The sequence below is a fragment of the Elaeis guineensis genome, chromosome 2 (genome assembly GCF_000442705.2).
Source record: "Elaeis guineensis isolate ETL-2024a chromosome 2, EG11, whole genome shotgun sequence".
NCBI classification, from domain to species: Eukaryota; Viridiplantae; Streptophyta; class Magnoliopsida; order Arecales; family Arecaceae; genus Elaeis; species Elaeis guineensis.
In genome coordinates, this window is record NC_025994.2 from 100,692,635 (window position 1) to 100,764,723 (window position 72,089).

Below are 72,089 nucleotides of genomic sequence, written 5' to 3' on the forward strand. Positions count from 1 at the left end.
ATATGAACGCATCTAGCAAGATCAAAAAATGAAACATCACAAAAAGCAGACAGCATAAAGAACATATCAATCCACGTCATATCTCCGAAGTTCTCTGCGATGAAGGAGGTAACCTAGTCGTTGTAGTGTTAGCCTCCCTGCAAACATGCCTGATACAAATGGAGGAGGCCCCCCATCTCTGATGTGGCATAGAGATCATTGCTTAGTTCATCTTGGATGTGGCAAGTGGAGATTGGCATCAATTGAGCCCTGCCTCCATTCAGCCAATCACCAGCCTCCATATCCACTCATGAACTGAGCAGTGACTAATAGCAGGTGATTAATAATATTTTTCATTTTAAATACCTTCTTGTTCCTCGATCTAGAATTCTGTACTGTGTAAACCATCTGGAATTGATGATTGTCAAATGAGAAATTATATTATATACTGTATGCACCATGTGATTGTGCACTCAGCCCATCACAGCCGCTCAATTCTATAGGATGTATTGAGATGGGCGTTTGATAAATGTAGCCTCCAGAAATAAGAGGCTGTGATTGATTGTGTACACGGCCACAGTGTATGTAGCATGGATATAATTTCCACCGGCATTGAGAGCTACATGCGCTGGTATAAATCACACATCGTAGAGAATCCATGCTCCTTGTTCCCCCTAGCAACCACCTACGTAGACATGCTCCATTCTGGGGCAAGGAGAAAAGGATCATTAAAGAGCGAGAGAGAAATTTGTGAGGAGAAAAATGGAGAGAGATTTGATGTCAATATATCGATCCCCAAATTGTAGACATGCTCGATGCTGGGGCAACAACACCTCATCTTGTTGCTCCCCAAATTGCTAGCACCTAAGGATGGGTGGGGGCCATTGATGGAAGGTAATAACTCGTCTAGACACCAACGTACATCCTCTATTTTAAGGGCTCAAGGAGAGCATCCTCCACGGACGCTACCAATAGCAAACGGTTGTCCTTCAAGAAACTTTTCGATACGGTACAAGAGAAATCATATCGAGAGCATTCCTTTACTTCTTGCCGGCAGCACAGACCCTAGGGAGGATCGCATTGATCTTACTTATCCAAAGTCATTAAACTCAGTCCGGGCCTTAACTCGGATAAAGCACCGGATTAGTGGGTCAGCGATCCAACCGTCGGGTCAACGGTTGAACCAGCGGGTCAATGCACAAATCATAAAATCTAAAATTTAATAACCTGTTTATATCCAGAAATACAATAATAATCCTAATAATATATATTCCAATGCTACAAGTATCAAAATACAAATGAAACAAAACTGTAATCCTATAAATACAAATAATTAGACTAAAATATTGATGAATATAAAGATTATAAAGATTTAATGGCATAAAGTTATAAATGCATAATAACTAGTAGTTTAAAACATAACCATCTACATCTGCTAGCAAAATAAAAAGTTTTAACAAATAAGTACATAATAATGTACGACATTTCACTTCAATATCTTTTAAAAAAAAAAGTTAAAAGTGATAAACAAGTATACAACATAAAAATTCAAGCTAATGGACTAAAATTTATGTCAATATTTGCAAAAACATCTTCTTGAGTTGCAATGTTCTCATCTCCTCCATCTTCTCTCCTATTCGCATCATTTCCATCATTTTCACCATCATCACCATCCAAATCTTCCAAGTTCAATATATCGACAAAATCATAAATTTAACAAAAAGTTAAAAAGAAAAATCATATGTAATAAAATTGTAATAATATTTTATTCATAAACTATATAATAAAATAATTTGCTCATCATTATTATTATTTTTTTGAATAGAACATGATGCCAATTCATGGTGAAAAATTTCTAATTTCTCACTAGTTAACTCCGATGGCTCATCGACTAATATCCATGCATCATTATCACCAAACAATTCAAAGTCAATAGGATCATAGTTGCGACCCTTGAAATAAAACCTGTATTTAATATTTGTTAGTTTGAAAATTAAATAACAAGAAATAAATACAAGCAATTGGATATCATTCATAATAAAATTACCTTTGTTATAGTCTCAAATTATAGTGCACAAATACTAGATCATTAAGCCTTTGATGCTCTAACCTATTTCTCTTTTTAGAATGAATATGTTCGAAGATGCTCCAATTTCTCTTGCACCCGGATACACTACAAGTTTGGCTTAAAACACAAATAGCTAACTTTTGCAAATTAGGTGCACAACTTCCATAGGTGACCCACCATTCATCTAGATACAAAATATTATATTTGTTAAAATAGAATGTAATTGAAAAAATTTTATATCAATGAAACTAATGAAAGCATAAGAACATAACTAAAGAACAAGCTTACTTGGAGCCAAGCGACTTCGATCATTTATAGCCGATGAGCGTCCAAAGTCATTTTCTGCATTTCTAAATAATCTCATCTCATTAGTTAAGTTCCCCTGCAATGTTAGATTACCAAATGAATATCTCTCTATGACATCTAAGAGTCCAGAAACACTACGAGGATGTTTATCCATAAGTTCTGAGTCATATTGAAAACAGGGATTCAACCAAAACCCAGCTGCATGAAGATTTTGGTGAAATTGCAAATCCCACCGAGAATCAACTATTCTCAAATAAGGTTCAACTACAATCTTTCTCCTTCTAAATCTCTTGATCATTTCATCTCTAGCTTGATGCATAGCATGATACAAGTAACCCATTGAAGGTCTATCATCACCGTCAACAATCCTCAAAACTCGAATTAAAGGCTCTGTTAGTTTAACAATGGTTGCACATTCATTCCAAAAAAGAGAATTAAGCACGTCATCGGTGAGCTTTTTTCCTTTACTATCCTTAGCATAAGCTGAAGTTGTCCACTCTCTAGAAGTCACCATTGCTCTTAATGCATCTTTGTGGCCCAATATGCTTTGTAAAGCAATAAAATTGGTAGCAAAACGTGTAGGTGCCGGACGAATTATCTCCTTTCCACCAGTAAATTTTTTCATCAAATATAAAGGATAACAATGATTATAAATATATTTTGTGATACCTGCAGCATGGGCTATGGTGTTCTTCACTGAAACTAACTTGCCAATGTCTTGTATGATGAGATTAAGACAATGAGCAGCACAAGGTGACCAAAAAAGTGTAGGAAAGTCTTGCTCCAACTTTTTACCAGCAGCAACATAGTTTGCAGCATTATCAGTCACTACATGAACCACATTTTCAAAACCAACGGACATGACAATTTCTTTGAACAACTTGTACAACATATCAGCTGTCTTTGAGGTATCTGAAGCATCCACGCTTTTCAAAAATACGGTCCCTCTAGGACAATAAACTAAAAAATTAATCAAAGTTCTCCTACACTGATCTGTCCATCCATCAGCCATGATTGTGCATCTTGTTTTCTTCCATGTAGCACGAAAGCTTTCAACATACTTTTTCACCTCATCAACATTCTTGGTTAACAAATAATCACAAACAGAATGAAAATTTGGAGCTTTGTAACCAGGCCCCATACTAGCTATTGCATCTATCATGCACTGATAATACTTAGAGTTGACAGCATTAAATGGCACACATGCATCTATCATCCATTTTGCCACTGCAAGATCACACCTTTCAACTGCTTCTTTGTTTTGCAACAAGCTTTTTATAGTTGGTTAAGCACCAGGAGTTGTTCTTGGCATGAAATAATTTTCAATTATTCCTAGTTGTTTTTCTTTTCCACCTTCTATATTTTTACCTCTTGTATTACCCGTAGACTTGTTTAATGAGGGAGGAATTTCTTGTATGTCATCATCTTCACCTAATTACCTATAATATACTTGTTCCTCATGTTCCTTATGCCTTGCACTAAAGGGATTGTAATCTTCACCCATTTCCTTTGTTCTTTTCTTCTTCTCACTAATAGCTTGAATATTTTGTATCATTTGATGGCGAATATCCGCCGGCACCTTGCGACATGGTTCTACTTCTCCTTTTACTCCTGCAAGATGTTGTTTGAAGCGATTGATCCCACCACCAGCAAATGACTTTCCACAATACAAGCATGCCAACTTCATCCTTTTGGTATTACCTCTAAGTTCAGGAGCTTCTCTACAATGATTCCATGCAGGATCACTTTTACCTCTAACCCCAGTTATTTGAGTGGATGAAGTATTACTTGAATCATCCATGGATGACATACTTCCCTCAACAGAGGCCATTTTGATAATCTGCAAAGAAAATTAAATTAAGCTATAATTTATAAGTAGAAAATAAAATAAATAAATAACAAGATCAAGTCATCGACATCTTCTTTCATTTCTATCCAAATTTTTTTTTCCCATGATCTTATAGAGTCAAACTCACGGTGATCACAAATTACAGAAATTAAAAAAATAATATTTAATATTTACTGTATCAATCAGCATAGCATCATTAAAAAAAAAAATTTTCATGTTCACGGGTGTTTACTGTACTGTGGTGTCTAGTGTTACTATGACACTGCAGTCAACCAGTCAGTCACACAGTATTTAAAAAAAAAAAAATTTGCCATATCCGCAGACAGTCACACACTCACACTATCACAGGCTCACAGCATTTAAAAAAAAAAAAAAAAAAATTCGTCGTGTCCGCGGCTGTAAGAAACCATTGCAGACAAAAGAGGTGAGGGGCCGAGTTCAGGTATTAGGTGCTAGGCTTGCAGAAGATCAATACCACCTGAAGTGATCATCATGCAATAGTATAGCTGAAAAGGATTTGCAACATGATTATTGCGACAGAATGCCAAATCATCCTGTAAAACGGACTGTCCCGACAATATTTTCGTTGCTGATCAGAAAATGAAAGCATTGATGATGTCACGCATCTTCCAAGTAGCTCATGGACATCCACCACAAAATGCTGTAATATCTTAGTAGGAAGAAATTTCTCCGAGCGATGTAGTGATTGATTTTTATTAGTTGAGCAACCTTGGATCTACTTTCATTTTTTATTTTTTTGAAAGGTACTGCCGGATATAAGAAACTTTCAAGCAACAACCTAATTATATCCCATATGATTCTTTGGGGCATTTGGTTTGAAGTGAAAAGAGAATTGCATTGCAAAGGGGAATGTTACTCTTCCAGTATATTTTGTCAAACAAGATAAGAGATTGTCATCTAATATGTGTGCATAAACACATATTCCATTTGGTTTGAAGCTTTATTGATTTGCAAGAGAATCATCATTTACTAATGAATCTATACTTATATGTCTGTATGCATGCATGCATGTTATGTATTAAATGAAACTTGTGTCAGAGTGAAAACAAGTAGTTTAGCAAACTGCGTTTGTTTACTAGGTGCAGGTTAAATTTGATGCGCCAAATGCATAATCTTCATTTACAAGAAGCGAGTTAAATTTGATACAGAAAATATACAGCATGCGCATCATACTATGATTTGTATGCATGTATCTTTCAAGAGACGTTGCGATGCCAGCAATGCATATGAGATATTAGAAATTTTCAAGATATGGCATACAGACGGCCATATGGAGGAGGAGGAGGAGGATGCGAAGGGGGGAGGGAGCCGAGCGGAGGAGGCAGAGGGGGGAGCGTACGGAGGAGGAGGCGGAGGGGGGAGGGAACGGAGCGGAGGAGGAGGCCGAGGGGGGAGGGGGTCGAGCGTACGGAGGAGGAGAAGGAGGCGGCGGAGGGAGGAGGGAGCCGAGGGAGGAGGAGGCAGAGGGGGAAGGGGGCAGAGGGGGGAGGGAGTCGAGCGTACGGAGGAGGAGGAGATGGCGGAGGGGGGAAGGAGCCGACGGAGGAGGAGGCAGAGGGGGGAGGGGGTCGAGCGGAGGAAGAGGAGGCAGACGGCGGAGGAGGAGGCGGAGGGCGAAGGCGGCCGAGCGGAGAAGAAAGAGGCAGAGGGAGGTCCGGACTCCGGAGGGGAGGGGGCGAGCAGAGGAGGGCGGTCGCGGACTCGCGGTTGGAGCCTTGGAGAAAGTGGACGGAGGAAGCGGTTGGAGCCTTGGAGGAAGCGGACGGAGCAGAGCTGCCGGACTCCGGAGATTTGGAAAAAAAAGAGTTAGATTACTCACTGGAGACGGAGAAGACTCGGTTCTCCTCCTTCGCTGCTGACTGCCGCTGCTGATTTCGTCGCCGACGATGCCAAGGGAAGATGAACTGACCGGCTGAGATTGGGCCGCTGGGGTTTGAGCTCGGGAACAAAGAGACGAAGGGACGACGGGAAGGGAAGTCGAACTGTCGATCTCGAAAATAAAAAAATTTTAATTTTTAATTTTACGGCTCAACCGGGTTAGACCGGGTCAGACGATTCACGGTTCATGGTTCAACCGGCCGATTCATACGGTTTTAACCGGATTTTAAGCATAAACGGTTTAATTAGATAACCGGCCCGATCTTCTGATCGGGTCACCGGATTTTCGGTCCGACCGACCGGGTCGGGCCGGGTTTAATAACAGTGCACTTATCAGTTGATCAAATTCTTCAGGAGATATTTGATTAGGAGGAGCTGGAGCATAAAATAAGAAAAAAAATAATTGATTTTTATTTTAATTATTTGATTGAAAGGAGTCTTATTTTAATTTTAATTTTAAAATGAATTGAAAATGATCCGATCTCTCTAAAATCCCATCCTATCTCTCTCTTAAAAATTCAAATCTTTATTCAAATTTTGAAACCGTCTACAAACAAAACATTTTAGTGGATATGGATATTTAAAATTTTATTTCAATATATTTCGATTCAAAATAAATTAAATATTTTTTTTAATTAAATGATTAGAAATGATATATTGCTTTCATGATCTTATTTATGAAGATTTTTTTTTCAGATAAACATCTTTGTTTTAGACTGTATGCCTATCGGTCTTCACATATTTTCAAATCGTGACCATGTGAAGATTGTACGACATACACAGGCAGACACAGACAGACACATGCACACGCACGTGCATCCACGTAAATGGGCATGTGCACACCTGCATGCACATACATACAAATATATATATATATATATATAGTGTATATATATATACACACATATATATACAAATACACATACACATAAAAATATATGTATATATATGTATATATATTTTAGTTTAGAATATAATCATCCAAATATAGAGCCAATAATGGATCAGCCTTCGGGCCTAAACCACATTCGTTGTTAGTCGGGCTTCAAGCTGGGCCTGTTCATAATGTTTAGTTTTAATGTCCCGCTTTTGTTGGAAGAGAGAGATTCCTGGTAGGGTGCATATGGCTCCCGCCAAACTCTCCCTCATGTTGAGTTTATATTAGTCCCGGTGACTGGCGAGTCGGAACTTGTTCAAACTCAAGGTGAGGACTTGTATGTATACTGTAGCTCCAGTAGGGGTTTATATGACATTTTCTAATTTTTTTGGTAAGATGGATTAATCATACAAATCTAATATAAATATAATTAAAAAAATCAGAAAACAACACACCATGAAATGATAAAAGGACATTATGAGCATCCGTCCACAATATTTTGCCTGAGTGCCCGATAACAAAAGAGACGATCAAATCCGCTGTACCATTCATTTCTTGATAGATATATCGGATGTCTGGGGAAGCACACTCTCTCAATGCTCTCTATGTATTGTGCAACAGTAGATGGACTGGAGCTATCCCGGCCCGCCCCTACAATTAGCTTGCAACAGTGGCAAAGTCTCCTGCGATAATGATGCAATCCACTCTCAGGGCCCATCTTTCTTATATAATATTTACTCAAGCTGCTCTCCGTTCAGAAACAGTGACATCCAAATATAGTTTCTTATAAAAATCCATTATTATGTCAGTCCCTATTTTCACCCTGTCTGGACTCTTCATCCATCCCACGCGCAGAGCTCTACATATCTCCATGTCTTTGTGGTTTTATCTGTTACTTTTCATATATTTTATCCAAGTTTTTGAGAAAAGAATGATTTAACGTTTGGGCGATCCATCATAAGAGAAGCCTTGAAATTAAGGATGCCGGGAACACGGGGGCACACTATTTCCTTTTTTTTCCTAGCAAATATAATAATCCCATGTTATAGAACAGTTCTTTATGTTTGAGAAATTTTGCTTTATTTCTATTCACAGGAGGCTTTTGATAATTCTCTAGAATCAGGAGAAGCAAAAAAAAAAAAAAAAAAAAAGTGTATATTGTATTGATGTCAAACAATTTGACCTATTATATATATTAAAATGGAGCAATCATCGTCGAATGAGCTGCGTGGTCTTCTGAAAAAGCAGAAGGAGCCGAGTGATCGCGAGCCGATTTCCCTCATCCCTGTCTATCCCAAGTAAAGCCTCTTCTCCATCGGCATCAAAGCTATCCAGCATCAAAAGGACGTCGATGTTGGAGCTATTCAAATTGATTAATTTTTTTATGATATTTATTTATAAAAAAATAATCTTTCGAGATAATCGTTGAAAAGACATCCGAGTCAAGTCTGTTACCCCACGATTGTCCTTAATTACTGTGTTATCATGTGATGTATCCCATGATTATGTATTACTTTATTCAAGTGTACAAGAGAAATGTTAAACTCTCGAAGGACGTGCTTCATCCTCAATTCATTCTAAGGGTGGCAAATGGATCGGATCGGTCTTAAATAGGTCGGGTTATAAATGGATCGAATCAGAAAATGATCAATCCAAACTCGATCTGTTTATTAAACGGATCAAAAATTCAAACTTGAACCCGATCTGTTTATTAAACAGGTAACTCGATCCGATCTGTTTAACCTATTTATTAAATAGATCAAATTAGGTTAAATAGGTTAAACAGGTTAAACAGATCAAGCTAAATGGGTCAGAAAGTTAAACAGGTTTTAAACAGCTTAAACGGGTCTTAAATGGATTAAATAGATTAAACATGTCGGATTAAATGGGTCAAAAATAGGTTAAACAAGTTAAACAAGTTAAATGTGTTATCTAACTCAACCCAACTTAAATATTAAATGGATTAAATGAGTTAAATGGGTCAGATATCTAAAACCTATATCCGATCCAATTATTAAACAGGTTAAACGGGTCAATCTGTTTATAATCCGAACCTATTTAGTCTAAATCTAAACTTGTTTATGGCAGGTCGAATACGGATCGGATAGACGGATCAGATCATATTTTATCTGTGCTCATTCTAAAGTGGATGTAGATTTTTTTTTTTTTTGGTACATAAAGGGGGGGGGAAACCTCAAAAAAAGAAAAAACCTAAAAATGAAAGAAAGATACTCCGGCCAAGTCTGCCCAAGACCAGCAAACAAGTGGTGTAGGGTTGAGAGTAGAGGGACCAGAAGGACCCATCAGAGGGACGACCAGCCAAGCTGTTGACCGGTTGGTTTGCCTCGTGGGAAACATGAGATACCCGGAACGAGTCCAAAGAAGCCGCGCAGAGAATGATATCAGCCAGCAAAGGGTGACAGGAGGGAAGGACTTCAGTCTGCCTGAAGCTCCGGACATGTTTCGAGATCCAGTTGACTACTGTTGAAGAGTTGCCTTCCAACTCTTCAAATCCAACACCAGATAGATATAGAATCATGCAAGTGTCATATGCAAGTTGGGCCAAGGTCCAGCTATTGAATGGTCTATCCACTACTGTATGATCCACGCACAGCTTTTATGTGATCTACAAATGCCGATTGCTAAGCATTTAACCCCCCTTCAGATGTTGAAAAAACCCTCCATCATCCGTCTGATTCCCTCACATAGATCAACGGGAGCGCATATCATATAAAGCAGACCATTTCAAACCTCATCTTCACCTTAACAAGATCGCATGCACTGATGTTCACATAGAAATTGAGAGGCCTTATGCGGAGAAGCAATCCAAAAAAGGAATTGTACTTCAAAAGTTAAATCTCTATAAGACCTATCTTTACCAGCCATAAAAACCTCTGCGCATCTTACCAAACCTAATCATTTAATTTCTTATTCACTGAAACAAGAGTAACCGGTAACCGTTGGGATCTAAAATTTACCATCATCAAAAAAAGGAAAAAAAATCTATAGGAAGGCGCTAAATCTAAAGATGTTAACGTCCAGGTTTTATTATTCTCTGGTATGCTGTATAAATCTGAAAGAGCTAAACATGTTTTTCCTAATGATCTTCATTTTGATTAGTGTTGCTGCACTTATTTTGGATTGCTAATTAGCCGGCAACTATTTTTCTTGAATAATCATCCTCCAATGCTAACCAATTGCCGCTAATTTTGATGCTTATCTCTCTACTAAGTCATTATCCTCGAAGAAAATATAATATAATAGATAAATAAAATATAATATTATTTTAAAAAAAAATCACATCCCATGCATCCAATGGGATTCTAAGGTAGTATAATATATGATGAGAAGGACCATATTAGTGGCCTTTTGACAAGTGACATTTTAAGTGTTTAGTATTATTTATTATAATTTAATAAAAAAAATTATATTAATCATTAGAAGAAAAATATTTATTAATTATTTTTAATATTAAATTAATTAATTAATTTCAATTATTATTCTATTTAGTTTTAACAAAATATATAATTTTTTTTTCATATATATATATATTTTTTTGTTATCCCATGCATCGCATGGATTTTAATATTCATTTATATTCAAGACAGGCCGATAATCTTTGAAAATTTTATCATAATGGAAATAGATCATTACAAATTATATTCAAGACCACAGCATTAAAATTATAGTTTGAATATTATTTGGAGTTACATTTATAGGTCCAAAACTATTCAGAAGTCCCTCAATTCTTCTTTTTTTCCTTCTAAGGAAAATGGAGAAAGCAGGTCACTTCCCCCACCATCATGGCTAAGCAAATTATTTGTTAGTCTGAAATGCAATTATTAGATAATAATTTAGATCAACAGGCAAAGCCCCTACTCATGGATATCCAACTTTGATAAGCGTTGCATGATCTGGGCTGTCCTTTCCATAACCTTGATTTTGACGGTTTGACTGTGGACCTTTGGGGTTTAAAAGTTCAACATTTATGAAAAATATGTTCTTAAGATTAGTAGAGTCAAAGGACCATGTGTGGTACTCGAAAAAAGAGAGCCGTGCGTAGAACGGTGACTATCTTCTACATCACGTTCGTCAAAAAAAAAAAAACTATTTTGTACATCACATGCCCTCCCAGAAAACGGAAACTTTTGACATTTCTGCATGTCATCTATTGTTTAATAGTGTTGGTGTCTTTGTTATTAAATCATTTTGGTGCCTTCGGTGCGAGATTTGGTAGGAAAAGGGTGAATGGTGGAAATAGCCTCCCTTGTTCTTCATCTACTGTGCTATTTTATTCTTCTTTCTCCACAGAAGATGCAACATTTCTTGCCTCCCTTATAGTCAAGAGGATGGAACAATATTTTCTGTTGTCCATCTATCTAGCTTTTCTTCTCCTTCAGAAGCCATCTATCTAGAGAAGCTGATACCTTCCTATTAACTATTTTGTTCCATCATCTCTCCTTCAACACATCATTTCTTCCTCCTTTCAGCCTATTGTTTCCATCAAAGCATGGATCACTGGAGCAAGTCATGGTTCCTGCCACTTTTTTTCCTCATTCATTTCTCCTTCGGTTCCCGTTTCTCCAAAGCAGCTGATACCCTCTATCCAGGTCAGTCTCTCTCTGGGAACCAGACCATCGTCTCTCAAGGTGGCATCTTCGAACTGGGTTTCTTCACACCAGGTAACATCTCTAAAAATTTCTACATAGGCATATGGTATAAACAAATCCCAGTTAGAGCGGTAGTTTGGATAGCAAACAGAGACCATCCAATATCTGAAACCGGTGCATCAGAACTTAAAATCTCAGAAGATGGCAATCTAGTCCTTACCCAATCTAAAATCCAAGTCTGGTCATCAAATGTAACCACTACCACCTCGAGTTCCACGGTTGCGGTGCTTCTTGACACTGGCAACTTGGTTTTAAGGAACAGTTCGAACTCCTCTGCTGCGTTGTGGCAGAGTTTTGATCACCCAACTGATACATGGCTGCCTAACCAGAAGCTTGGTCTGAACAGAATCACTGGAAAAAACCAGCTCGTTACTTCATGGAGAAACTTGGAGGATCCTTCAACTGGCCTTTTCTCCGAAGGCATAGACCCAAAGGGAACTGACCAATATTTTCTATGGCGAAATGGTACCGAATATTGGACTACTGGGCTTTGGAATGGCAAGATATTTGCCAACATTCCTGATATGAGTTCAGGCAATTACCTGAGCTATGTCCATGTTTCTAATGAAAGGGAGAACTATTTCACATACACCTTTAGAGATACCTCTACTATATCAAGACTCGTCATGGATGTAACAGGGCAAGCAAAGATCCTGAAGTGGATCGAGAGTTCTCAGAAATGGTTATGGGTTTGTCTATTACCCAGTGATCCATGCTCGGTTCCATCTCTGTGTGGGGCTTTTGGCAGCTGCAGTTTAGAAACAGTGCCTTTCTGTAGTTGTTTAGAAGGTTTCAAACCACAATCCTCAACAGATTGGAATTTGAGTGATTGGAGTGGTGGCTGTGTAAGGAGAACCCCTCTGCAGTGTTTCAATAGCTCTGTGAACACAGAAAAAGATGTGTTTTTGACGATATCGGATGTGCACTTACCGACCAATTCACAAAATTTGGAGGTTGGGACTGCAGAAGAATGTGAATCAGCTTGCTTAAAAAGTTGTTTTTGCACTGCTTACTCATACAGCAGTACGTGTTTGATATGGAATGGGGATCTCTATGATCTTAAGAAACTTTCTAATGGTCCAAGCAATAGAGACTCTGGAGTCCTTTATCTTCGCCTTGCAGCATCTGATCTTCCAAGCAAACACGGTCAAACAGTTCATAGAAGCATAATGATCATTATTGGAGCAGTTGCTGGATCTGCTTTTTGTTTACTTGCTGCTGTTGCACTGATATGGAAATTTCAATCTAGGCATCCAATTGGTTTATCAGAAGAGATCAAGGGTTCATTGGTGCTATTTAGGTACAAGAATTTAGTGAAGGCGACCAACAACTTCTCCGAAAAGCTAGGAGCTGGCAGTTTCGGAACTGTCTATAAAGGAACATTGTGCGATTCAACTTTAGTAGCAGTGAAGAGACTTGGAAGAACTGGACAAGGAGAGAAGCAGTTCCGAGCTGAAGTGAGCACAATTGGGCAGGTCAGGCATGTTAATCTTGTTGGCCTTCGTGGATTCTGTTTCGAAGGTTCTGAAAGATTGCTAGTTTATGATTACATGCCAAATGGTTCATTGGGCTCTCAATTGTTTCAGAAAAAATCCAAGATTTTAGACTGGACTACAAGATTTCAGATTGCACTTGGGACAGCTAGGGGATTGGCTTACCTTCATGGGCACTGCAGAGACTGCATAATACACTGCGACATCAAGCCTGAGAACATACTTCTAGACTCAGAATTCTCCCCTAAAGTAGCCGACTTTGGCATGGCAAAGCTAATTGGCAGGGAATTCAGCAGAGTTCTGACAACTATGAGAGGAACCCTGGGCTACCTTGCACCTGAATGGATTTCTGGATTGGCCATCACCCCAAAGGCTGATGTTTATAGCTATGGTATGATGCTTCTTGAAATTATATCAGGCAGGAGAAATGCAGAGGTATCTGAGGATGGAGATATTTCTTTTTTCCCTCTTTGGGCTGCCAGCAAAGTTAAGGAAGACAAAATTCTTAGTTTATTAGATTACAGGTTAGAGGGTAAAGCTAATGTGGATGAACTGAGGAGAGCTTGTAGGGTTGCTGTTTGGTGTATCCAAGGTGAAGAGAGTCACAGGCCAACAATGAGTTTGGTTGTTCAAATCCTAGAAGGAGTTTCAGAGGTCAATATGCCACCAATTCCAAAGCAACTTTATAGCCTTGTGGAGAATCAAGAGGATATGCTTTCTTCTACAGCAACTTTTGGTGGGCAGACTTAATGCCCCACCAGTTAAGTAAATCCATTAAGATCTGCTGCCACATGTAAGCTTTAGTTAATTTCTTGAGCTGCTCTGTAGTATTCGCAGCTATTTGTCTTAAATTTATTTTAAAAAATATATATATAAAAGAATAAAACAAAGATAGTTGCTTAGATAACTTTTTGAGCTTTATCAATGAAGTATTTGATCAAATTGTCTTAAAAATTAGTTAGAATAGATAGGCCAGATTAATATCTTCAGTTGTGGTTTTATTTTATCATCTGTGTGAAAAAGTATGACCTCTATGAACGAAATCCTGGTATCATGAACTTACCAAGATTTTGCACTAGCACTTATCAAATGCTATCTCTTCTGAATTTCTGGTGCTTTCAACATCAAATTGGTGGTTACACTTTAGGAATCTTCATTACTGATTGCTGGTAGATATATCATCCTTTCTCTTTTTTAGATAGACTAAAATTCGTTATATATGTTGGTAGATGCATCATCATTGGAGGTAAAAGGACTGCTACGAGGAGCGCATAATAGCAGTCAGGATTAGAACTAGGTTCAACATTCTGATCATTCTCTTTTGCGTTCATTTCAATCTGTAGTGATATGAACTGATCAGCGTTTTGCCTATCTTGTATTGACACAAATGATTCTGGTCTTCTAGCATGTTAACTTAGAGCGACTAATTTTCGGTGAAGAGAAATCTTCAGGTGTCTAATACCTGAATTAGCATCACCTTAAAACCATTTTTGCAATCACAGGGATGGTGCTTTTGAAGGTAACTAGCCTCATCTAACCTTAGTAAGATTAGATTTTCTTCTGTATGTGGGCTTCCAACAAAGTTGATAGCAAATGATCTTAGCTTATTAGATCACATAGAGAAAGATTAAGCTTTTGAAAAAGCAATTTAAGTTTTATTATCCATATGTCATGAATGATATCGCCATGCAGATTGGCTAATGGTACTTGGGAGTGAAGACCAAAGTAATATGTGCATACACTAGAATAGAACATGGAATGACAAGGAAGCAGCACAAAGTAAGATGCTCCATATAAGGTATCTGAAAAGTAAAGGAACACAAAACTGTCTAATAAGTCAAGCGTTTTTAGCTTTTAGCTTTCTTGTAACAGGGAACAAATACATCAAGCAGAAATCAAATTCAATCAAGTTTTTCTGAAATGCTCTGAAGGAATTGTTTCGTTCAGTTGTCTACAATAGTTACAAACAATTATTCTCCTTTAAAAAGAAAAAAATCACAATCTCAATTTTTTCATGTCTCATTTCCCAGATATTTTAAAGTCTTCAGGTTAAGGGTCATGTTCCTACAACATTATATTTTCCCAACAAAGGTAAGTTTTCAGCTGAATTGCTTCCAATGCCTCATCATTTCCATAGTCATCCAGTCTTTTCAAATGCCTCAGTCTAACACAAAACCCTAACCCAAGGTTAGGGGTTAGTAGCCACCTAATTTGACCACAACAATTATAAAATGCCTGAAAAATTATGTGATGATCACATGGTCATGAATTTGATTTATTATTGTTTGATGATAGTCAACCATGGATTCAAGGATCCTGAATCAATACTTAACCTAACATGCACCTATGACAATGCAACTGTGGGCAGCACCCCCATGTAAATGTGTAAAACATAGCCACGAACCGAGGCTGCTATCCTCTGAAGGAAAGACGCAAGCTCCGACCAACAGTCACCAGTGATGAGGCATGAACAGCTACAGGCTTCTCCAATTGCACCAAAGAAGCTCAAGGCACCATCTTCCTTTCCACCACCCTAGGGCTCCAATGAAGTTTGCCAAACAAATTTTTCCCAGCTCTTCTTATCCACCAATGGAGCAACCGTATCAGATTGGAAAGTGAGCAGGTTCCCAAGTCATCAACTATTATTATATTAATGTCAATGGATCCAGAACTATCCATTTAGTTGGTTGTTTAATTATGACCAATAATTATCATTTTGGCTTCATCATAGGCTTCCACTTCAATTGCTGAATTCAAAATTTAAGTAGATTGACTGTTGGTGCTTTATTTCTAGGTTCATCGCCACCACCAAGGGGTGGTTCTCTCTCCATGCCTTTTCTTCTTCTTCTTCTTCTTCTTCTTCTTCTTCTTCTCTCAATAACCACCTCTCTGCTGTTGATGATACTCTCTTTTGGGGCCAATTCCTCATAAAAAACCATAGTCTCCATGAAAGGCTTCTGTTTGCGAGGATCCATATGGACATATGTTTAGTTCACATCAGCTATGCAATAGATACATCTTGGATACTTATATAGGATTAAAGAACCTAAATAACATCTTTTTGGGATAAGGTCTTAGGTCGTTATAAATAATATCAATGCATACTTGGCCTATAGTCTATGTGGACTGAGGGACACTACAGCATGAGTCCATTGACATTTATAACAATCAAAGATCTTATCTAAAAAAACTAATTAGAAGATATTATTTAAGTTCATTGGTCCTATATATACCCAGGATCTATCCATTATATAGCCGATATGAGACTAAACACATGTGATATGGACACATGAATCCTCACACACTCCCCCCATTTAAGCCCTAGTGAGGACCATGAGCCAGATTTCTTCACATCCATGAGTCCTAGAACTTCTATATAGGCATCTGCTATGAAACGAGGCCTGGAAGATCGGTAACTTGGGTAGAGAGAAACCAGTCTTAAGCTCTTCACTCTCAGATTTAAAGGTCTCCCAAGATGGAGATTTTGTCCTCCTGAATGAGTCATAAAACATAATCTGGTCATCAAATTTAAACTCCATTGCTTCAGACTTAGCAACCGCATTGCTGCTTGACTCTGGAAATTTTGTTCTGATGAGACCTGTCAGACTCCACTTCCATATTTTGGTAGAGCTTTGGTTACCCTACTGGCATATGGTTCCCTGGAGGACGAATTGGTTGGAACAAACTTACCAGAGAGAGTACATAACATTATTTCATGAATAATCCAAAAAATCCAGCCCCTGGGCCTTACTCTTATGGCTTTCGACCCTCATGGAACAAACCAGTTGGTTCAGTTGTGGAATGGTTCTGAAATGTACTAGACTAGTGGAGAATGGAATGGCCTCAGCTTAGTCCCTGAAATGATGAGGAACAAAGTCTTCAACTACACCTGTTGTGAGAGTGAGAGCTACTTAACTTACATCTTTTTTGATGCTAAGCGCCATCACCATATTTGTGGTGGATGCATAGGGCAAGAATTACAGTGGTCATGGTTGAATAATAATAGTGCAGACTGGGTTCTCGTTTGGTCCCAACCAGAAATCCAGTGCGATGTTTATTCTCTGAGTGGTTTCTTCAGCATCAGTGATGATAATGATGCACTCCTCTGTAGATGTCTACAAGGTTTTGAGCCTGCATCTTTAGAAGACTGGAATTCAGGATACTGAAAGAGAGAGAGTCGGAAAAACCAAATTGTGATGTTGTGATGATAAGTTTATGATGACTTAACGAGAGAGAGAGAGAGAGAGAGATTATGATGATTTTGATCTACCACACAATGGCCCAGAAACCAGAAACTTGTGGCAATTGGAGTATCTAAGGCAGTTGACAATGGCACTTTGATGGTCTTTGGATACAGAGACTTAGAGACAATGACCAAGAGCTTCTCTGAGAGATCTGGGGGACAAGGTTTTGGTTGTGTCAATAAAGGAGCATTGCCTGATTCGACTTGCCATTACTGTGAAAATGCTCACAGGCCTTATTATTGGAATATAGAAGTGATTTTTACAAGAGTGAGAAGAGGGAGGGAGAGGAGAAGAATAAAAGCAAGTATTTGCATCACATTTCCATGGACTCAGTTTCGACAAGGGAGAGAGACTACTCATAAGTCTCCTATGATAATCCACAATTTTCTCTGAGCAAAGATTTCCCATTGGGCAAGGAGAAAACAATTCTGATTGAAGTTAGCACAGCATATTAAAATAGTTCACTTTCATGGCTTCTGTTGTAAAGGCATGGGAGACTATTGGTTTATGAATACACGCCAGAAGGTTCTGTGGGTACCCATCTATTTCGAAATGTGATGGAGATTTTGAACTGGAAAGTTCCATACCAGATTGCCTTAGAAACTGCCAGAGGATTGGCATATCTCCATGAGAAGTGTAGAGATTGTATCATACACCTACATTTAGATGAAGAATTTGTCTGAAGGTAGCAGACTTTGGTATGGCAAAGCTCATGGGGTTGGCATATCTCCATGAGAAGTGTAGAGATTGTATCATACACATACTTTAAAATGAAGAATTTTGCCTAAAGGTGGCAGACTTTGGTATGGCAAAGCTCATGGGGCGAGAGTTCAGCCATCTACTGACAACCATAGGGGACACCATAGGCTGTCTATCTTGCATAGGCTGTCTATCTATGGCCACCATCTAGGGCCTCATTCAAAAAAACTAGCTGAAAGGTATCATTTGATTTTCTTACCCCCCTATATGCAGACAAGATCACTTCACTACGTAATCAGGGAAATAAATGCACATGTACACTGGTTCTTACACCTATAGGTTCGGAATTGTACTATTTGAACTGATTTTAGGATTGAGGAACATAGGTCAGCATAATGATGAAAAGTTTAGCTACTTTCCTATTTGGGCCGCAAAGAAAGTTGATGAAGGGGAGGTGATTGGATTATTGGATGAGAAACTGGAGGGCTGTGCTAACACCAAGAGCTTACAACAGCTTGTTGAGCTGCCTGTTTATGCATTCAAGATAAGGAAAGTCATAGGCCATCTATGGGTCAGGTTGTCCAAATGCTGGAGGGAATTCTTGAGGTAAACATCCCCTACTCAATTTCCCTTCAGCAGCTTTTAGAAGTCTAGAAATAATTGGATCTCTCTGTTGGAGATCTCATCTTAACAACTAGTTTCAGACTTGAAGTGGCCTCAACTACTTCATAGAAACATAGCATCACCTTATATTATGATTAGCTTTGTATGCGCGACTTTGACATGGTAAAGATGATGTACAAGTGAGGGATCCGAGTCAGCTTCTTGTTTTTGTTAGCCCTTTGCGTAGGTGCATATTAGCAATGGAGTCATTGTCAGCTTCCCTAATAATTGTAGAATAACAACTGTATACTATCTATTTTTTAAGTCTGGACATGGAAGGTCGAACTATTTTAGAGATATCAATATCTGCTATTACAAGGACTATTCTTCTTGAACTAAGCTTAAAGCATATACTTAGTCCAATAACTATTTTAGAGATATCACTATCTGCTATTATAAGGACCTTGCTGAAATAAGCTTAAAACATATACGTAGTCCAGTAGTTGTTCTATAATGAATAATAAAAGAGCATCCTAATTTTATTTTATTTTTTTTGGAGTCAAAGAGAGGTAATACTACCATCCGGGCTTTATTACATTCAGAACAGAAAATTACAGTGGAACAAAGGACTTACAGCAGAGTTACAGGAGGTTTTTAGAACCAACGAAAACACAACAGCAGACTCTAAAGTAGAACAGAGCAGAGGCAAAGCAGAAAATAAGAGAAAATATGGAGGTTTTTTTGTTCTTTATATTCCATTTCTCTTGCATTTTTTTGAGAAAATTTTTTCTTGCAGTATTCATCTTATAGTTTTGATCTTTGAATCGTATATACCTCTATCTTCTGTCATGACGTTGATTCAATGTATTGAAATTTTAACTCCACATTCTTTAAACCTTTTTTTTTAATGCATTTCACTTTTAGACTATCATACAGAATCCATGGATTTTAGCAACGAGCTCAAATGAAACGAAACACTTCAAAGCATAAAGGGAACAACACACCTCTTGAAACTTTCTGGGCCTGTGATGATGAATTTGACGCCTGAATTCAGTCAGGCAATTCGTCGAACGGCCAATGTTCGTAATCAGAACAGCTCTCTCTTGAGGTTTTTTTTTTTTTTTTTGGTGCTGGTTCTTGTGCTGTCGCTGACAAGACGCATAACCTTACCGTTAAAACCGGACTCGTTTAAGCCTGTTGGGAAATCAAGAACGCTAATACCCTCGGTTAATTTACACCCCCATCCCACACCACCGCCTCCCCGCCCGCGCCCACAGCAATAATGCTAATATCATTATCATTATAACTAGCACTCAACCCCCATATTATAAAACTTTAATTAATAATAATAATAATATTTTATATTAAAAATTATCCTCATCAATTAATCTTATGACGAGAGCAAAAGGATTTCTGAGAATTCTTTTTTTCAAAGATGACCTCTCAAATCAGTGAAAATTACTGTATTTGATATTATTTTTTATCATACTATTTATATTTATATTTTTTATTTAAAAATATAAAAAATAAAAAAATAAAATTTGATATGTGGTGTTGTGGATATTATCCTATAATCTTACGTATCAATATGTAATGCCACCTCTAATATCCGTATATTATTTTATTATTATTATATAGATAGATTTTTTTATCATACAATTTGTATTTTTATTTTTTATTTAAAAAATAAAAAAAATAAAACTTGACATATGGCATTATGGGAGATTATCTTATAATCTTATGTGTCAATATGGAATGCCATCCTTAATACCCGTGTATTGCTTTATTATTATAATATAGATGAATTTTTTATCATATTATTTTTATTTTTATTTTTTATTAAAAAAATATAAAAAATAAAAAAATAAAATTTGATATATAATGCCGTGGAAGATTATCCTATAATCTTACCTATCAATACGGAATGCTAACCCTAATACCCGTATATTATTTTACTATTATTATATAGATTTAGTATTATTTTTTTAATCATACTATTCATGATTTTATTCTTATTTAAAAAATATAAAAAATAAAAAATAAAACTTGATACGTGGTGTTACAGAAGATTATCCTATAATCTTACATGTCAACACAGATTTTTTTATCATATTATTTATGCTTTTATTTTATTTAAAAAATATAAAAAATAAAAAAACTTGACATGCATGTGGCGTTACGGGAGACTATCCTATAATCTTACGTGTCAACACAGAATACTACCCTTAATATCCGTGTATTGTTTTACTATTATTATATAGATATTATTATTATTATCATTATTATTTTTATTATTGCCATTATTGTTATTATCATTGTAATAATCTAGGCCCTTATTAAAAAATGCTAGTTGGAAGTATAATTTAGATTCCTCTCGCATACTCCTTTGTTTAAGCCCCAACATTTTTATCGGATGAAAGGTTCAAATTTATGTAAATTCATTCATAAATATGATGATTGGCCCATGGTCTGTCCAAATGAACATGTGCTGCATGCCCTCTAATTCACATAAACTATAGACCGGATCGACTCTGATACTATTTGTAATAATTCATGACTTCATAAAAAAAAAATAGTTGGAAAATATAATTATTTGAATTTTTTGATTTTATATAAGTATCTAAGATACTTCCAGTAAATAATCAATATGAGACTGAATACACATCTATACGGATCCCACATACCCTATTATTTCACAAGGATTCTCATATACTTCATTTGTTTAAGTCCCAACATCCTTGTAAAACTAAGGATCTAAATCCATTTACAAGCATCACGATTATCTCCTGTTCAATCTCAATAAATCTATGTTGTTGTATCATTTACTCTACATGAGCTATGGCTTATATCGATTCTGATACCATTAGTTACAACTCAAGATCTCTCAAAAAAAATAGTTAAAAGATATTATTTGGATTCCTTACTCATATATATATATATATGTGTGTGTGTGTGTGTGTGTGTATATATATATGTGTGTGTGTATATATATATATGTGTGTATATATATATATATCTGTGTGTATATATATATATGTATATATATATATATGTATATATATGTATATATATGTATATATATATATGTATATATATGTATATATATGTATATATATGTATATATGTATATATGTATATATATGTATATATATGTATATATATATATGTGTATATATGTATATATATATGTGTGTGTGTGTGTGTGTGTGTGTGTGTGTGTGTGTGTGTGTATGTATATATATATATATATATATATATATATATATATATATATATATATATATATATATATATATATATATATATATATATATATATATATATATATATATATATATATATATATATATATATATATGTATATATATGTATATATGTATATATGTATATATATGTATATATATATATATATATATATATGTATATATGTATATATATATATATGTATATATATGTATATATATGTATATATGTGTATATATGTATATATATGTATATATGTGTATATATGTATATGTATATGTATATCTATATATATATCTATATGTATATGTATATATATATATATATATATATATATATATATATATATATATATATATATATATATATATATATATATATATTCAAGATTTTTTAATAAATAATTGATGTAAGATTAAATATATATCTTAATTGATCCTCACAATTATTATTATTATTATTATTATTATTATTATTATTATTATTATTATTATTATTATTGTGGTTGTTGTTGTTTGTATTATTTTACAACCACCGTCATCACTATTGTCATCGTGGTTGAGATTAGGTTGTTCATTGGTTAGGGAAGCCCTGTGGTGGACTCAATGGGAATGGGATATGACATATAATTGTTAGCATGTTCATGCTTGAGGCTCACAACTTCAGAGTTGCAATTTTCAAAAGAAGAAAAATAAAAAAATTACAGCTTTTAAAATGATGAGTTTAATTTGTGATCCCTTGGACTGATTGGCTTTTTATGATATTGAATAACTGTAAAGTTGATTTTGGTTCCATAAAGAGGTAATTGATGATAATGTCAATATTTTTAAACTTTAATAAGGGTCTACAATATAGGCTTAATTTTGTAGAAACATTTATAGTGATATATGTGAAAAAAAGGAACTTCGCCACACACAGTGAGTAAATATAGAAAATTAGTTGCATGAATAATAAAAGAAAGATAATAAAAAAAAATTAGGGATTAAAATTCTAATAATGATTCAAAATCTGGACTTTCATACACTGGGCCATAAAATATAAACCAGCACAGGGTGTCTTTTGGTCTTCTTTCATAAAGACTCCCATTCTCATTTTATAAAGCATACACCAAAGTTGACTTAATAGCATTCCAGCATGTAATTCACTATTTTGATTTTTAATAGGAAGATTCTTTGTTTTATAATTTGCTATTTTAATTTTTATACAAAGTGTTATTCTTGTTACACATGAAGTCATCTTTACACACCCAACCACCCTCCCTAAAATTCTTCCACATGTATAGGCCCCACTTCCTAGATTAAAAAACTCCCTGCAGCCTGGAGACAAGGAGGATGGATCCCTATTCCCTAGTATTGCTTTCATTTACTTTTTTTTATTGTAGCGTGGAAACTCTCATTCTATCTTATTGTGCATCCTCTAATGCATTAGCTAATGTTGTGTCTCTTGCTAAGCACTGGGTCATTTTAAGCGGAGGAAAGGCATCAATAAGTTTTTGAAAGCCATTTTTGCTAAAAAAAAGAAATAACAAATATTGAAAAAGACAAAACATCCAGGCTAGCAATCCAACCACCAAGACTAGCTTTTCACGGACTAACATGCGCCGACTTCGTGGTTGCGCCTTAACATTTAAAAATCTAAAATAATCAATGGTTCCTTGTGGGAGACGCCTCAAAGGCTTTAGAGGGCCAACTTCCCAGATCAGGTCCTGCTAATTAGATGGTTGCCAAAAAACAATTCCTAGGCAACGATCCTGTGGTGCTGTGCGCTTAGCACCATAGGATATGGTATACTCATGAATGACACTTATTATAGGATAGACGGCCATGCATAAGTGTAGGTCATATGATGCACACCGCACATATTATGTGATGGCCGTCCATCTAATGGTGGACATCATCCACAGGTACGCTATACCTATGATGCCGCATGCACACCATAGGAGCTATTCTCTGTCTTAAATTATAAATGCACAATTTATAGCTGCATCAATTTTTTTTTTTCCAAGTAAGATGACCTAAAGTAAGACGACCTAATTACATCACCCTACAATAAATACAACCGCAGGCATCCATACAAAGAACGTCTTAAAGCTTAGGTGGGGCTAACTAGGCCATCTTAGGCCACAGAAGAAACCATCCAAGTTGTTGTCTTGTTCACCTCCTTGCAAATGTGATAGCGCCAAAGAAACTCAACGTAGCCATCATCCTTCTCACATATCCTCCAAAATAGAATGTGAGATATTGGAATCCATCCGAAGGTTGGACAACCAGCTTATGACCGTTCTTGCACCCGTCTCTCGACGGTCACTATACACATCAGACCTTCCGTCGGTTTCAAGGGTCCACACTATTAAGTAATGACAAAGATAATTATATATATATATATATATATATATATATATATATTATTAATTAGTGTTTTTATACCTACCCACCGCGGTGCACAATTTTCTGTCATTACGTGTCCTGCAGTTGGCCTGCACAGAAAATATCTTGCTTAAAGTATATGTGTGAGAACAGAGTGTATTAATTTTCATAATTAATAGCTTCACCTACTAAGACATCCTTTCTCGTAAATAGACGGAAGCATCTTTCAAATCATAAATATGGATCTACCATTATCATAACAGCTATGGGTTGTCACCACGGGAAAAGGTGGACGTTGAGCTTTGTCTGCACTCGTGGTGTATGCTTTAGCCAGAGCAAAGTCACGAGTTTGATTTTGATACAGGTGAACTTTTAGAATGGTACAAATTCTCGCCTCTTAGATGAGAGGGGAGGGTTCCATTCCGCATAACTTTATTCCCTCGTTCCTGTTAATTCTGCAACCAAGTGCACCAAGTGCCGAGTTTGGTTTGTCTAAGGACCTAGGCTTTGGCCTAGATAAGAAGAGGTGAATGTATAATTCTCTCGGGTGGAGATAAAATACTTCCCTATTTTTTTTTAAAAAAATGATATTCATCAAAAAAAACTTAACTAGAAGAAAAGATTTGGAGTTTTTCGATAAAATATATGAGTAGAAAATTTTATAAAGAATTTGAATGACTGAAAATGTCAGAATATTTGATGATCAAGATTTTTATAATAATTTTTAGAAAATATCATACCGCCGTAATTCTTCAGTTTGACCGAAAGGTTTACCAGATCACTGTGACGTGCGGCCGACGTCTCACCAAACGTGGCCTGGTAATGGTTGGTGTTGTCCGATCACAATCCAACGGTCCTCACTGGAAAAGCCGTCCGTACTCTGATGGTTGCCACGTCGCGATCACCATCAAATAAGAGAAAATTGTTGCCCGGACCAGGTAGACCAGTGCGAATCGCGGAGACGTGCACGGTGGAAAACGCGCAATCGGGAATTCGTGAAATAGAAGGGTTAGTGTAGCGTGTTATTCATCGTAGAATTTGAGTGATCTAACTGGACGTGGTCCAGGCAATAATTTCTCGTCAAACAATGGTCAGGACGATGGTGGGCAGCCCAATATGCTCGAGTTTCACGCCTCGTGGTCTATAAATGCGGCATTCAAGACGCGGCAACGCCACTACCTGCACCAGACACCAAACGACCCAGCCAAAAGGTTCACTGAAAGAACCAGGTGCTGCCGTTGCTCGTGGTCGTGGGTTTTATTTTGTGCTTTTTTTTTTTTTCCTCGTCTTTGGAGGAGATCTTTTATATTTCTTCGAAGATCTTTTAATATACGGTGAAGTGGCTTATGGTTGTCTTTGTCCGGCAACCATATCGTCAGACTTTTCGCTCATCCCCTACTTCTCATTTCGAAGAATATATTTCCTTCCCGAAGCTTTTACTTTTATTGGAGGATAAATTTACAAAAATATCCTTACAAGCAAGGGCTTGGGAAGGTATCGAGCTCTCTGGATGCTCTGGGCACCGTTTGCTCACGATCTCCTCTCTCACAAAAATAAAAATTTTGTAGTCTGTGAAAAATAAGTGGAAGCACTGTATTTTTATTTTTTTTGAGTCGCTAGTTCACTGTATCGGCTGTCCGTCGCTCCCTCAAGAGAGATCCCAAATCCTAGAGGAAGAAAGCTACTATCTTTCTTAGGAAAGCAAAAGAATTTCTCTTTTATAAATTAAATTTTAGCTTTAATAATTATCATGTTCTATCAAAGATTCAACCACAAAAATTAGACAAATTGAATATGAATTCTATATGATTGCTTACCATTGTCACATACACGTGTATGATTGAAGGAGAGATTTCAAGCATAAGTTTTCCAATGCACTATCATTCTTTGGTTAGCACACTATCTCCTCATTGACATTTACAGATTTGCATCTATTGTTTGGAGTTTTTGCATATCACAGAAGATCAATTATTTTCATTGACATGCTTGACGAGAAAAGTTCTATGTAAGAGAGGCTCTTGGAAACAAACTTGGCACCTAGCTCGGATCTTGTGTAAATTGTGAAAAGCTGTGGCAGCAATTGACTATTTGTTCTCTACTTATCAAATCTTCAAAACAATTTGGAAGCATCTTTGTTCTCAGCTCAATGATCTACGTCAGTGGCTAACATTTCATTATCTCAACGCTGATTGGATTGAACAGAATTTTTCTAAAAAGCCAGGGCATATCATTCTCATATTGTTGGTAAGTGTGGCATAGTTCTATTGGAAGGAATGCTAAACTATTCCTTAACAAACATAAATCCATTTCCTTAGTTACAACTGAAGCAATCCTATCTTTTCAAAAATGATTTGTGGATGAATTTAGTAAGGTCTAAAAAAAAATTAGAAGAAACCAATCCCGGCTTCAGTCACTGGACTCTGCATCCTGACATTAGATGATTCTTGAGCTTCTCTTGGAAAATGCTGTGAGATTTACTTAGATTCATTGCCTACACATTCACAACTCTCTGCAACTTCATCTCCTCGTAGTACTTTTGGTTTCTCCATCTGTTGATGTATCACATGCTGTTTCACTTGTTTTTTCTCGTTTTTTCAGAAAACTCTGTTGTCTAAACACGTTCTTTCTCAAGTAAACTTGGGTGGCTCTATTGATCCTCCGTTTACACTAAAAAAAAAAAGAAGAAGATACTTGTTGAGATTTTCTGATCAAACTTTCTTATTTCATACCTTTCATATTCCCCTCCAATACAACTATAATATTAAAAAAAGTAAAAAAATAAAATTAGTGGACTACGTCATATGTGGTAGTGCTCAAAATATTAGTACCATAATGAACACCTGAAGATTATAACAACAACTTGCATTTGCATTGACCATGATTGTAGGTGTTTAGCACATGATTTATTTCATTTCAAACAATGATAACACTTTAACTCAATAAAAATTATTTACATAACTTAATTGTCAAGTGGGTATTAAATAATTAAAATTTCATTTATGTATGTGCTGCATTTGATGATTCTCTACATTTAAATATTTACAATTTATGAAAATTTAGATGGATACCTGCAATAATTACTACCTTGGTGCATTCCATAAAGAACTTTCCTATACTAACTAAATGCAATGATTATTTACATGAATAGCTACAGCACTATAAATTTATTAATGCTCAATAATCACAAGCAAAATTTTTAAGAGTTTAGGTATATACTTCTAAGAGGCTTGCGTGCCTCTCAAGTTAACATGTAAAATATTTATGAATAGAATGTTAGGATGTATTTGCATGATGTTTGCATTGCTAAAACATCTCAAGAGGTCATTTTATTGTTGTTAACCATTAAATAGTCTTAATATTATCGGATTCAACATGATCCAGACCAAAAAAAACTTATAAATCTGATCTCACACATGGTAGATTTGAAATCATTAATTTAGCTCTCACTTCAATATACAATTGTTGGAATCCTTGAAAACCAACCCTCACGGAGTACAATGACACGCAGACACTAAGCTTGAAATTTTTCGCCAACTTATTTTGTGGATATGTTTTTGTAATTTATTTTTATTTGAGAAATAATTGACTCTGTATATTCCTCCGTCAGAAGGGAATCTATTGCACGCACCAGGTGCAAGTGAACCAGGGCAAATCGCGGAGCATATGCACGGTGGATAACGTGCAATTGGGAATTGGTGAAATGCAAGGCGGTACAATTGCACCTTGTGCATGCAATACGGAGGCCCGTCAGGGATAGTGTTCTCCTCCCGTGACTCCTGCAACTTTAATCAAGTGGGCATTCCAGTCAAAACACTTGAACCAAAAAAACAAAAAAGGGTTCATGTTTGGCAATATGGAACATTGGCACCACGACTCGGTCATATTCCAAAGAGTCAGAATCATCACCTAAATGCAAGCATTTGTCAAATTTAAGAAAAAAATAGTATCAGTTTCCAAAGGATTTACAGTTCCTCCTCCCCTATTTCCATGCCTATCTTCCATCCCATAGTGTTGCAGCCATGGCTCTTCCCAAAATCCCGTCTCCCTTTCCTCCCCGTTCCTTCTTTCCCCTCCTGTTCCTCCTCTTCTTAGCTCTCCAAACCCCTCACGCCTTCTCATCATCTGACACCATCTCTACCAACTCCTCCATCTCGGGAGACCAGCAGCTAACATCCAAAGGAGGCAACTTTGTTCTGGGCTTCTTCTCTCCACCGAATTCCACCAAATACTATATAGGCATCTGGTACAAAAAAGTCTCACAGAAAACCTCCGTCTGGGTAGCCAACAGAGAAATCCCTGTCTCAGACCACACCAAATCCGAGCTCAGACTCTCCAAAGATGGGAACTTGGTACTCCTCAACGAGTCCAAAGCCCAAATCTGGTCCACTAATGTCAATATCTCCACCAACTCCACTGTAGCGGTTCTCCAAGACGCTGGAAACCTTGTGCTGGCAGATGGCTCCAACTCCTCCAGGATCTTGTGGCAGAGCATCGACCACCCAACTGATACGTGGCTCCCCGGAGGCAAGCTCGGCCTGAACAAGGTGACCAAACAGAACCAGCGCCTTATCTCCTGGAAGAGCTTGGCTGACCCAGCTCCTGGGATCTTCTCCCTTGAGCTCGACCCCAATGGAAGCAGCCAGTACTTCATTCAATGGAATAAGTCTGTCACGTACTGGTCTAGTGGGACTTGGAATGGACAAATCTTTAGTGATGTGCCGGAGATGACGGCGAATTACATCTACGACTTCACTTACGTTAACACTACCAACGAGAGCTACTTCACTTATTCTGTAAAAACTGACTCGATCATCTCGAGGTTTATTATGTACACCTCAGGGCAGATCGAGCAGTTGACGTGGGTGGATGAATCCCAGGAATGGATACTGTTCTGGTCCCAGCCGAGAGCGCAGTGCGAAGTGTATTCTCTCTGCGGGCCTTTCGGGAGCTGCAGCGAGAGCAGTCTGACATTCTGCAAATGCGTCAAGGGTTTTGTGCCGCGGAACCAGACCGAATGGGACTTGCAGGATCGAACGGGGGGTTGCGTGAGGAATACTCCATTGCAGTGCAGCAGCAACAGCTCGGCGAATGTCGAGAAAGATAAGTTTTATCAGATGGATGGTATGAAATTGCCACAGAATCCTCAGAATCAGCCAGATGTTGCAAGTGCTGAAGATTGTGCATCAACCTGTTTGAACAATTGTTCTTGTACTGCTTACTCATTTAGTGGTGGATGTTCCGTGTGGTACGGGGATTTGATCAATCTACAGGAGCAATACAATGGATCGGATGCAGGAACCCTTTACCTTCGGCTGGCTGCTTCGGAGCTTCCGGACTCCACGAGCAAGAAGGGAACGGTCGCCGGGGCCGTCGCCGGTGCGGTTGCGGGCTTGTTTGTTTGCGTGGTTCTCGTATGGGCGGTGATCTGGAGGCGCCGGAAGAGGCGGATGATTCATGCAGCGAAAGCAGTGGGGAGAACTCTGGTGCCATTCAGATACAGCGACCTGCAGCATTTCACCAAGAACTTCTCGGAGAAATTGGGAGGAGGAGGTTTCGGCTCGGTGTTCCAGGGGTTCTTGCCGGATTCGACCGCCATAGCTGTAAAAAGGCTTGAAGGCCTTCGCCTGCACGGAGAAAAGCAGTTCCGAGCTGAGGTGAGCACGATTGGAACGGTGCAGCATGTCAACCTGGTTCGACTTCTTGGGTTTTGCTCCGAAGGCGCCAGAAGGTTGCTGGTCTATGAGTTCATGCCCAAGGGTTCTCTGGATACTCAGCTGTTCCAGAACAATTCCATGGTCTTGGACTGGAACACAAGGTACCAAATTGCTCTTGGAATTGCCAGAGGATTGGCTTATCTCCACGAGAAGTGCAGGGACTGCATTATACACTGTGATATAAAGCCAGAGAACATATTACTGGATACGTCCTTTGTTCCAAAAGTGGCAGACTTCGGTCTGGCAAAGCTTGTAGGCCGGGACTTCAGCCGAGTACTGACTACGATGAGAGGAACAAGAGGCTATCTTGCACCTGAATGGATAACTGGTGTAGCCATCACCGCCAAAGCTGATGTCTACAGCTACGGGATGATGCTTTTCGAAATTATATCTGGCAGGAGAAACTCAGAGCAGACAGAGGAAGGGAAACCTACATTTTTTCCTACATTAGCTGCGAACAGACTCGCGCAAGGGGATGTCCAAAGCTTGGTGGATCATAGGCTGGGCGATGATGTGAATATTGAAGAGCTCGAAAGAGCTTGTAAAATTGCTTATTGGTGCATTCAGGATGATGAAAGTGCCAGGCCAACGATGGGACAGGTTGTTCAAATTTTAGAGGGCTTTCTGGAAATTAACATGCCTCCTATTCCAAGATCACTTCAAATTCTTGTGGAAAGCTCGGAGAACATAAATTTCTTCTCAGACTTGTCATCGAATCAGAGTTCCCAGGCACGGAGTACCACTTCTACCGGCTCTCAAGTTAAAAGCACAGCATCCAGGAGTTCTAATGTATGATGCCCAAGACCTTTCAAGCGTCCGCATAACATTTGAATGAGTCCGCCTTGTATTTTTGCAGTATTATTGCAAAGTAGTAGCTTCATGCCAAGTCCATGATCATGTGTTGAATGCTTTTAGCGTAGGCAATTACTATACTAATAATGGTCAAGGTGTCAGGCACTCAGATGTGGAGTTCCACACCCTTCATGTCCTCATGTAATTGAGTGAAGAATAACTTAAATCCTCGTATTTTCTAGGTAATGTAAGTGAGAATGTTGCTCAATATGTTCTCCGGTTTTGATTGCTGTAGGCAGTCCTATTTGGCATTAGCCTTAGCTGATTTATGGAAGGTGGAATTTGCATGATGGCATGCGCAAACTCTTTTGAGAAATCCGTTCAGTACTTTTATGCATTTTCTCTTACATTTCATTCATTGAATGGTCACTCAGCATCATTTCCTTGTTCTTTGCAAATTTACAAAAGAATGCTACTGAATGTAGTAGAATGCATGGATAATTGCCCTCAGGAACCCTGCTATGTTTGCTTGGCTGGATTGCTATCAGTGAATTTGGACTTTCTATGCTCGTATGAAATACATTCAGAGATTTGTTGAAACTTTCTGCTCCCAGAATCATAATAATCAAACCTGCCCTCAGCAGTTCTACTAATGCTACGTTTCCATCCAACGCTATTGGAACAAGAGAAAATAAGGGAATCATCTGGGCCTTTTGAAGAGAGCGCAACAGGATAATTTTTTAAAATAGACCCCCTATGCGGACCGTTGTTCTTAGGGATGCTCTCTCCATGACCTCTTATTGGAATGTTCTATCCACCTCCAAAAACAGATAAGCGTTTCTGAATCATACTGCTGCCCTCCAACCCTTGATGTACCATCTTCTGTTTGTTAGGTTATTGTTGCTCCGAATGACCCTTAATACCTGTTTTCTTATCAAAAAAAAAAAAAAACTTAATTCTTGTTTCTCCAGCAACTTTTGTTTCTTCTTTGGTGGTTGTAAATCTTTCTTCATTTACTTAATGAAGTAAAAGAAAAGGTGAAGGATAAGATGAAGCAGTTGACATGGGTGGAAGAATCCCAGACATGGGTACTGTTCTGGTCCCGGAGGGGAGTGCAATGCCACAGTGTATGCTCTCCTTGGGTCGTTCGGCAGCTGCGACGAGATCATCTTGCCATTTTGCAACTGCATGAAAGAATTCAGAATCAGAGTAACTTGGGTATGGAGGATCAAATAAGTGGGTGTGCAAGGAATATGCCATTTCAGTGCAGCAGCAATAGCTTTGCCAATGCCGAGAAAGACGAGTTCCAGGGGAAGTTGATAGCTGGTCCCTTCATATGCTGGACTCTGATTTTCAATCTCTTTGGGCCTGGCCCTTAACATCCAGTCCAAGATTCAGTCCTCTCCACCTGGTTTTCAAGAAGGCAACGGCGATGGGTTCCCAAACTCAACCTCTCTACCTGGTCTTCTTCTCATTCCTAGTGAGCAGTCAAAATTTAGATAATGAAACTGTGATCCATTGTGAATTAGCTTATTTGAAAATATAACAACTTAAGACTTCATCCAAAAAGACTAGCTAAAGAATATTACTTGGAAATTTTTATCTTGTATAAGTATCCAAAATCTATCCTACTACAATAGTGCATAACTAATGTGGGAGTAAACATACATTTACATGGATTCTCATATATTCCCCTTGTTTAAGCTCTTCTCGATGAAAAGAGAGATATCTACTTCTCTTGAGCTCAAAATTAATAATGAATCATCTAAATTAAAGAGAGACCCATTACTCATGATCTGCATGACTAAAAACACTTAGAAATGACATGTTTTGGTACTTTGTACCTTTTTTTATATAAATACTTTGTACTGTATTTAGTGGGTGCAAAAATGAATGATTAAAATGATGTAAGATCATATTTTGCCATATTTTAAGAATCATAATCTATGGATTTTCAATCTATACATGCTCTAATTGTGCAGATCATGACAAATAGGATGGATTTCTGATGCTAATGGTTTATCATGTATTTTAATATATTAGGACAATGGAAATCATCCAGTTTTATGTTCATATTGATGCATGGATTAGAGATCACTAAAATATGTAATATTTAGTTTCTTCATATTTTTTATCACATAAATCATAATCAATGGTATGGAATGTCGATTTAAATGTTTCATTATTGACTCCAAACTGCAAAAATAGACATGTTTCTATTTTAAAAGGAGCATGGTCCGTTTTTATATAGATGGAAAGGAAGCATTGGAACTATTACCTAGTTTTTCTCTTTCTTTTTTTCCACTTATAGTTGTTAAACTTGATATATTAGTATCAACCTATTTGCTAATAGAATAAATTAAGCTTTTTTTGAGTAAACTAACTATTCAAACTCTTGAAGTCAAATATATCATCAATATTCTAATAAAAAAGTACTTCATCACATGGTATATGCTACAACTAAGATATTTTGCATGATTACAAATTACTTCAATTGTGAATCATTTTCTATCTCCAATCTCTAATTATTTATATCTCTCAAAATCTAATCAAAATTGATTCTCTTCTTGCACACCAATTGAATTACTAGCATACAAAGAAAGCTTAAAAATTTATTTTATTGCTCTTGCCTACATTGCATAGTTTTTCTAATGCCTTGGTAGAGAGTAGCATCTTGTATGCTTTTGTCTACACTGCATGGTTTCGCTGGGAAGGTAAGAATGCTAGAGTTCGTCAGTAGATCTTTATTTCGCCTCTGGAGTTGGTTGGAGGGGTTTTTGACCTGCTCTTTGATCTTGCTTTCGATAAATCTTAGGTTGGTCTTTATACATACTCAAGGTCCAGGGGTATTTCTTTATTGTTTACTCATACTTCTTTATTTATGTGCTAGATAACTTCTATCCTTGGTGTATTAAAAATCTAATTTGATTCTTCTGTTTGTGGGGACCAAGCTACTCCTGGATATGTCATTAGAAATGAAAATGGACACTTGCTTTTGGCTGAGGGTAGGGCTTGTTCCTTCATGTATTGTGTGCCCTATGTTGAACTAGGGTTGTGTACAGTTCAGTTTGGACTGATTTGAAATAAATCTTCAAACCAAATTGACTTGAATCGGTTTCGTAAAGTCGAAACTGAAACTAAACCAACCATATGCAAAAACTAGTTCAATGTGATCTAAAAAAAATCGATTTGGCTTGATTCGATTTATCGAGTTATTAGAGCTGGGCTAAAGGTCTATCAACAAATAATCAGTAAATGCGCTTCTAGTAGGTTGTAGTGTATTTTTTTTGTTTGCAATTTGTAAGGATAAAAATAGACTTTCAATAAGTTGCTAAGATGTATAAGCTTCAACGGGATTAGCATATATTGGTTTGGTAGGTGCAAATATGTAACTTGTAGGGTTCAAGAAGATGGAGAGATTGAACTATTCTGGACCCATTGATCTAATCTGCAGGGAAATTCTAGATGAACTATGGTGAAAGTATGGGACATTTTTGGTTTTAGATCTCGATAAGTCTTATCTAGACCAAGGTCATAGAGATCCAAACGAAGATCTAAATACTCTTATGGATTAAATTTCCATCTATGGTGGTGGGAGGGTTTGTCCAAGTGATGAACTACTTTTATATATACTTTTATATATATGGTGGTGGGAGGGCCTGCCCAAACCGATTTTTTTCAATTTCAAATTTTTTTAATCTGAAATCGAATTGAATATAAAAAAATCCGGTCCAAATCGAACCAAAATAACTGGTCTGGATTGATTTTATGGTTTGGCCTGTTTTCCTGCACATTCCCACGCTGAACTTTTTGTAGTTTGGTCTACTATTTCTTTAGCCCTTATTCACTTTGATGCACGACAGTTTCAACTCGATGGAGATTCTCTTTGCTGACTTAAGTTTTATTCAAATGCTTGTCATCCCACTAATCCTTTTATATCAAATCTTCTTCGTTTGGGAAAGGAGTCTATCACATTTTCAGGTGCTATATGTGCTTTGGTAAGACAATCAGACCGCAAATTGGATTGCTAACCAACCTCTTTTAATCTGTTCTTCAGAGCCCATTCTGCAAGATTTAGGCTTAATTTTATTATCCGATATATCGGACGTACAGTATATACGATATTAATAGTTTTGGAAAGAAAAATAAAACAAAGAAGAGGAAAAAAGCGGAATAGTAGTAACCATAAAAAAAAGTTTAAAAAATTCTTCTCAAAACTTTTATGAATTTTTTTTTTCAAAAAAGAAAAAATAATTTATTAAGCAAGCATTTTAGACATGCATAGGTGTGCAACGTCCACCGTTCGATTATCGACGCGGGAGAAACAGACGGCGTCTGTCATCCGCTGGCATACCAACTTCTGGAGATAGCGCCCTCCTTCTTGTCGCCTCTCTGGCGGCAAAAGTGCGATCTTTCTGGGCTTTCTTCTCTCTCCTTCGAGCCAGGGTTAGGGTTTGTTTTCTTGATCTCTCTTCTTGGAGGTGTGATCGGCGCGGAAGGGTGAGGGGATGAGAGGATGCCGCAGCGGCACTCGAAGAACAACGACGACCTTGCGTTCTTCACATACGACGAGAAGCGGAAGCGCGGGTATGGGACGCAACGAGAGCACCTTGGGAAGGACTCGATCAAGCCCTTCGACGCCTGCTGCCTCTGCCTCATGCCCTTTATCGACCCTCTCTTCGGTCATAAGGGCCACGTCTTCTGCAAGGAATGCATCCGAGAGTTCCTTCTCGCCCAGAAGAAGGACATCAAGAGGTGCCTTAACTCTCCCTTGTCTTCTTCTCTCTGATTCTTGGTTTTCTGGTCCTGATTGCTGTTTTTTTAAATCCTCTTTCGTCGATCTGTTTTACCCTTTTCATCTAATTCGAGATTCTAGGATCAAGATTCAATCTTTTGAAAGTTTTGATGTAGGGTTGCGGTGGGTCTTATTGATAAGTGAATTTGATCTGCATCCCATTAGGTAATTTGTGATTGCACCAATAAAAAAAAGGTGGTTTGGGAAAATTAGAACGGATTAGTTTGATTGTTTGGATTGATTATTTTGAATTTGATCATGTGACGATGTTGTATATATTGCTTCGCAGTTTGGAATTTTGGAAAGTCTCTGGTGTACTTTCCATCTTTGTCTTGTGTTATGTTTTGAGGTGGATTAGTTTGATTGATGGGTGGGTTTGATCTCATTTTTTGTAGTATTTTACAGCTGTCTGCGTTTTATAAGAATTATTGTCAACGAGGATTCAAATAGCTAGAGAAATTCTTTATACACTGCCCACGGTGTAGAAAATCTGATGTCGAGCGCACCGCGTCGTCCTATTCGACTATGGTCAACGCCTTCCAACATACATTTAATGTCTCTAATTTTACTTTTTCGTTTGAAATTTTGGATGATGAAAATATCTCTTTTCTTTCAAAAAAATTATGATATCCTTTATTGATATTATAGCATCTTGCGTTGAAATTATGGCTTTCTATATGGAATGTTATAATCAGATTTTTACACCACGGGCGGTGTACAAAGAATTTTGCCATATAGCGGAGGCCAAGTAATTCGGAAAAGGCTTGATTGCAATATATGTGAAGTTAGTCTCAATTCAAAAATTTGGGAATGGTTTTGGGTGTGAAAATCCATATCTGGTGAGATGGTTTTAGCATAAAAATACTGGAAATATAAAATAACAGGGCTTATAAATGCGATAGTTGTGTGTTTGCTAAATTGGGTATGATAACATATTCCGTGTCTGGGCAGATAAGCTCACTTCTAATTGTTATTCTTATTTGGACATGCTTTCCATTATTATAAAAGTTCTGACTAGTTTGTTCCAAGAATTGTCTTTTATTATTTTTACCTTATAAGTAAACGAATACTTGTGACCAATAGAAAATAAAAAATAAAAAGCATCATGAATAGAGCAAACTCTGTTTGTGATCTAAAAAAAAAAAAAAGAGAGAAGAAAATTGCCTGCAAAATGAAATGTATTGTGAGAATAAAATATAAGCAATTACCATTTCTGCTCTCTATGATTCTTGTGTGCAAACCAAACACATGATTGCTTCGTTCTATGCTGATAGATCATCTAGACCTGCCATTGTGGTTTAAAACCTTTGTTAGATCTTTTTGGAGTTTTTTATGGGATAATTTGACTGTTTCAACTCTTTCATCTGAACACATTGGTCATCACCTAAAGTAAAATGTTTTTTGTTTGAACCCAAAAATTACTGCCTAGTATCAGATTGATTTCAAACCAGTATTGATTTGAAATGTTTTTGATACCAAGCTAGCTGAAATAGGCAGTGTCTTCCCATCACTTTTGGCCTTTAAGATATTTATTTTCTGTTTTCACATAAGAAAAGTTTTAGTTTTTCTGGTAAAACAAAAGTTTTTAGTTTATATAAGTTAATTTTAAGTTTGTCGGAAACCTAGAATATACTTTTCAGTTGGGTCGGCGAGCACATATGTTCTTCTTAGCCGAGGCTCACTGGTTGGTTGTGTCGATTGTGCCCCTACCTCGGACTACGAGGAGGTGATTATTGGGTCATCGGTCTATCTTGATCTTGGCGCGGGGCTTCTAGGCCAGTTTGAGCTGCAGCAGCTTATTGCATTGCTTGTACCGTAGTGGTCAAGGCCTGCACCTACTAGACGAGAGTTTTGAACTGATTGTTGAATATCGTTGGTGCTGGTTGAAGTAGTGGTGTCGGGACCAGTTCAGGCACAACAGCTTTCTGTTGGACATCATTAGGTCGGTGCCATTGGAATGGTGGGAGGCATTTGAAGCTCTTCTTCGTGGCCTTATAGCGAAGTGCTATCTCTCAAAACGGGCTTTGAGCAGTGATTAGGTGCCCTTTTTCTAGTGCCAGTTTATTGCCGCCGAATCCCAAGTTGATGAAGTCAAACTTGATCTTCCTAAAAGGAGGTGAAGTGGACTTCTTAGGTGGAGATGAGGTGGAAGGGTCCTCAGCTGGGGACGGAGTGCTGAAGAAAATTTCTCTCGGGTGCTGGAGTTGGATCTACAAAAAGTTTCTAATCAGAAGGTTTTCTATGGGTATTCTCTGACGCTCAAGTTAACTCAAATTTGGAGAACAGAGAGAGTACTGGAGCACCTTTAGGCCTTTCAAGAACTTACTTGGGATCCTCTTCCCCTTATTTATAAAGGGTGAGTAAGAGTCATATATGCTAAGGACTAAGACTTGTGTTCATTGGGGATGTTAGCCATTCCCAGAAAGTGTGTGCGGATCGTGCTAGCGGGGATCATGCTTCCATGTTTGTGATGCGAAGCCGGTTAATGGTTGCTGTTCTGGGATATGATCGAATCCTAACGATTAGAACTTCCTTATTTGGCCTTTTTGTGGCTGCGAGAATGATTATTCACCTAAAATGGCCAACTTGCTGAATTAGGATGACCTGCTGAACTAAGGCCATGTTCCTTGAGTTCCGCCAGATCAGCTGTATCCAACCCTTGCTCACGTTGGTTATATCCGGTTGACCGAGACCGAGGTAGATGTCCACAACAAGTTTGAGAAATGCATTCTTCTTCTTCTTCTTCTTTTGAGTTGCTAGTTCGCTACGTCTATTGGTTGGTATCCTTCAGTCCCTAGAGAGATCACTGGTTTCATTCTAGAGCAAGATAGCTAGGATCTTTCTTAAGAGAGAAAAAGAAATTCTCATTCTATAAATTAAATTTTGGTTTTAATACTTGGCATGTTCCAAAAAATATTCAATTATAAAATGCAGATAGACTACATAAGTATTCTATATGATTGCATATCATTGTCATAGACACATGGATGATTGAAGGAGAGGGGTTAGTGCACTATCTACCCATGCATACTTTTTGACATTCTTTAATTGGGCTTCCTTATCTTGTACTTTTCATATTCCTCTCCAATACTATTAGAATATAAAAATTTAGGTAAAAAATAAAATTGGTGCACCACATCATATGTGGTAGCACTAGAAATGTTATTGCAATGGATGCCTAGAAGATTATGAGATCTACTTGATTTGCATTGACTGCGATTGTATATATCTAGAGCATGATTTATTTCTTTTCAAACAATGATAAAGCTTTAGTCCAATGAAAATGGTTTATGCAACTTAATTGTCAAGTGAGTACTAAATAATTAGAAATTTTATTTACATAGATACTCCAACTAATGATTTTCTAGGTTCAAACATTCACAAATAAAGAACATTGTTACCGTAACTAAATATTGTGTTTATTTATATGAATAACTAATAACACTATAATGTTAATGATGCTCAATAAGCACAAGCAAAATTATTAGTATGTTAGGTATTTACTTCTGAAGAGAATGCCTCTTAAGTTAATTCATGAAATACCTATAAATAGAAAGAACTGATTCGTAACAGATTATTTGACTTGTTAGGACATACTTGCATGATGTTTGCATTTCCAACATATCTCAAGGGTGTCCTTTTTTTCCTGTCAACCGTTAGGCAATAAATTTCGCTCATAATCTTACCGTGTTAACATTACTGCATTCAACAGGATCCAGATCAAAAGAGCTTCTAATTCTGATATCGTAGATAATGGATTTAAAATCATTAATTTAGATTCTGCTTCAATACAGAATTGTTGAAGTACTCAAAAACCAACCCTCACCGAGGCATCTTCCGTTACACTATAAATTAAGCTTGAGAGCATATCAGTGGAGGTTTTTAATGGACAAAGTTGAGAAGAAATTTGCGGGCTGGAAGAAAGGAATCCTCTCGAGAGCCGGTTGCTTAGTGTTGGTAAATTCCGTCATTCAGGTGCTGCGAATTTATTAGATGTCTTGTTACAGTTGCCTGAGACTATCATGAAAAAGATTAGACTTTTTCTGCCGAGCTTTTCTTTGGAACAGCAATGGTAGCAAAGGTAGTGTTCAAAATTTAGTCAATTGGTCCTGTATATGTCGGTCAAAAGTGTTTGGAGGTCTGGGACTCATTAATCTATCCTTGTTCAACAAAGTTCTACTATTAAAATGGTGCTTCCAATTCTTCAATTATGATGATCGGCCTTGGCGCTCTCTAATTCTGAATATATACTACACCAAGATGACTTCAGCAGATCCTGCATCCACTCTAATCAAGAAAGCTTCATTCTTCTGGAAAGGTGTAAGTAAATTCTTTAATTTGTTTCAATTTCTATCTGTTCCTCAGGTTCAAGACGGTGGCATGACTTTCTTTTGGCACGATGCTTGGGCTTCAAATGTTGCTCTTGCAAAGCAGCTACCCAATCTGTATATATTCAGTTACAAAACGATGGGATCGATTGCGAAGCATCTGGGCTCTGATCAGTGGGAGCATCAATTCAGACGTCCACTTAGTTACAGAGCTGCTAACAAACTCTCTGTGCTAAGACACTTCATTGATAACCTGAACATACAATCCGGGTAAGACCACAGGAATCGGAAATGGCACCCTTCTCAGAACTATACTGCCAAACGGGGTTGCTACTTCTTCATCAATAGAGGAATAATATCTTTCTTCAGCAAAATCATATGGAAATGTCCGATTCCGGAGAAAGTGAAGATCCTCAACTGGCTATGTTATCACAAAGAAGTGCTCACAGCTGATACTCTTGCGAAAAAAGACGTACAAGGTCCCGGTCAACACCCTTTGTGCTCGACACAAGCGGAAAGCATTGATCACTTAATGTTTGGTTGTTTTTTTTAAAAAAAAAATCTGGTTTGCATTTCTCTTGGGGTTGATCGATCAAACTCTCCCCTCAAGTCTCTATAATATTTGGTAGGTTTGGAGGAATAGTTTGAGGAATCGTCATATGATCTCGACGGTCGATTCCCTAATTGCTGTGGGTTGCTGGTGCATTTGAAAAGAGAGAAATAGATGTATTTTCTAATTTGTAGCTCACGCTGATGTGATTGTGTTCAGGATGACTGTCTCTCATTTCATCAAGTGGATGATGAATTTGTCCCACCGCCTTATTTTCATGCTCGCAAGAGACTTTCGTTGCAAATTACACAATGCTGATTATTGAGGAACTTCAGCACGTTAAGGAAGCAACAGGCCTACCGATAGTCCTCCTTCAAGGAAGTGGTTGGTGGGGTTCGATGCTCAGAACACCTACTGGCCTTTTTCTTTGGAGCAAATGGAGCAAGGGTGTATTCGCTGTTGAGGCTTGATCTTGCCTATAAGTGGGAGAATTTACAGCTTTTCCGCTTAACGACCGGGCCGTTAGAGAAGACAATTCCTATTTCAAACGTCTCGGCAAGTTCCTGAAGTATCTCTAGGTCCGAGGATGACAGTTTTCTTTCAGACACTGTCAATTCTGCGTTTCGTGGTTTTATTTTGGCAATTGTATTTTTAGAATCCATTACTCTACTGTAGGCGATGGGATGTCCACATGAAGTCATCAGCTGCCCCTCACATTGCCTTCCCATTGGAGCAGCTTTCCCTTTTGTATTTTTACCCCCCGTCACCCTCCAACCAAACCATCTACTGTAACTTATTCACTATTTTAATATACAGCGAAGGGAGCATCTTACTCCCCTCGTTCTATCAAAAAAAAAAAGAAAAACTCTCACCGAGGCATCGTACGTATTGCGCTTGTACCCTTGCACCAATTCACTTCGTATTTTTTAAATTTATTTTTATTTGAGAAATATTGCACCAATTCACTTCGTATTTTTTAAATTTATTTTTATTTGAGAAATAATACACGGTGTATGTTCTCCCATCAGGGATATTGTTATCCTCCGAATTCCCGCGACTTGGTAAAGTGGGTATTCCAGTCGAAACACTTGTGACAAAAACAAGGGGAACGTTTTTAATAATTTGCACCGTCATTCGGTCAAAGTCAATAAGTCGGAGCGACGACCTCGATGAAATCATTTGTCAAATTAGAAACAAAAAACAATATCATTTTTCCAAACTATCTCTACTTTCTGCCCCCCCCCCCTCAGTTCTGTGCTTGTTTTCCATCTCAGAGCGCAGCAGCAATGGTTCTTCCCAAAACTCCGTCCCCCATTCCTCTTCCTTCCTCCTCCCTCCTCCTGTTCCTCTTCTTCTTAGCTCTCCAAACCCCTCTCTCCTTCTCAGCTGACACCATCTCTGCCAGCTCCTCCATCTCAGGAGACCGGCAGCTAACCTCCGAAGGAGGCAACTTTGTTCTGGGCTTCTTCTCTCCACCAAACTCCACCAAGTACTACATAGGCATCTGGTACAAAAAAGACTCACAGCAAACCTCCGTCTGGGTAGCCAACAGAGAAATCCCTGTCTCAGACAAGACCAAATCCGAGCTAAGGCTCTCCAACGATGGAAATTTGGTGCTCCTCAACGAGTCCAAAGCCCAAATCTGGTCCACTAATGCCAACATCTCCACCAACTCCACTGTAGCGGTTCTCCAAGACACTGGAAACCTTGTGCTGGCAGATGGCTCCAACTCCTCCAGGATCTTGTGGCAGAGCATCGACCACCCAACTGATACGTGGCTCCCCGGAGGGAAGCTCGGCCTGAACAAGGTGACCAAACAGAACCAGCGCCTCATCTCCTGGAAGAGCTCAGCTGACCCAGCTCCTGGGATCTTCTCAGTTGAGCTCGACCCCAATGGAACCAGCCAGTACTTCATTCAATGGAATAAGTCTGTCTCCTACTGGACCAGTGGGACTTGGAATGGACACGTCTTTAGTGGAGTGCCGGAGATGATCGAGAGTCATGAGGACGACTTCACTTACGTTAACAATAGAGACGAGAGCTACTTCACTTACGTTGACAGTGATTCGGCCATCTCGAGGTTTATAATGGATCCGTCGGGGCGGATCCAGCAGTTGATGTGGGCGGATGGATCCCAGGAATGGATACTGTTCTGGTCCCGGCCGAGAAAGCAGTGCGAAGTGTATTCTCTCTGCGGGCCTTTCGGGAGCTGCAGCGAGATCGGTCTGCCATTCTGCAAATGCGTCAAGGGTTTTGTGCCGCGGAACCAGACCGATTGGTATTTGCAGGATCGAACAGGGGGTTGCGTGAGGAGCACTCCATTGCAGTGCAGCAGCAACAGCTCGGCGAATGTCGAGAAAGATAAGTTTTATCCGATGGATGGTATTAGATTGCCAAAGAATCCTCAGAATCAGCCAGATGTTGCAAGTGCTGAAGATTGTGCATCAACCTGTTTGAGCAATTGCTCTTGCACTGCTTACTCATTTGGTGCTGGATGTTCCGTGTGGTACGGGGATTTGATCAATCTACAGGAGCAATACAATGGATCGGATGCAGGAATCCTGTACCTTCGGCTGGCTGCTTCGGAGCTGCGGGATTCCACGAGCAAGAAGCGAACGGTCACTGGGGCCGTCGCCTGTGTGGTTGCAGGCTTGGTAGTTTGTGTGGTTATCATATGGGTGCTGAACTGGATACGCTGGAAGAGGCAGATGATTCATGCTGTGCAAGAAGTGGGGAGAACTCTGGTGCCATTCAGATTCAGCGACCTGCAGCATTTCACCAAGAACTTCTCGGAGAATTTGGGAGGAGGAGGTTTCGGTTCGGTGTTCAAGGGGTTCTTGCCGGATTCGACCGCCATAGCGGTAAAGAAGCTTGAAGGCCTTCGCCTGCACGGAGAGAAGCAGTTCCGGGCCGAGGTGAGCACGATTGGAACGGTGCAGCATGTCAACCTGGTTCGGCTTCTTGGGTTTTGCTCCGAAGGCACCAGAAGGTTGCTGGTTTATGAGTTCATGCCAAAGGGTTCTCTGGATGCTCAGCTCTTCCAGAACAATTCCATGGTCTTGGACTGGAACAAAAGGTACCAAATTGCTCTTGGAATTGCTAGAGGATTAGCTTATCTGCACGAGAAGTGCAGGGATTGCATCATACACTTCGATATAAAACCAGAGAACATACTACTCGATGCGTCCTTTGTTCCAAAAGTGGCAGACTTTGGTCTGGCAAAGCTGTTAGGCCGGGACTTCAGCCGAGTGCTGACTACGATGAGAGGGACAATAGGCTATCTTGCCCCTGAATGGTTAACTGGTGCAGCCATCACTGCCAAAGCTGATGTCTACAGCTACGGGATGATGCTTTTCGAAATTATATCTGGCAGGAGAAACTTAGAGCAGACAGAGGAAGGGAAACCTACATTTTTTCCTACATTAGCTGCGAACAGACTCGTGCAAGGGGATGTCCAAAGCTTGGTGGATCACAGACTGGGGGATCATGTGAATATTGAAGAGCTCGAAAGAGCCTGTAAAATTGCTTATTGGTGCATTCAGGATGATGAAAGTGCCAGGCCAACGATGGGACAGGTTGTTCAAATTTTGGAGGGCTTTCTGGAAATTAACATGCCTCCTATTCCAAGATCGCTTCAAATTCTTGTGGAAAGCTCGGAGAACATCAATTTCTTCTCAGACTTGTCGTCGAATCAAAGTTCCCAGACACGGAGTACCACTTCCACCGGCTCTCAAGTTAAATGCACAGCATCCAGGAGTTGTAATGAATGAATATGCCCAAGACCTTTCAAGCGTCCGCATAACATTTGAGTGAGTCCGCTTTGTATTTTTCCAGTATTATTGCAAAGTAGTAGCTTCATGCCAAGTCCATGATGTGTTGAATGCTTTTAGCATAGGTAATTAATTATTAACTAATAATGGTCAAGGTGTCACGCACTCAGATGCGGAGTTCCACACACTTCATGTCCTTATGTAATGGAGTGAAGCATAACTTAAATCCTCGTATTTTCTAGATGATGCCAGTAAGAGTATTGCTAATGCACATTCCATATTTTTAAATTACCGTAGCTTGGCACATGTTCTCCCGTTTTGAATGCTGTTGGCGGTCCTATTTGGCATTATTCTTAGCTGATTTATGGAAGGTGGAATTTGCATGATGGCATGCGCAAACTCTTTTATGAAATCATTTCAGTATTTTTATGCATTATCTCTTACATTTCATTCATAGAATGGTCACTCACCATCATTTCTTTGTTCTTTGCAAATTTACAAAAGAATGCTATTGGATGTAGTGGGATGCATGGATAAATTCCCTCAGGAACCCTGCTATATTTGCTTGGCTGAATCGCAATCAGTGAATTTGGACTTGATATGCTCATATGAGATGCATTCAGAGTTTTGTTAAAACTTTCTGCTTTCAGAATCATAATAATCAAACCTGCCATTACCAGTTCTACTAACGCTATTGGAACAAGAGAAAATAAGTGAATAATCTGGGCCATTTGAAGAGAGCGCAACAGCATAATTTTTTAAAATCGACCCTCTATGCGGACCGTTGTTCTTAGGGATGCTCTCTCCATGATCTCTTATTGGAATGTTCTATCCACCTCCAAAAACAGATCAGCGTTTCTGAATCATACTGCTGCCCTGCAACCCTTGATGTAACATGTTCTGTTTTTTAGGTCATTAATTGTTGCTCCCAATGACCCTTAATACCTGTTTTCTTATCAAAAAAATAAAAAAAAGTAAAAAAAAACTTAATACCTGTTTCTCCAGCAAGTTTTGTTTCTTCTTTGGTGCTGATAAATCTTGCTTCGTTTACTTAATGAAGTAAAAGAAAAGGTGGAGGATAAAGATGACGCAGATGAAGCAGTTGACATGGGCGGAAGAATCCCAGACATGGGTACTGTTCTGGTCCCTGAGAGGAGTGCAATGCCAAAATGTATGCTCTCCATGGGCCGTTCGGCAGCTGCGATGAGATCATCTTGCTATTTTGCAACTGCATGAATTCAGAATCAGAGTGATTGGGTTACAGAGGATCAAATAAGTGGGTGTGGGAGTAATATGCCATTTCAAGGCGGCAGCAATAGTTTTGCCAATGCCTTTTCAGTGCAGAGAACGATGAATTCCAGGGGAAGTTGATTGCTGGTCCCTCCATAGGCCGGACTCTGGCTTTCAATCTCTGTGGGCCTGGCCCTTGATATCCAGTCCAAGTTTCAATATTTCAGTACTTTCCTACTGGTTTTCAAGAAGGCAACGACGATGGGTTCCCAAACGCAACCCCTCTACCTGGTCTTCTTCCCATTTGTAGTGAGTAGTCAACATTTAGATGATGAAAGTGTGATTAATTAGCTTATTTAAAAGTGGAACAACTTAGGACTTTATCCGCAAAGACTAGTTAAAAAATGTTACTTAGATCTCTTTATCCTGTATAATACCCAAAATCTATCCTAGTGCAATAGTGCATAACTAATGCGGGGTAAACGTACGTCCATAGAGGTTCTCACATATCCCTCTTGTTTAAGCTCTTCTTAAGGAAACGAGGGATATCTACTTCTCTTGAGCTCAAAATTAATAATGAGTCATCTAAATTAAAGAGAGACCCATTACTCATGATCTACAGGACTAAAAACACTTAGAAATGACATGTTTTGGTACTTTATATTGTATGTAGTAGGTGCAAAGATGAATGATTAACATGATGTAAGATCATATTTTTCTATGTTTTAAGAATCAGAATCTATAGATTTTCAATTTATACATGCTCTAATTGTGTAGATCATGATAAATAGGATAGATTCCTGATGCAAATGGTTTATCATGTATTTTAATATATTACGATAATGGAAATCATCCACTTTTATGTTTATATTGATGCATAGATTAGAGATCACTAAAATATGTAATATTTAGTTTTTACATATTTTTTATGGAATAAATCATAATCAATGGTATGAAACGTCGATTTGAATGTTTCATTGTTGACTCTAAACTCCAAAAGTGGATACGTTTTATTTTAAGAGGAGCATTATCTATTTTTATATACACAGGGAGAGCATTGGGACTATTACCTATTTTTTCTCTTTTTTTTTTTTTTCAACTCATAGTTGTTAAACTTGATATATTAGTATCGATCTATTTGCTAATAGGTTTTCTCTCTCTCTCTCTCATTTTTTTTTTTTTTTTTTTTTTGCGTAAGCTAATTATTTAAACTCTTGAAGTTAAATATTTTATCAATATTCTAATAAAGAAAAGTACTTCATCAACATGGTATATGCTTCCACTAAGATATTTTGTATGATTAAGAATTACTTCGGTTGTGAATCTCCAATCTCCAATCCTGTATCTCTCTCAAAATCTATGCATTTTTCTTATTTACATATTCAATTTGCAAGGATAAAAATGAGCTTTAGTAAGTTGCTAAGATATATAAGTTTTGGTGTGGTTGGCATATAGAGGTCCATTGACCTAATCTATTGGAATATTCTAGATGGACTATGATGAGAAAATGGGATATTTGGTATCAGATATCAATAAGTTTTATCCAGACTAAGATCATAGAGGTCCAAACAAAGATCTAAATACTCTTATAGTTAGAATTTTCACCGATGGTGATGGGAGGGTTTGCCCAAACAATGAACCGCTTTTATATTTATGATTTGGATCGATTTAAATTAATTTTTTAAAAATTTAAACCGAAATCAAATCAATTTTTTTAATTTCAAAATTTTTCAAACCGAAAATCAATCGAACATAGAAAAATCCGATCCAAATCAAAGCAAAATAACGAGTTTGGATTGATTTTATGGTTTGACCGATTGTCTTGCACATCCTATGCTGAACTACTCGCGGTTTGCTCAACTTGGGGGATTCTCTTATCATTATTTGCTGACTTAATTCTTATTCAAATGCTTGTCTCCTATTAATCCTTTTATATCAAATCTTCTTCATTTGGAAAAGGAGTCTATCGCATTTTCAGGTGCTATATGTGTGTCGGGAAGACAATCAGACCGCAAATTGGATTGCTAATAAGGCACGCCACCAACCTCTTCTAAGCCATTCTGCAGAGCCCATTCCGCTAGATTTAGGCTGCATTTTATTATCCGATATGTATACCAAGAAGGAGGAAAAGAAAGCCGAAAAAGTAGTAACCATATTAAAAAAAAAAAAATTCATGCCAAATCTTTTCTGAAACTTTTCTTTTAAATGAAAAAATAATTTATTAAGTAAGAATTTTCACAAGGACAGACGTTACGGATGTGCAACGATCCACCGTTCGATTATCGACACGGGAGAAACGGACGATGTCTGTCACGCGCTAGCATACCAACTTCTGGAGATGGCGTCTTCTCCCTTCGGTCCCTTAACCGTCGTATATTTGGTCTCCCGTCATGTTCTCCTCTCCGGCGGTAAAAATGCGATCTTTCTGGGTTTCCTTCTCTCTCCTTCGAGCTACGGTTCGGGTTTTTTTTCTTGATCACTCCTGTTGGAGGATTTTGATCGGCTTGGAAGGGTGAGGGGGAGGAGAGGATGCCGCAGCGGCACTCGAAGAACAACAACGACCTCGCGTTCTTCGCATACGACGAGAAGCGGAAGCTCGGGTACGGGACGCAACGAGAGCGCCGGGGGAGGACTCGGTCAAGCCCTTCGACGCCTGCTGCCTCTGCCTCAAGCCTTTCATCGATCCCCTCTGCTGTCAGAAGGGCCACGTCTTCTGCAAGGAATGCATCCTCGAGTGCCTTCTCGCTCAGAAGGACATCGAGAGGACTCTCCCTTGTTGTCTTCTCTCTGATTCTTGGTTTTCTGGCCCTGATTGCTGCCCTTTTTTATCCTCTGTGGTCGATCTGTTTTACCCTTTTCATCTAATTGGTTATTCTAGGGTCAAGATTCAATCTTTTGAAAGTTTTGATGTGGGGTTGCGGTAGCTTTTATCGATTAGTGAATTTGATCTGCATCCTATTAGGTAATTTGGGATTGCACTAAAAAAAAAGGTAATTTGGGAAAATTAGAGCGGATTTGTTTGATTGTTTGGGCTGATTATTTTGAATTTGATCATGTGGTGATGTTGTATATATTGCTCCACAATTTGGAATTTTGGAAAGTCCCTGGTGTACTTTACATCTTTGTCTTCTTTATGTTTTGAGGTGGATTAGTTTGATTGATGGGTGGGTTTGATCTCCTTTTTTTTTAGTATTTTTTTTATAGGAATTATTGTCAATGAGGATTCAGACAGCGCAGGCCAAGTAATTCGGACAAGGCTTGATTGTAATATATTTCTAGTCAATCTCAATTGAAAAAGTTGGGAATGGTTTTGGGTGTGAAAAATTCATATCTGGTGAGAAGGTTTCAGCATAAAAATGCATATAAAATAACAGGGCTTATAAATGCGATAATTGTGTGTGTGCTGAATTGGGTATGATAAAATATTCTGTGTCTGGGCAGATAAGCTGACTTCTCATCCTTTTCTGTAATTGTTATTCTTGTTTGGACATGCTTTCCATTATTATAAAAGTTCTGACTAGTTTGTTCCAAGAATTGTGTTTTATTATTTTTGCCTTATAAGTAACCAAATACTTGTGACCAATTGAAGGCAAAAAAAAAAAAAAAAAAAGATAAAAAGGATCGTGAATAGAGCAAACTCTGTTTGTGATTCTCAAAAAGCAAAAAGAAAGAAGAAAATTGGCTGCAAAATGAAATTCATTGTGAGAATAAAATATAAGCAATTACCATTTCTGCTCTTTGTGATTCTTGTGTGCAAACCAAACACATGATCGCTTCACTTTATGCTGATAGATCATCTAGACCTGCCAATATGGTTTAAAACCTTTCTTACATCTTTTTAGAATTTTTTATGGGATAATTTGACTGTTTCAACTCTTTCATCTGAACAAAACATTGGTCATCGCCTAAACTAAAATGTTTTGTTTGAACCCAAAAATGACTGCCTAGTATCAGATTGATTTCAAACCAGTGTTGATTTGAATGTTTTGGATACCAAGCTGGCAGAAACAGGCAGTATCTTCCCATCAGTTTTGGACCTTTTAGATATTTATTTTCTGCTTTCACATAAGAAAGGTTTTTAGTTTATATAAGTTACTTTTCAGTTTGCTGGAAACCTAGAATATACTTTCCATGAATCTGAACTCAACTTTTACATTGACCATTTATTGAAGGGAAATGGGGCAGTAGTTCCAGCTGCATTATTGGAAATCATTAAATTTCAACACTACTAGTATAAACAAGTTTATGGTGGTGTGCATGATCAGAAGATACGAAACAAGAAAAGCATTGATGATATGTAAAAATCATAAGCAAAGGCTGCCTCCTTCGAAGGCTAGCATGATTTGGAAAAGAGGGAAAGTGTTCCAAGAAACGTTACTTATCTGTAGGGGGAGTCAGAGCAGGAGGCGATTCAGGCTGTGGGTTAGGGAAAGCTAGCCCCCTTTCAAAATTTAGAACGTGAAGTTCTATGAAGTGGGCATGGGAATGAGTTTCATAAGATATCCTCAAGTAGGCACCAAACCCTAAAGTAGAAATTTCTGGTTATCAAAGAAAAAAAGTAGTTTTCTTTTCATGGTCATACCTCTGGTTGAGTAAAATGATGCCACTTGACTTCCCTGACAAGATTATCTGTGCTATCAAAGGTTATTGAACAGACCTTCCCGTCATCTTGAATATCCACCATTAAGTTAATTTTGCTGTGCATGATTACTTGAACTGGAAATTTACTGAACGCATGCCATTATTATTGATGTCTGTACATCCCAGAATGAGTTTATGCAATTTGCAACTATTTTCTTTGCGGTCTATGGATGGCTGGCTGTTGGTTTCGTTGAGTTCTTTTTTGTGTTTTTTTAGGTACATTCCCATCCATGAGATTTGAGTCAGAGAGAGATTACCTACCAAGGTTGGTGGTGAACTTTTCTTTTCTAAAGGAGTCGAAAGGAGTAGCAACCCACTCTATAAGGTTTGACAACAGAGATTTTTATATTATATGTAATCAAGCACATTTTAACGGCCGGATATTGGCTTTTATGGTTTAATGGCGATGTTTTCTCCAGTGGAATGGATGTGAGCCTTATTTATTTAATGTGTTTATTGGCTGATGGGGGGCTTTGTTGCATTAGTGAAAGAATTTGGAACTCAGCGCCAGATTATTCTGGATTTTGGTGAATAACGGACCTAATTTCCTCGAAGCTATAGAGCTTGGAAGTTGGTCCAGTGGGACATGTGACTGTCCTTTTCTTTTCTTTTTAAAATTGCAGTAATTACTCTGTTTCTGCTTATAGTCTTTTTAATTTTGATCTAATTAAATCCTTTTGATGTGGGCAAGAGAACCTTCCTTTTAAGAGTTCGTTTGGATGCGTGCATGGAATGCTTTTGCTTGCTTTAGTTTTGGCCTCCTAGATGGGCTGCATTTTCATTCCTCTGCAATCCTTCTCCAACTTTGTCTTATGTTTTCCTTTTGCTCTGCGCAACACTGTTATCTTTGATGCGGACAGGAAGCTGGTTGGCCATGCTGCTCAGCAGAAGCAAGAGAAAGAGGAGGAAGAGGAGAAGCTGATGCTGCAGAAAGCTCGAGAGCTTGATGCTTTTGATCAAAAAAATTCACGGAGCTGTACCGCAGTACAGCGACAGGAGTCATACAAAAATGGTTTCAATAGGGCAAACGGTGTGATGGTAACTTCCAGTGAAGAGGAAGCCCTTCGAAACATGAAAGGGTTTCGGCTTCCATCTGCTACCGCTGATGCTCCTGTCAAGTCAGAAGCTCCATCTCCGTCGACACAATAATCTGTCCACAAGGTAAGGAGAAACTCAGGCTGTAAACTTCTTCCACCTTACCGGAGATAGCGATGAACAAAGGAAGCCCAGGTCTCTGGAAAGCAGTTATATATGCCCAAGCCGCAAGGTCACTCTCATTAATACGCTCTCACTAGTGGCAAATCATCACATGCGGTCATGTGTTCTGCAAGTAATGTCGGATAAATTTTTAGCTGTGGACAAGGCAAAAAGAGGTGGTTTGCATTCGGCATAAATAGATTCGGGCCATAGATCGATCCATTTAAATTATATTTTTGTTTTAGGGCTCCGATCTATTTAATCTATTTGTTTATTAGGTCAGGTTGGATAACCTGCAATCTTTATTCCCTCCCCACCCCCCCTCCCCCCAAACCACGACTAAAGTTCTCTATAGCATTTAGAGTTTCCTTTGCTAATTTGGGCGGTGGTGTGCCAACTGCCATTGACTGAATGCCCTTGGCTAGGGTGTCTTTCCTTATCAATCATACTAGACAGTGTCAAGCTTTCTGACCGCTCATCATGGCCTCGTCCAACCACAGAGCAAAGAAGTGAGAGTAAGCAAGTTGTTCATCTAGCTTATTGGGCCGGTTCATCTGAAAGAAGAATGAGCTTTTCACCTAGCCAGTCTTGCCTAGTAGGCAAAGGTACCTGTTTCTCTCTTTCTCCTTTGAAATTTTGAACTTTTTTTCTCTATATTGATCTCCGTTTCCTTTTCCTCATTTTTGGGTTTTAATTTGATTTCAGTCTCAATTTATTTCTCAGTCAGATTTTTAGGTTTTTGGGTTAGGGTTTTGATGCCCATCAAGGGAATGGGCTTCATGGATGCTGAGATTGCATTGGCCTGGGAGGAGTGGCAGAAGATGGCAAAAGTGGTGCTGGTTAGCTCCGTCAACTTCGCCACTAACCTCTACGGTGACACCAATCGCTGTGAGGGCTCCAAACCGTCCATTCCAATTGCCAAGGAGGATGACAACTAGGATGCTAATGGCTATGATCTTGTCGACTGAATAGCCTGCATCGGCCCCAAGTCCCTCAAAGTGGACCTAGGGTGTCGAGGTAGTGGATGACTTCAGCTTCAAGAATCTCTAATAGATCATCGATGCCAACATCACGGGCATTCAGTAAGAAGGAAGGGGAAGCCGCCGCCATTGAGGGGGAAAAATGCAAGTAGCAAGAAGATTAGACCATGTTATCTATTTATTAAATAGAATGGGTTCAAATTTCAATTCTTGACCTTATTTAATAAATAGGGCAGGTTTAGAATTTTTAAACCCAACGTGTATCTAACGCAACCCAACACAATTGTATAGAAAGGAACTTAGAGCATGTTTAGTTGGAGGAGAGTTAGAGTTTGAAGTAAGAATAGGAATAAGTGATTTCTATTCTAGTCGTTTGGTTGAAGGGAGTTCTATTTCTATTCTGATTTTAAAGATAATGAAAATATCCTAATCTGTCAAAATTTAATTTCTAATCTTTTCTTGGATTTAAACTTCATTTCAATTCTGATTTTGATCATGAACCAAATATATTAGAGGATATAACCATTCTTATTCCTATTCCAATATGTTTCGATTTTGATTTTGGTTGCAAATCAAATGCTAATGCATCCTTAATTTGCTTGGAGAAATGAGGAATTGGGTTCATGGGCCATGCAAATCGTTTGGAAGCAACAAATTATAAACATTAGTATAGGGGCACAAGGTTGAGTCTGGTGAGGCCAGCTACAAAGACTTGAATCTAAGACAATGAAACCATGGATTAGATAAATTTTTATTCTGTTAGCTGTGCTTAGTTGAATGTCATTTATATGATAATTGAGTGGATGAATATAAAAGGCTGCTTCAAAGGCTTTGTAATCCTTCTTTTGCAAATTCATTATCCTCCTTTTGAATATAGCACCATGTTGAGTCCTTTTCTGCATCGTGAAGCCCATCAGTTTGGAAATTCGTGTTAGATGTGTCTCCACATCGTGAAGCACAACTTCTGCAAATTTAATGTTAAGAGTATATTTTTGTTTGTTTTTGTTCATTGTGGATGACTTAAATTTATTGAAATGTTATCTTGCTTCCATCAATTCTACTAAGAAGCTGCTTCTTTATAAACAAATCTTGCTGTTATAAATGATCCAACATGGTATACGGACATATATGTACCTCTAATTATATGACTTCAGATTGTCCGGTTTTCATTTCAGCTCAAACTACTATAGTCCAGGCTAGATTGTCTAATGATGTAATTGGGTTAAATTGAGTAATTGGCCACTTGAGCTCGACTCAATTTAAAATATTTAAATTCGAAATTCAATTTAAGATTAATTAATATTAATTTCTTAAGCTCAAGCTTAACTTGATAAAAAATAAATAAAATTCGAAATCAATTTAATTCGACTTGAATATCAATCGAATCATACTTGAGCTCGAAATCAAGTATCAACTCACTAATAATGTATATATTAAAATATATTAAAATAAAAATAATATTATTAAAAATATATATAAACTGAAATAGGTTCGTGAGTTTTTGAACCAAGCATCCTATTACTTGAGCTGGATTCAAAAAATATTTGAGCTACTTGTGAGGCCCGGCCCAAGCATCACGATCCAAGCCCAACAAAAAAAAAAAAAAAAATAGAGTAAAAATCGGGAAGAAGACTCCCGGTAGGAGTCTTCTTCTCCGACGAGACCCAAGCATATTGGGAGTCCTAGGACCTCTCGAAGTCCTAGGACCCTCTATAAGGTCTCCCCTCTCCTTAGAATCGACCATCGGCCTCCTCCCTCTCTCTTTCTCCCCATTTTCCTCGATCGGAGCCGCGGACACTGTTGGGTTTCTCGCCGTGATTTCTCGCCGGCGATATTACTTTTAGTTGAGAAGTTGACTATTATTGACAAGATAAAGATTTGACGATAAAATATTGTTTCAGGATGAACTAAGAAAAATCTTTTATGATGCTTGATTAGAATATTTATCGAAATTGAATTTGGTATGTGGATTATATATAAAGTGGCATATTAAGATGAATGCATATTTGAGAATATTGCAAAGAAACCTATTTCTTATTGATGAAATCGATTATGAAGTTGTAGAATATTCATCGTACTGGAATCTTTAATCATCATCCTTAGATCTAAATAATGGATCTTATTATGTCTCTTGGAGACTACATGATTTGTATGAAATTTCAATTTAAAGATTTCGTATCTAAGTTGATCAAGAGATTTTCTGATATTATTGTTGAGGTTGTTAATGAAAAATTGATATCTTTAGATTAAGATAAAAGATCTGATTTATATTTATTTCAGATTAAGGGATTCATGTGAATTTACAATTTAAAAATTTTGGATTTAGGAATTGATATGGAGTTCTTTTGCTTTTGTTAATGAGGTCCCTAATTGAATCTACTATTAAATGGAGATTTGATTTTTTTTGAAGCTTGTATGATTATTATGAAAGGATATTTGATAGATATTGAAGATCCTGATGATAGAAATTTTAAAAAAAAATAATGATTTGAAATTCTTATATATTCTGATTATGTCCAAATTTGGTGGAGCATCGAAGGATTTTTTTTTCTCCATTAATTTGACTTATAAAGATTTTTGGTTTGAAAATTATCGAATTGAATTGATATGAGAATTGAGATTTGATTCATATTGATTATAGTAAATCTATATGATGGTTTAAATATGATATTGGACTCAAGAGTTAATCAAGATTATTGTACACCAGTAAAGGTATGAATGAGAATCGAAAGTTAATCTTTGATTTCAATTGAAATTTAAAATTTTAAGATAAAGAAATAATTTGATCAAACTTTTTTGGTGAACCTAAAAAATTTTGATTGTTAGATCAGAGTGCGCAGCGGAAGCATGGTAATCTAAACTACTTTGAGTAAGTCAGGAATGTTGACCCTTTGAGTTAAAAAATTATGATAGATGATATGGTTTGATACAAGAAATTTATTGATATTAGAAAGAATAATATTTTAAAATTTTGAATTATTTTTGGATATCCCTAATATGATTTTCAAAAGTGGTGCTTCCACCTACTATGCTACAAAAATAATTAGCATCCTAATTCTAGGATGAGTGGACCTTTGATTTTTGATTTTTGAATTAGAATATTTAGAGATAAATTTTCTCTATCCTAGAATTAAATTTTATAATTCTCTATTTATTAGGAAGAATTTGAGATTGTTTATCGAATGATGATTTCGATCTTAGATTATTATGCTCAAATATTTATCTTCAGGGTATAATGAAATTTGAAGTTAGAACTCTTTTGATCATTATTATTTCTCTGACTAAATAAGAAAGATTGAGGTTATCTATTGATATTGACGATTGTTCTACAAAAGATGAATTGGAGTTATTTATAATTTAATTTAATAATGAATTGATTAATTAAGAGTTGTTAATGTTTAGATAAAAAAAATTGATATACTTACTTAGAATAGAGACATTGAAAAATATAGTTTTGATTTAGATCAACTTTTGAGTTATTGATTTTTATTATGGAATGACTTAATGATAAAATTTACTTCAAGAATTAGAATATTTAAAAGTTTGAGGGTTTGAGTAAGAAAATTTCGATGACTAGAAATAGTGATATTGATTCAATCAACAATGGTGATATTGATCTTTATGAAATGACTTAATGATGAAGTTGTATCGAGAATTAAAATATCAAAAGTTCGAGAATGAGATTGAAATGATAAATCTTCAACCTTTGAAAGTACGAATAAGAGAAAATATTTTTGAATTTTGATTGATTGGGATATCATCAAATGGTTCACATAAGTATGTTTTTTCTATCTTATGATGGGTTGAAATTAAGAGTGGTAAATATTTTAAAATAAATAAATAAAAAAAAATGAATGATGATGATGAATGAAGTTCTTATGCAAAAAATAGAGACATTGATTCACATGAGATAGATTTGATTTTGATCTAGTCATGAGGTATTGAACATAATTTTTACAGGAAATGAGATCATAATTTCAAAATCTTGAAATATTGAAAATCTTTGAGATGTTGGTCTTGATAAATAAGAAAATGAATGGTTTCATTTCAGATCGAAATTAATGTATTGATTTTTTCCTTATGGAATGATTTAAGAATGAATTTATATCAAGAATTAGAATATTGAAATATTTATGGATGAGATTCAAGTAAGAAACTATGAAGACTCAGGCAAAAAAAATTTTGAGGATGAAATTTTTTTTAGAGGGGAAGAATGTGAGGCCCGGCCCAAGCATCAGGATCCAAGCCCAACAAAAAAAAAAAAAAAAAAAACAGAGTAAAAATCGGGAAGAAGACTCCCGGTAGGAGTCTTCTTCTCCGACGAGACCCAAGCATATTGGGAGTCCTAGGACCTCTCGAAGTCCTAGGACCCTCTATAAGAAGGTCTCCCCTCTCCTTAGAATCGACCATCGGCCTCCTCCCTCTCTCTTTCTCCCCGTTTTCCTCGATCGGAGCCGCGGACACTGTTGGGTTTCTCGCCGTAATTTCTCGTCGGCGAGGTCACCGGAGGCCGGGGTGAGCCTTCCTCTCCTTCCTCTCTTCCTTCCTTTTCTTTTCGTATTTTTGCTTGAGGCTGCCGGCGACGAGTGTCGCCGATTTTTGGTCGGGAAAGACCCCTGTTTTGGGCCATTTTTCCTTGGATTTTCCGATGCCGGTGATCGAAATCGACCGCCGGCCCTGCTCCTCCGTAACCGGAGAAGCAGTCTCCCTCTGCCGCCGGTCTCCACCACAGCGGCCGCGGCCTGAACGGCCGGCCAATGAAGGACCACACCGGTTCTCTGTTCCGGCGCGGGAAGGGCCGAGAAGAAGAAGAAGAAAAAGAAGAAAAGGAAAAGAAAAAGAAAAGAAAAAGAAGAAAAAGAAAATAAAAAGGAAAAAAAAAAAGAAGAAAGAAGAAAAATAAAATGATAATAATATAATAATAATAAATAGGATTTTCTCCTCTCTCTTCCGTGAAGAAAAAGAAAAAAAAAGAGAGAGAAAAGAAAAGAAAAGAATCATTAAATTAATTAATAAATAATGATATAAATAATAAAATATGAGAAAGAGAGTTTCTCTCTCTTCCCTCTCTCTCTTCAGCCTGAACTAGTATTTTCTCTCTCTAGAATTGGACTTTCTCTCTCTACTTTCTCTCTCTAGAATCTTCTCTCTAGATTATTTCTCTCTCTTAAGATTTCTAAAATTTTGAGAAGAATGATGATGAATTTAAATGATCCTCGTGATGGATTTTTGATCTGTGATCGTCGGACGGTACACCGACATCCACTTTGATCAGGTCAGGTATTTTTAGATTTTATTTCTCATAATTTTATTGAATTGTCCACATGATAATTTCAGCATGATTTGATCCGATCGATCAGAATTTGTTGAATCATATTGTCTGAAGAATCCAAGATGAATTTTCTCTCTCTAAAATTTTCTCTCTCTAAAATATTCTCTCTTGATTGATTCTCTCTCTAAAAAGGTTAGTGAATGAAAAAAAAATTTTTAATAATCATGATCTGATTCTAATGAAGAATCCTGATCCATGATTATCTGACAGCGTACTGGCACCCACCTTGATCAGACCATGAATCTTTAGATTTGATCATCCATGATTCCGATCTAGCCATGATTTGATTTGATCATGTTGATTTCACCAATCAAGATATTGGATCAATCGTAATGTTGGATTGTGTCATCTGATCAATTCGAATTGTACCTCATGAATTCTCTCTCCTATGATTTTCTCTCTCTACTTGATTTTATGAAATCGATGAAGAAACCTCGATCCTATCACTTCGAATCCGATTTGATCTGATAGTCAAACTTTGGATCGTTTAGGTCCTAATTAGATTTTGATTAGATGAAATTAGATGATCGGACCCAATCTAAACCGTTGAAATATGGTATTCGTATTCTTTCTAATTATTGAAATTGATTCTGTATAGGATTGTGGATGTTTGATCATGGGATATCGCGATATGATCTACGAATAGAATTTTTAAAAAAAAATTTATAGAATTATGTGGATTTATTGGAATGCGTTCGAGGTAAGTAATGTTTCACTTTTTCTAGATTTATCGACAAATTATAATGTATTCTTCTGACATGATTTATGAAACGATGCATGAATTGGATGAATAGTATTTTGTTATGAAAATATCTTATTTGAAATGTTATGATGTAGTATGATTGAACATATTGATTTCATGATGCATTATATTGATTGATTTCGATACTACATGATTATATGTTTTATTATCGAAATTAGAATATGAAACATGATTTATGAAGAATTATGATATAAGAAACAATAAGAATTGACAACCTGACTATGTAAAGGACCCTACCAATGGAGGCATATACGTTGGCAATTGATTGTCCTGAGGGTTTATGTCGCCAGCGAGACCAGCGACATGTCGTCAGAGAGACCAGCGACAAACCGCCAGAGAGACCAGCGGTTCCAAAGGACATGGCTGTCAGATGATTCGCAGCCTACCGCAAGTAGATACGCGGTATTATGACCCTGCCACAGAAAAAATATGGTCATAGCTCATGGTTGACGAAAAGAAATTGAAGAACAAAAGAAATTAAAATTTGAAAAGAAACTTGAATTTTCAAAAAATAAATGAATTTGGCATGAATTATGTTGCATAATTAAAATTGATTTCGAATTGATAAACTATGTATGCTTATTTTTTATAAATGATGATTTACTTAAATGCTGATGGAATCTATTGAAAAGTGATCATTGCTTACTGGGCTGTCTAGCTCATTACTTCCTATTTTACTGTTTTTTACAGATGTTGAGGAATTAAGATGATACAAGATATGAATGGAAGAGTGATCAGAAGCAGAATCCTTATACTTTTATTTTAGGTTGAAAGTCTTATTGAATTTGGTGTAAGACCTAGGAATCATTGTTGAATTTATTAAGATATTAAAGAAGAAATTTAGATCTTTATATTTTGGATTTAAATTATTGACTAATTATTCCGCTGTTGTTTAGGATAGTATGATAAGATGCCTTGCATGCTTATGGGAAGAGTTTTCTATGAGTATGCGGCGGTTGCCATGACCCTCGATTCAAAATCTCGGATCGAGGGCGTGACACTACTTGAACTCAATAATAATCCAGTCGAGCTCGAGTAGCTCGTGAGCAACTTAACTCTTTTGTTCCTTAAGTTGTCACGAGAGATAATTCAGATTGGGCTATAGAGATCATTGCTCTCTTTTACACATTTTACTTTTTCTTTTCAACTTAATAATATTTTACATGTTCCTCAAATCATCAAAAACTTTTTTATATATATCTCAATTAACACATAATAATTCTTATTATTTTGCATTTCACTCTAATTATTTTTTATGTAAAGGACCTCATCTCCACTCAAATCCTTCTAATGGCAAGCTTAAGGATGGAGTTTTTTTGTCTCTCACTTAGCAATGTCACAAAAAATGTTTCTGTTATATCTACTACTTTAATTAGTGGTTCTTAATTTATTTGGTATCAACATCTTGATCGTACTTCAATGTTCATTGTTTCTAAAAATCTTAATAACTCATATTTGAATTTTCATAATAATAACAAAGTTTCAATTTGTTCTACATGTCAATTAAGTAAGAATTATTTTTTTATCCTTTTCACATTTTCATTCTAGATATTCTTCCCATTTTGAATTTATGGATACTAATATTTGGGGTTCTTTACATTGCATTTTGGATATTGATACTATATATATTTTTTAGATGATTATAGTTGTCTCTTCTAATGTTGTAACGCCTAGGTTCTTAGGTCTGTAAACCGTTGATGGCCCAATGAAAAAAAAAATTAAGGAAGGAGGAAGACTCCTAATCGGAGTCTTCTTCCTCTCTGTTTTCGATGAAATCGGACTCGAGGAGTCCAGCTAGGATAGAAGATCTTATCTATAAAAACTCCCTTTCGATTCCTTAGGACCTTACAATAAAATTTTGAAAAAAATAAAGAGATTTGAGGGATATTTTCAAAAGAGTGCCGTGAGGGGTTGATCGAAAGAGATGGGCTGTCGGAGCTATTTTTGGCCGTCAGAACAAGGTATGTTCTTCTCCTTTCTTTTCGGATTGATCTCTCCGACCATCGGCATGCTTGGAAGCCGGCAAGATGCCGGTTTGGGCTCAAACAGGGCATCCTTGTTTGTGTTGTTTCTCTCCTTCTGTCACCGACAGCAGGGACCGATGGGGCTGCCACCGAGATGGTAGCCTCGCCGCCATCGGGGTTGTCGAGGAGGGTGGCCGGAGATGGCTTACCCTGGCCGTGTGAAGGGGAGGCGTTCGGGATGGGGGTCGGGTCCCCTATTTTGATTGTCGGGAAGAGGAGAAGAAATCTCTTCTCTCTTCTCAAAATAGAAAAAAAAAATTGGGACACAGGTAAGGGTTCCAATAAACCTCAATATATGATTTTTTAGGAAATTAATTTGGTTAAATTGATCTATTTGATAGGAGAATAGTCCAACGAACAGGAGGGCAATGAGTAGGGTTTTGACATTCAGATTGTAAGGCTATGAGTTTGATTTCTCATTAATTGAGGTAAGAATCCTGTACAGATCATCATCATATATGTTATTTGTTCGTTAGTTTATAATGTTGATTTTTTATTATTAAATTTATGATCGATGAGTTTTCTATGCTTGAGACACTGATATATGGCTTATATGATTTTTTTTTTAACATGAGCATGTTATGAAAAGATTTCTATGATTGATGGTATGAGTCTTATGGATATGACTTATTAATTTGATCGCCTTATAATTCAAAATTAAGTCGATAAAATCAATAATTAAATGAAAAAGATATGGTTTGGTCTGGCCTCGACATGTGGGTCAGCCGGTCAGGAGCTTATGTCTGGGACAGCCTGTCAGGAGCTTATGTCTGGGACAGCCCTCACTGGTTTATACGTGGATCAACTAGTTAGGAGCTCATGTCTGGGATAGCCCATCAGAAGCTTATGCCTGGGACAGTCTCTCACGGACTTTCATACATGGGACAGCCGGTCAGGAGCTCATCTTGAGACAGCCTTGAAAGGCTTTTATGGAAAAAAAAGAGATTGGAAAGAGATTGAAGTATGGTCTGGATTAGTCCAAAGCCAAAAAGGGATAAAAGATTATCAAACCGAAGATGTGAAAAAATGAAACATATAACATGTAATTCAACAATGAATGAAGACTCCACTCGAAGGTATGTGATGATCTATATTTATTAAATGCATGTTTACTTCAATATTCGAGTTATTATATACACACGAGTCTTCACGAAATTGTATTGATTTTAAAAATATTAATTTTTATTTTTTTTATTGGCCCGATGTACATGTGCAGTGATTCTTACGAAGCTGGAGAAGCTCATATTCCCTTCTTATTGTTTTTTTTTCAGACTCACAAGATGCTTAGTTTGGATGGTTTGGACGAGAGCAAATAAGAACTGAAGTCTTTAGTAGTTCAGTTAGTTTAAATTCTCTGATACCAATGAACATTTGAAAAATTGTATTGAACAAAATTTACTTTTTGATTTGAAGTTGTGACTCGGATGATTTATTTACTTGGTTATTTAAAATCTTGAGGTATTAATTATTTAGGCCTTACATAATCCTGAGGACGCTGCTCTAGGGTTTGTGTGGCCGTGTCACGTGGCCAACTCAAGTGCTGGGCTCGGGGCGTGACAGAGTGGTATCAGAGCCTAGGTTTAGGAATCCTAGGATTCATTTCAGAGAGAGAGAATATGGGTAGACCTTTAGATGGAAATTAACTAATATGCGATATTTTCTTAATTTTCTAACTAAAGTGAAACTATGTAGGTTGACATGACACGAGGGATTGAGCATGGGCGTAATCGGAGACCTACTCAATTTGCTGATGGCTTTAATGCTTGGGAGCCAGCTATGTAATAAGAAAATGCTTCATCCTCATCGGTTAATGATGTACCACAACAAGAACATCCTACTGAGCCTGCAGAAGTCACTCCTGGGGTAGAAACTCCAGGAGAACCTAAAATTCAATTTGGGGAACAAGTTACTGCATCTCAGTTAATGCATGTTCTGGTTTAACAACAAGTTACTGCGAGGGAAGATATGAGGAGGATATTAGAGGTACAGCAGGGACAACAACAGCAGATCATACAATAAATATTTTAGGAGCGACAGTTCCAGCAACAACAAGGAGCTAAAAATCAGTATGAACGTCAAATCAATTTGTTAGATTTCAAAAAGTATGCACCACCAGCATTTTCAGGGGCCTCAGATCCTATGGAAGCTGAAAGCTGGCTGAAAGCTGACTGAAAGCAATAGAGAAAGTTTTTCATGCTTTGAGATGTCCTACTGAGGATAAAGTCACTTTTGCCACTTTTATGTTACAAGGTGAGGCAGTCGATTGGTGGGAAATGAAAATTGAAAAGTTAGGGCCAAATGATGAATCTTATACTTGAGAGAAATTTAGAAGATCTTCTATGAGAAGTATTTTTCTCAGAGTGTCCGACTCCATAAATTTTGAGAGTTCGATCGATTGGTATAGGGCCACATAACAGTTGCTCAATATACAGCCGAATTTGAAGAATTGTCGAGATATGCCCCTGCATTAATAGTTGAGAAAAATGTTCGAGCCAGAAAATTTGAAAATGAACTAAGGGATAGAATCCAACAACTAGTGACTGTTTTTGAGCTACCCACTTATAAAGAATTTGTTAACAAATGCTTAATAATAGAAAAAAGACTTAATGATGTCCAAGCAGCAAGAGAGAAAAGTATATAAAAAAGAAAAGATCGAGCAAATGATTCTCAAGGTCAAAATAACAGAACCTTCAAACCAAAGACCCCAAAACCAAGCCAGGTTGCCACTGAAGGTAAGTACAATCTCAAAGAAGCATTATATGTTACAGATGTGGAGGATCCCATCTTAAACGAGATTGCACATGGTCCGAAGGACAATATTACAAATGTGGATGAGATGGCCATAAAGCAATTGTATGCCGCAATGGAGGAGAATCTCAGGGACAGCAGATGTCTCAAAATTTTTCAAATACCCCCGCAAATCGGACACCTCAAGATGTACAAAAACAAGATGGGGGACAACAAAAATCAAGGATCCAAGAATGAGTCTATGCACTTACGCAATAGGATGCTAATGCTTCTAACTCAGTGGTGACAGGTACTGAATCGACCTCCTAATTCTTTTAGTATACATGACATGAAATATTATATGCTTATATATATATGAAAATATAGCCTTGAATGATAAATGAATATTATGTAAATATCTGGCAGGTATGATTAAAATAGCATCCAACGATGTCTATACTCTATTTGATCCTGGAGCTATCCACTCTTTTATATCAACTAGTTTTATTAAGAGGACCAATGAGATGTCTCTTGCACCTTTAGAAAATGATCTTTGTGTTTGCACGCCAAGTGGAGAGGTGATTTTGGTTAATTCAATTTGCAAAGATTGTATACTGAATATTGAAGATAGGGAGATGAAAGCAGATTTATTAGTCTTAGAGATGAAGGACTTTGATCTAATCCTGGAGATGGATTGGTTAGCAGCATATCATGCTACAGTTGATTGCTTCAAAAAGACAATAAGGTTTCAAATCCCAGATCAGTCAGAGTTTACTTTTATAAGTAATAAACCCTTCTTTCACCAGAAGTTCATCTCAGCTATCCATGCCAAAAGACTTCTTAGAAAAAGATGTGAAGGATTTCTAGCCACTGTATTAGACACTCAAGATAAGAAGCTCAAGTTACAGGATATTCCTATTGTGAAGGAATTTTTTGATATTTTTTCAGATGACCTACTTGGATTATCTCCTGATCGAGAGATTGAGTTTTCTATTGACTTGATTTCGGACACTAGTCCAGTTTCTAAAGCTCCTTATCAAATGGCTCCAGCAGAATTGAAGGAATTACAAAAGCAATTACAAGAACTGTTGGACAAAGGATTCATTAGATCTAGTGTATCACCTTGGGAAGCTCCAGTACTTTTTGTGAAAAAGAAAGATGATAGCCTTTGGCTTTGCATAGACTATCGAGAATTAAATAAGATAACAGTACGAAATAAATATCCTTTACCAAGAATTGATGATTTGTTTGATCAGTTGCAAGGGGCACAGGTCTTCTCAAAAATTGATCTTCGTTCTGGCTACCATCAATTGAAGATACAGTCTAGAGATATATCAAAAACAGTCTTTCGAACTATATATGGGCATTATGAGTTTTTAGTCATATTCTTTGGTTTGACCAATGCATCGACAGCCTTCATGGATTTTATGAATCGAGTGTCTGCATCATACTTGGATCAATTTGTAGTTATATTTATTGATGATATTTTGATTTACTCAAAAAGTTCACTTGAGCATGAAGAGCATCTGAGGATTGTATTTCAAACTCTGAGGAGAAAGAAACTGTATGCAAAGCTACAAAAATATGAATTTTGGTTGAATAGTGTTACTTTCCTCAGGTATGTCATCTTCAAAGATGATGTTTCAGTTGACCCAAAGAAAGTAGAGGCAGTAGTCGATTGGAGCAGACCTACTAATATATCGGAGGTGCATAGCTTTTTGGGGTTAGCTGGCTACTATCGAAGGTTTGTGGAAGGTTTTTCTTGTATTGCTATGTCTCTATCTCGTCTAACACAGAAACAAGTAAAATTTGAATGGACAGATGAATGCGAGCAAAGCTTTCAAGAGTTAAAAAGATGATTAGTGACTGCTTCGATTTTAACTATTCCATCCGGAATAGAAAATTTCACTATCTATAGTGATGCTTCTTGTATGGATTTCGGTTGTGTTTTGATGCAAAAGAAAAATGTGATAGCTTATGCCTCTCGATAATTGAAGTCATATGAGCAAAATTATCCTACTCATGACTTAGAATTAGCAATCGTGGTTTTTGCTTTAAAAATATGGAGGTATTATTTATATGGAGAGCATTGTGAGATTTTCACAGATCATAAAAGTTTAAAATATATTTTTACTCAGAAAAAGTTAAATACGAGACAAAGAAGGTGGTTGGAGCTATTGAAGGACTATGACTTGACAATAAATTATCATCCTGGAAAGGTGAATGTTGTAGCCAATGCTCTAAGTAGAAAATCTTCTGGTGAATTGGCTGCTCTAATTACCTCACAAAATCTTATATTGCTTGATTTAGAGAAATCAGGAATTGAAATACGACTACATGATCCTTAAGTTCAACTTGCAAATCTTGTATTACAGCTTACTTTGATTGAAAGGATTAAGACAGTTCAAAAGGAGGATTCAGAGTTATAAAAGGTCATAGAAGCAGTGGAATCTGGTATACAGACAAAATTTTTGACACATAAGGATGGGTCATTGAGGTTTGATAATAGACTATGTGTTCTCAAGGTTCCAGGATTAAGGGACGAGATCCTGGAGGAGGCTTACTATTCGGCTTACACTATGCATCCTGAAAGTACAAAAATATATCAAGATTTAAAAAGAAACTTTTGGTGGTCTGGCATGAAAAAAGATATTGTACAATTTATAGCCCAATATTTGGTATGTCAACAAGTAAAAGCCGAACATCAAATACCAGCAGGACCATTGCAGTCTCTTCTTATTTCTTGGTGGAAATGGGAGCATATTACTATAGATTTTGTGATTGGGCTACCTATAACACTTTAGAATAATAATGATGTATGGGTAATTGTTGATCGATTGACAAAATCAAGTGCATTTCTTACCATTTCAAATTGATCTTTTCTTGAAAAGATTGGTAGGCTTGTATATAGAGTAGATAGTACGACTGCATGGGGTACCAGTTACTATTGTATCAGATCGAGATAGTAGATTTATTTCTCAGTTTTGGAAGAGCCTTCATAAAGCCTTTGGTACTAAGCTAAATTTCAGTACAGCTTTTCATCCTCAAACTGAAGGACAATCAGAACAAACCATACAGATCCTAAAAGATATGTTAAGGGCTTGTGTCATGGACTTGGATGGTGCATGGGATAATCACTTATCATTGGTTGAGTTCGCTTATAATAATAGTTACCAAGCAAGCATTCTGATGGCTCCTTTCGAGGCATTATATGGAAGAAAGTGTAGATCACCCATTTGTTGGGATGAAGTGGGAGAAAAAAAACTGTTGGGACTAGAAATAATACAACAGATGATGAAAAAAGTACACATGATCCAAAAGCGGCTTCGTACAGCTCAGAGCAGGCAAAAGAGTTATGCTGATAATGGAAGAAGGGAGCTGGAATTTGAAGTAGGCAATCATATTTTTCTGAGAGTTTCTCCTACTAAAAGTGTAATGAGATTTGGAGTTCGTGGTAAGTTGAATCCAAAGTATATTGGCCCTTTTGAAATTTTAGATAGGATTGGAGAGGTTGCATATCGGTTAGCATTACCACCGGCTTTATCTGGTGTACATAATGTGTTTCATATATCAATGTTGAGAATTGTATATTCCAGATCCAAGTCATGTGATGAGTTATGAACTTTTGTATCTTCAGAAGGATCTGACTTATGAAGAATATTCAGTATGGATTGTTGACAAGAAGGATCAGGTGTTACGATATCGAAATATTCCTTATGTGAAGATCCAATGGAGCAATCATAGCGAGAGAGAGGCTATATGGGAACTCGAGATAAAAATTAAAGTCAAGTATCCACAACTCTTCGAAAACTCAGGTATGCAAATTTTGAGGATGAATTTTTTTTAAGGGGGGAGATTGTAACGGCCCAGGTTCTTGGGCCTGTAAACCCTTGACGGCCCAACGAAAAAAAAAAATTAAGGAAGAAGACTCCTAATCGGAGTCTTCTTCTTCTCCGTTTCCGATGAAATCGGACTCGAGGAGTCCGGCTAGGGTAGAAGATCTTCTCTATAAAGACCCCATTTCCCTCCCTTAGGACCTTACAATAAAATTTCGAAGAAATTAAAGGAATTTGAGGGATATTTTTAAAAGAGTGCCGTGAGGGGTTGATCGGAAGAGAGGGGCCGTCAGAGCTATTTTTGGCCATCGAAACAAGGTATGTTCTTCTCCCTTCTTTTCGGATTGATCTCTCCGGCCATCGGCGTGCTTGGAAGCCGGTAAGATACCGGTTTGGGCTCAAACAGGGCATCCTTATTTGTGTTGTTTCTCTCCTTCCGTCGTTGGTAGCAGGGACGGGTGGGGCTGCCACCGGGATGGTAGCCTCATCGCCGTCGGGGTTGTCGAGGAGGGTGGCCGGAGATGGCTTACCCTGGCCGTGTGAAGGGGAGGCGTTCAGGATGGGGGTCGGGTCTCCTATTTTGATCGTCGGGAAGAGGAGAAGAAATCTCTTCTCTCTTCTCAAAATAAAAAAAAAATTGGGACACAGATAAGGGTTCCGATAGACCTCAATATATGATTTTTTAGGAAATTAATTTGATTAAATTGATTTAGTTGATAGGAAAACAGTCCAACGAACAGGAGGGCAATGAGTAGGGTTTTGACATTCAGATTGTAAGGCTGTGAGTTTGATTTCTCATTGATCGAGGTAAGAATCCTGTACATCACCATATATGTTATTTGTTCGTTAGTTTATAATGTTGATTTTTCATTATTGGATTTATGATTGATGAGTTTCCTATGCTTGAGACACCGATATATGGCTTATATGATTTTTTTTTTAACATGAGCATGTTATGAAAAGATTTCTATGATTGATGGTATGAGTTTTATGGATATGATTTATTAATTTGATCGTCCTGTAATTCGAAATTAAGTCGATGAAATCAATAACTAAATAAAAAGGATATGATTTGGATTAGCCTCGATATGTGGATCAGCCGGTCAGGAGCTTATGCCTGAGACAGTCCGTCAGGAGCTTATACTTGGGACAGCCTCCACTGGTTTATACGTAGATCAGCAGGTCAGGAGTTTATGTTTGGGATAATCCGTCAGAAGCTTATGCCTGGGACAGCCTCTCACGGATTTTCATACATGGGACAGCGGACTTGGAGCTCATCCTGGGATGGCCTTGAAAAGCTTTTATGGAGAAAAAGAATAAGAGATTGGAAAGAGATTGAAGTATGGTCTGGATTAGTCCAAAGCCAAAAAGGGATAAAAGATTGTCAAACCGAAGATGTGAAAAGATGAAACATATAATATGTAATTCAACAATGAATGAAGACTCCACTTGATGATATGTGATGGTCCATATTTATTAAATGCACATTTACATCAATGTTCGAGTTATTATATACATATGAGTCTTCATAAAATTGTATTGGTTTTAAAAATATTATTTTTTATTTTTTTATTGGCCTGATGTATATGTGCAGTGATTCTTACTAAGCTGGAGAAGCTCATATTTCTTTCTTGTTATTTTTTTTTTCAAACTCACAAGATGCTTAGTTTGGATGGTTTGGACGAGAGCAAATAAGAACTGAAGTCATTAGTAGTTCAGTTAGTTTAAATTCTCTGATACCAATAAATATTTAAAAAATTGTATTGAACAAAATTTACTTTTTGATTCGAAGTTGTGACTCGGTTGATTTATTTATTTGGTTATTTAAAATCTTGAGGTGTTAATTATTTAGGCCTTACATGATCCTTAGGACGCTGCTCTAGGGTTTGTGTGGTCGTGTCACGTGGCCAACTCAAGTGCTGGGCTTGGGGCATGATAAATGTTATCCATTGAAAAATTGTTCTGATATTTCTCATGCCTTCTATTATTTTTTGGTTGCATGTTCAAAATATTTTACAACATAAAATTAATTTTTTATCCAAATTGATTGTGAGTTTCAATCGCAACTTTTTTTTTTTTTTTTTTATAGAATCACAATCTTTTCAACAAAACTTAAATTATTATTAAATTAGTCATCGCTCTTCGTATCCTCACACCTCCTAACAAAATAAAATTGTAGGGTGCAAACATCACTGTATTGTAGAAGTAGGCTATGCTTTGCTTATCCAATCTAATCTTCCTTCTAAATTTGATGACTTTTGAAATAACTAATTTTTTTATTAATCATTTATTCATATGTATACTTGACATTACTTTACCTTAGAAGAAATTATTTAATAAAAAGTTAGATTATAATTTTACTTCGACTTGGTCTTTTTTTGGCTTCTTATAGTCTTTATTTACTTTTGGCTCCTCAGCCAGTATTTGGCTTCCGATGACACCATAGGCATCTTGATAATGTGCATTACTGAATGATTTTTCTTCATAGTCGCCTCCGTCGTTCAAACATGAATCCATGTTTTCTTAGTCTGTGGCAGATATAACAACAGAACTTGGGAAACTTAACAGGAGTGGACCCTGGATGCTGGGTCGTGGTTTATGTTTATTTTTCCCCGGTCATTGGAGGAGATATTTTGCATGCGTTCGAAGACCCGTTTAATATACGGTAGCGTGGTCGTCCTTGTCGGAATCGCAATGGATACCCAGAAGATCATGAGATCCACTTGATTTGCACTGAGCGGTTGTAGGTGTTTAGAGCATGATTTATTTCTTTTCAAACAAGGATGAAGCTTTTGTCCAGTGAAAACGGTTCAGGCAACTTAATTGTCAAGTGAGTACTAAATAATTAAAATTTTTATTTATATTTACAACTAATGATTTTCTAATATTTACGTACTCCAACTAATGATTTTCCAAGTTCAAATATTTACAATTAATGTAACTACGTATGGATACCTGCAGCAAATTGCTATTTTGGTGCCTTCGATAAAGAATATTGTTATCATAACGAAATTTTGTGTTCATTTATGTGAATAACTAACAACACTATAGTGTTAATGATGCTCGATAAGCACAAGCAAATATTAATATGTTAGGTATTTACTTCCTGGAGGAAAGCCTCTCAAGTTAATTCATAAAATGCTTATAAATAGGAAGAATTGATTTTTTTATTTTTTGGTAGTAACAAATAGAAAGAACTAATTGATAACAGATTATTCGACTTGTTAGGATATACTTGCATGATGTTTGCATTTTCGAAACATCTCAAGCGACGCTTTTTTTTTTTTTGCGTGTTGTTAACCGTTAAGTAATAAATTTCGCTCATAATTTTACCATGTTAATATTCCTGCATTTAGCATGCTCCAGATCAAAAGAACTTCTAATTATGATCTCTCGGATAATGGATTTGAAATCATTAATTTACATTCTGCATCAGCACAGAATTTTTGAAATCCTCAAAAACCAACTCTCACCGAGGCGTCGTAGATATTGCGCCTGAACTCTTGCACCAGTTCACTTGGTAGACATTTTTTATATTTTTTTATTCGAGAAATAAAACACGGTGTGTATTCTCCTATCAGAGATACCGTAATTTCCGAACTCCCGCAACTTAGTCAAGTTTGTATTCTCGTCAAAACGCAACAAACCAAAAAAAAAAAAGGGGGGGGGACATTTTAGTAATTTGGCACATGATTCGGTCAAAGTCTAGATGGACGGAGGGACGACCTCAATGAAGTCATTTGTCAAGTTAAAAACAAAAAACAAAAATATTTTTCGAAACTATTGCTACTTCCTCCCCCCGCCCCATGAGTTCTATATATGCCCGTTCTCCATCTCATAGCGCTGCAACCATGGCTCTTCACAAAACCCGGTCCCCTTTTCGTCCCCCTTCCTTCTCTCTTTTCCTGTTCATCCTCTTCTTAGCTCTCCAAACCCCTCTCTCCTTCTCATCTGACACCATCTCTGCCAACTCCTCCATCTCTGGAGACCGGCAGCTAACCTCCAAAGGAGGCAACTTTGTTCTGGGCTTCTTCTCTCCAGCCAACTCCTCCAAAAAATATTACATAGGCATCTGGTACAAAAAAGTCTCAAAGCAAACCCCCGTCTGGGTAGCCAACAGAGAAACCCCTGTCTCAGACCACACCAAATCCGAGCTCAAGCTCTCTGACGATGGAAACTTGGTCTTCCTCAACGAGTCCAAAGCCCAGATCTGGTCCACCAATGCCGACATCTCTCCCAGCTACACTGTAGCGGTTCTCCAGGACTCTGGTAACCTTGCGCTTACAGATGAATCCAACTCCTCCAAGATCTTGTGGCAGAGCATCGACCACCCCACGGATACGTGGCTTCCCGGAGGCAAGCTCGGCCTGAACAAGGTGACCAAAAAGAACCAGCGCCTCATCTCCTGGAAGAGCTCAGTTGATCCAGCTCCTGGGATCTTCTCCCTTGTGCTCGACCCCAATGGAACCAGCCAGTACTTCATTCAATGGAATAAGTCTGTCACGTACTGGTCTAGTGGGACTTGGAATGGACAAATCTTTAGTGGGTTGCCGGAGATGACGGGGAGTTACATCTACCCCTTCACTAAATCCTCAGAATCAGCCAGATGTTGCAAGTGCTGAAGATTGTGCATCAACCTGTTTGAACAATTGCTCTTGCACTGCATACTCATTTGGTGCTGGATGTTCCGTGTGGTACGGGGATTTGATCAATCTACAGGAGCAACACAACAAATCGGATGCAGGAACCCTTTACCTTCGGCTGGCAGCTTCGGAGCTGCCGGATTCCACGAGCAAGAAGCGAACGGTCGCCGGGGCCATCGCTGGTGCTGTTGCGGGCTTGGTAGTTTGCGTGGTTATCATATGGGTGCTGAACTGGATGCGCCGGAAGAGGCAGATGATTCATGCTGTGCAAGAAGTGGGGAGAGCTCTGGTGCCATTCAGATACAGTGACTTGCAGCATTTCACGAAGAACTTCTCAGAGAAATTGGGAGGAGGCGGTTTTGGTTTGGTGTTCAAGGGGTTCTTGCCGGATTCGACCGCCATAGCTGTAAAGAAGCTTGAAGGCCTTTGCCTGCACGGAGAGAAGCAGTTCCGGGCCGAGGTCTGCACGAT

The 72,089-nt window shown here is 37.6% G+C and overlaps 5 protein-coding genes, 1 long non-coding RNA gene and 2 pseudogenes across 8 annotated transcripts; 6 read left to right on the top strand and 2 right to left on the bottom strand.

Annotated features, from left to right (window-relative positions):
- Positions 1 to 1,527: 1,527 nt before the first annotated feature.
- Positions 1,528 to 4,184, bottom strand: LOC140855348 (uncharacterized). The gene is made up of 4 exons (XM_073251231.1): positions 3,804 to 4,184; positions 3,023 to 3,518; positions 2,336 to 2,881; positions 1,528 to 1,658 (listed from the first exon to the last, which is right to left on the bottom strand). Exons 1-4 carry the CDS (start codon positions 4,182 to 4,184, stop codon positions 1,528 to 1,530), a joined length of 1,554 nt encoding a protein of 517 aa, XP_073107332.1.
- Positions 4,185 to 11,196: 7,012 nt separating this feature from the next.
- LOC105050106 (G-type lectin S-receptor-like serine/threonine-protein kinase At2g19130) lies at positions 11,197 to 14,189 on the top strand. The gene has a single exon (XM_010929980.4). The coding sequence runs from the start codon at positions 11,489 to 11,491 to the stop codon at positions 13,889 to 13,891; it is 2,403 nt and encodes an 800-aa protein (XP_010928282.1). The 5' UTR covers positions 11,197 to 11,488; the 3' UTR covers positions 13,892 to 14,189.
- Positions 14,190 to 15,384: 1,195 nt separating this feature from the next.
- On the bottom strand, positions 15,385 to 19,944 carry LOC140855750 (uncharacterized). Its single transcript, XR_012138874.1, has 2 exons — positions 19,692 to 19,944; positions 15,385 to 17,278 (listed from the first exon to the last, which is right to left on the bottom strand). It is a non-coding gene; the product is annotated as an uncharacterized lncRNA (long non-coding RNA).
- An 8,259-nt stretch (positions 19,945 to 28,203) lies between these two features.
- Positions 28,204 to 31,070, top strand: LOC105049707 (G-type lectin S-receptor-like serine/threonine-protein kinase At2g19130). The gene has a single exon (XM_010929447.4). It carries the CDS (start codon positions 28,316 to 28,318, stop codon positions 30,803 to 30,805), a length of 2,490 nt encoding a protein of 829 aa, XP_010927749.1. The 5' UTR covers positions 28,204 to 28,315; the 3' UTR covers positions 30,806 to 31,070.
- A 4,087-nt stretch (positions 31,071 to 35,157) lies between these two features.
- LOC109504761 (E3 ubiquitin-protein ligase CSU1) lies at positions 35,158 to 40,709 on the top strand. 3 transcript variants are annotated; one of them, XM_073252378.1, is made up of 3 exons: positions 35,163 to 35,557; positions 39,392 to 39,554; positions 39,963 to 40,709. In XM_073252378.1, the coding sequence occupies exons 1-3, from the start codon at positions 35,319 to 35,321 to the stop codon at positions 40,197 to 40,199; spliced, it is 639 nt and encodes a 212-aa protein (XP_073108479.1). In that variant the 5' UTR covers positions 35,163 to 35,318; the 3' UTR covers positions 40,200 to 40,709. The 3 variants fall into 3 exon arrangements, with proteins under 3 accessions (XP_019707299.1, XP_073108479.1, XP_019707302.1); XM_019851740.3 differs by lacking the exon at positions 39,963 to 40,709 and having other exon boundaries at positions 35,158 to 35,557; positions 39,310 to 39,507; XM_019851743.3 differs by lacking the exon at positions 39,392 to 39,554 and having other exon boundaries at positions 35,170 to 35,557; positions 39,963 to 40,190.
- Positions 40,710 to 41,629: 920 nt separating this feature from the next.
- LOC105049717 (G-type lectin S-receptor-like serine/threonine-protein kinase At2g19130) lies at positions 41,630 to 44,533 on the top strand. Its single transcript, XM_010929457.4, has one exon. It carries the CDS (start codon positions 41,645 to 41,647, stop codon positions 44,243 to 44,245), a length of 2,601 nt encoding a protein of 866 aa, XP_010927759.2. The 5' UTR covers positions 41,630 to 41,644; the 3' UTR covers positions 44,246 to 44,533.
- A 3,471-nt stretch (positions 44,534 to 48,004) lies between these two features.
- Positions 48,005 to 53,302, top strand: LOC105049727 (E3 ubiquitin-protein ligase CSU1-like; annotated as a pseudogene).
- Positions 53,303 to 70,710: 17,408 nt separating this feature from the next.
- LOC105050111 (G-type lectin S-receptor-like serine/threonine-protein kinase At2g19130) overlaps positions 70,711 to 72,089 on the top strand; it is a 2,320-nt pseudogene continuing 941 nt past the window's right edge.

Bases quoted from the DNA above. Each gene is read 5' to 3' on its own strand.
- LOC140855348 (XM_073251231.1), bottom strand. From the start codon at position 4,184: ATGGCCTCTGTTGAGGGAAGTATGTCATCCATGGATGATTCAAGTAAT. The intron at 3,519-3,803 runs GTATATTATAGG...AAGTATTATCAG, and splicing joins ATAAGGAACATGAGGAACAA to TGCATGATAGATGCAATAGC. The intron at 2,882-3,022 runs GTATCACAAAAT...TGGGCCACAAAG, and splicing joins CACCATAGCCCATGCTGCAG to ATGCATTAAGAGCAATGGTG.
- LOC105050106 (XM_010929980.4), top strand. From the start codon at position 11,489: ATGGATCACTGGAGCAAGTCATGGTTCCTGCCACTTTTTTTCCTCATT.
- LOC105049707 (XM_010929447.4), top strand. From the start codon at position 28,316: ATGGCTCTTCCCAAAATCCCGTCTCCCTTTCCTCCCCGTTCCTTCTTT.
- LOC109504761 (XM_073252378.1), top strand. From the start codon at position 35,319: ATGCCGCAGCGGCACTCGAAGAACAACGACGACCTTGCGTTCTTCACA. The intron at 35,558-39,391 runs GTGCCTTAACTC...GCTTCAATACAG, and splicing joins CAGAAGAAGGACATCAAGAG to AATTGTTGAAGTACTCAAAA. The intron at 39,555-39,962 runs GTAAATTCCGTC...TCTGTTCCTCAG, and splicing joins GAGCCGGTTGCTTAGTGTTG to GTTCAAGACGGTGGCATGAC.
- LOC105049717 (XM_010929457.4), top strand. From the start codon at position 41,645: ATGAAATCATTTGTCAAATTAGAAACAAAAAACAATATCATTTTTCCA.